This window comes from Mustela nivalis, assembly GCF_964662115.1.
Source record: "Mustela nivalis genome assembly, chromosome: 2".
Taxonomy (NCBI): domain Eukaryota; kingdom Metazoa; phylum Chordata; class Mammalia; order Carnivora; family Mustelidae; genus Mustela; species Mustela nivalis.
The window spans coordinates 108,838,946-108,910,740 of NC_139021.1; the positions used below are offsets into that span (position 1 = coordinate 108,838,946).

General features: G+C 46.3%; 2 long non-coding RNA genes across 3 annotated transcripts; one reads left to right on the forward strand and one right to left on the reverse strand.

Moving 5' to 3' along the window:
• Window positions 1-21,390: 21,390 nt before the first annotated feature.
• On the forward strand, window positions 21,391-52,922 carry LOC309859817. Of its 2 annotated transcripts, none has more exons than XR_014308938.1 (4): window positions 21,391-21,523; window positions 33,461-33,525; window positions 34,496-34,636; window positions 52,775-52,922. It is a non-coding gene; the product is annotated as an uncharacterized lncRNA (long non-coding RNA). The 2 variants fall into 2 exon arrangements; XR_014308939.1 differs by lacking the exon at window positions 52,775-52,922 and adding an exon at window positions 45,244-45,306.
• On the reverse strand, window positions 42,694-46,240 carry LOC309859828. The gene is made up of 3 exons (XR_014308952.1): window positions 46,060-46,240; window positions 45,659-45,686; window positions 42,694-42,760 (listed from the first exon to the last, which is right to left on the reverse strand). It is a non-coding gene; the product is annotated as an uncharacterized lncRNA (long non-coding RNA).
• Window positions 52,923-71,795: the final 18,873 nt, after the last annotated feature.

Sequence of the window (71,795 nt, forward strand, 5' to 3'; positions counted from 1 at the left end):
CCCCTGACCCAGGCCCTTGACTCCGCACCACGGGAAGCCTCTGAGGCTTCATCTCACCCCCCACATATCAGGCCTACCATGCATCTAGGCCCTTACCCTAACCTGAGGTTGGACTTTGAGGCCTCTGTAGCCCAAAGCACAGATCCTAAACCCTACAGATGGGGGACACCTGAGCAAAGCCAGAGAACTCCACCGGCTACCCACAAGGAAACTTTGGAAAGGATTCAGAACAGGAGAAATCTGCATGCCAACCTGAGGCCACCTCCCCATATTTGGTGGCCCTGTGCACTCGAACCAGAAGTCTGCCCCTCACCCAGACCCAAGCCCTCGACTCAGCCCCCAGGTGTTTTCCTCAGTTCTGGCTGATCATATCTGCCATGACCCTAGGTCCTAACCTTTAACCTTCTGGGGACAGAAGCCTGGCAGTCAGCTGTACACTTTGGGGATACCTGGGCAATACTACAGGACTCTGCCTGCCACCCACATAGAAACCATGCCATTTGGAAATCTGGAAAAAATTCAGAGCAGTTGAATGAACTTCTGAGACCAACCTGAGACCAACTCCATGTTCAGTGTCCCTCTGCACTCCAACCAGGAACTGGCCACTCTCCCTGACCCAAGCCCTCAACTCAGCCCCCAGGAAGTTCACCTCAGCTCTGGCTGATTGAATATGCTATGCCCCTAGGCCTTAGCCCTAACCCTTGGTTGGACTGTGAGGCTTTGGTACCCAGAGACCTGGAAGCCGTATCTGAAAAATACCAGAGGACACTGCCTGGCACCCAGAAAGAAACTGTGGCATTTGGACCCATGGAAAGGATTCAGAGCAGGAGAAATTTGCGGGCCCACCTGAACCCACCCCACCTTCAGAGGCCCCCATCTGATGAGAGCACAGAAGGCAGTTTGAGGTCAATTCAGAAGCCGGCAGCCTTTAATAGCCCCCGTCTTGGGATATGTGACAGTCCTCAGGCATTCCTGCTACCCTAAAGGAAAAACAAATAGCTCACTGGTAGAGATCACAATTCTACCAGACCTGAGTCTCCCTCAGTGTACAAATGTCCTAATGATTTACAAGGAAGAATTCTTATCAATAGCTTAACTTCCAAAGACACATAACTCAGTTCTTGAAGCCTTAACACTATCTTTCCCTCTCTAAAATTGAGGGAGGCTAAGGCAGAGGGAAATGTAAATAAAGTTAAATTTCTTCTAAACCTAAAGCTCATTGATAAGAATGTGTGACAGCAGGAATGTGCCATTCTTCCAGGAAGCTCCCAACTCTTTTACTGTTAATGTCTTACTAAAAGGAAAAACACCTTAACCTGACAATGGCAGGGCCTCTGATATCTTATAGTCCTCTTTAGCGTATGAAAGTTCTTTTAAAACTTCCCTTTTCCTTACCTCCCCAACATCACAGTCTATAATCAACCACCCCCACAAGACAGGTGCGAAAGCTCTTTCTGCCCATGGGTCTTGTTGTTTGAAAAAAATCATTTTTTAAATTTGTTTTCAGCATAACAGTATTCATTGTTTTTGCACCATATCCAGTGCTCCATGCAATCCATGCTCTCTATAATACCCACCACCTGGTTTCCCCAACCTCCCACCCCCGACCCATTCAAAACCCTCAGATTGTTTTTCAGAGTCCATAGTCTCTCATGGTTCACCTCCCCTTCCAATTTCTCTAAACTTCCTTCTCCTCTCCTTCTCCCCTTGTCCTACATGCTATTTGTTATGCTCCACAAATAAGTGAAACCATATGATGATTGACTCTCTCTGCTTGGCTTATTTCACTCAGCATAATCTCTTCCAGTCCTGTCCATGTTGATACAAAAGTTGGTTATTCATTCTTTCTGAGGGAGGCATAATACTCTACAGTGTCTATGGACCACATCTTCTTCATCCATTTATCCATTGAAGGGCATCTTGGATCTTTCCACAATTTGGTGACTGCGGCCATTGCTACTATGAACACTGGGGTATGGATGGCCCTTCATTTCACTGCATCTGTATCTTTGGGGTAAATACCCAGTAGTGCAATTTGCAAGGTCATAGAGAAGCTCTATTTTTAATTTCTTAAGGAATCTCCACACTGTTTTCCAAAGTGTGTGCACCAGCTTACATTCCCACCAAGAGTGTAAGAGGGTTCCCCTTTCTCCACATCCTCTCCAACACATGTTGTTTACTGTCTTGTTTATTTTGGCCCTTCTAACTGGTGTCAGGTGGTATCTCAATGTGGTTTTGATTTGAATAGCTCTGATCACTAGTGATGATGAACATTTTTTCATGTGTCTGTTAGCCATTTTTATGTCTTCATTGGAGAAATGTCTGTTCATGTCTTCTGCCCATTTTTTGACATGATTATCTGTTTTGTGTGTGTTGAGTTTGAGGAGTACCTTATAGATCCTGGATATCAGCCCTTTGTCTGTATTGTCATTTGCTAATATCTTCTCCCATTCTGTGGATTGCCTCTTTGTTCTGTTGACTATTTCCTTTACTGTACAGAAGATTTTGATCTTGGTGATGTCCCCAAAATTCATTTTTGCTTTTGCTTCCTTGAGAAGTATTTATTTAAATCACATGATGAATATTTTTACCACCTAGGTTTTTGTTAGAACAAATTTACAATATTCCTAAAGAATTATGGAATGTGTTTACTTGGAAAATAGATAAAACAAGGTAAGGTTATATTTCTGGAAAGGCGACAAGTGCTTTCCTCCTTGAAAACTTCCCATTTGGTTAGGTAGACTTATTTAAAATCCTTGAAGTGAGTCGCGGTGCAGATCCTCTTGGCAAACATAGAGACTGCTTTTTACTGAGTGTGTCATCCTACTACTTTGGCAATTTCACATTTGTTACCATAGCAAAATCTCAAATTACTTTTTGTTCTACCTAAATCACAGTGTATAAATAAAAAAAAATCATAGACTGTTTTTTTTTAAGATTTTATTTATTCACTTGACAGAGAGATCACAAGTAGGCAGAGAGGCAGGCAGAGAGAGAGAGGAAGGGAAGCAGGCTCCCCACTGTGCACAGAGCCCGATGCAGGGCTCAATCCCAGGACCCTGGGATCATGACCTGAGCCGAATGCAGAGGCTTTAACCCACTGAGCCACCCAGGTGCGCCTCATAGACTGTTTTGCCTAAAACTTAGAGGTAACTTGAAGTAGTGACTTTCCATTTAAAAGAAAATGTATTTTACCAGTACTAAAATCCAATTTTCTTTAATCATCTCTCCCCAGTGCATTGTCTTTCTATTGCTAATGTATTTCCCACTTGTAACTATTGATGAACTTTTGCAGTTCATGACTGAAATTACTTTCAGGGACCACAACAGTTTTAACTTTGTGTTTGCTTCATTTATTACTGAAAATAAATTTCATTAAACATTTAAAAATGTTCTTATATGAAATCATAATCTACATGGAAAAGGTATAATCCTGAGGCCAAATGGTTTATTAACTAGATCAAAAAGTCAGGTAATAGAAATGGAAAAAATTCACTGAGGTTTATTCCTCTGGGTTATAAAATCATAAAAGCAGGTACATATTGGTTACAGATTATATTATAATTCCCTTCAGTTTGCAGAGGTCTTACTAAATTTAGCAGGTACTTTGTAACTTTTGTTCAGTGAGTGATTTAATTGGCAATCACTGGAAAGGCAGGTTAGAAAAGAGAGACAAGGGTTTGCAAGACCTGAAGATGTTGATTAAAAAATAAGCAAAATTGGGGGTCCTGGGGTGGTGATGTCTTGGTTTTGGCTGAGGTCATGATCTCAGGGTCATGAGATGGAGCCTTGTGTCAGGCTCCACACTCAGTGGGTGTCTGCTTAGGACTTTTTTTCCTCTCCCTCTCTTTCTGCACCCCCACCTCTTTCTCTCTCTCCTTCTCTCAAATAAATAAATAAATCTTAAAAGAAAATAAGCACAACTGATTTTGTCTGAGAAATAAGGAGCTTAGAAATTGTCACTCCATCCCAACAACTAAAAAGCTGAATAAACTGAAAAATAAGCAATTCTCCTTAGATATTTCAGAGTGAGTTCATGGACAACCACTGCTTCTAAAACTGGAGAGACAGACAGGCAGATACAGAGAATTACAACTTTCCAGAGCAGAAACCTCCACAGAAACCAGTCCTGGGGTTGGGAAACCTGAGCTGTAATTAGTGAATTGCTTGGAGGGTTAGTGTGGATATGACTCTGATAAGAACTCTACGTGGGGACAAGCCCCACAAAATAAAAACAAATTCCAAGGGGACCCAGCCATAGGGGGCCTCTATACATTTGTGAGTTTTACCTCCAGGGGTTCTACCAGGTCCTCATAGTTAATAGTGGAGAAAAATTTCCTCATGCCTCTATCAGGAGAAAGGGAAACATAACCATTTATCTATATAAGAACAACTCAAGATGCTGATGGAAAGTAACGATGAGCAAAAGAACGGGAGAAAGTCTCCTTATTCATACATAAAAAGATTCAATATGGTCAAGATGCAGGTTCTTCACAAATTGGTCTGTAGATTCAAGACAATCCCAGTCAAAATACCATCAAGTTAATTTATGGATATCAGCAAACTGATTCTAAATTTACTTGAAAGAAGAAGACCAACAATAGTCAACATCATATTAAAGGAGAGGAACAAAGTCCGAAAACAGATAATACTCTTTTTATGAAAGGAAAGGCGTTCAGGAACCGGTAGTTGGGAAGATGAAATAGCCTGGATATGACCTCTTTTCTATTTCAAAGATAAGTTTATGGATATAAAAAATAATAGATAAATTAACAGAGATATCAGAAGGAGACATCTTTGTTCCCGAAGTTGCAAAAGATAAGGAGTCACTCACTCACTTACAGACTTACAGAATATGTTTACAGAAAATGAAATCTGGACACAGATGGCCAGTTTTGTCATGACAAATTTGCAACCATTTGTCCAGCAAATCAATTTTTATTTTGTACTTATAGCTTTTCAGTTAAATTTCCAAACTCTGTTACAATTTCACTTTCCTTATTTACATTGTTTATTCATCCAAATGTGTTTATTGAGTTCCTACCTAATGTGTCATGGGTTAGGCAATTGATTATATAGTGGTGAAGAAAACAAAAGCTGACTGCCCCTTTGGAGTTAATGATAAGTGAGAGATCAAGAGACATTTAACATGTACATAACTAATAAGGACTCATTGTGGTAAGGACAATAAAAGAAACAAACATGATGCAGGATTGTCTATTATTACTGGTTCATGTTAGAGAAAATAATGATCATCTCCAAGACCTAAGATATGGTGGGGAATCAACCATATAGAAAAACTTTGGGGATTCAGTGTGGTTGAGGAAAATTCCTGCCTGGAGTCCCAAAATATTTCTTTGAATGTTAAATATTAAAGTTAAAAATGAAATAAAAACTAGGAAGATATTTTTTCAAGCATATAGAATAAAAACAAACTACATTTGGTCATACCACAAAGATACTACTAATGAAGTTCTTTCTTTCTTTCTAGTTTTGTCCCATGCCAACTTTAGTAAAATTCATACTACTCCTTGACTACTCTTCTGCTCTTGTCTTTCTTCTTTCTCTTCCTTCTCCTACTCTTCCTTTTTATTCTTACATATTTAAGATTGATCTAATTTTAATTTCTTCTCATTTAAAGCTACTCTTGAAGGGGCATCTGGGTGGCTCAGTTGTTGAGTTTCAGCTCAGGTCATGATCTTTTCATTCCTGGGATCCAGCCCAGAATTGGGCTCTGTGCTCAGCAGGGAGTCTGCTTGAAAATTCTCTGCCTCTGCCCATCCCCCCTTTCTCTCTCTCTCTCTGTCTCTTTCTCTCTCTCTCTCTCTCTCTCTCTCTCTCACACACACACACACACACTTTTTCTTTCTAAAATAAACAAATCTTTAAAAAAATAAAGCTACTCTTGGATATTTTTCAAGTTTTTGTTGCTGTTGTGAATGAGGTCTGGTCTCTATGTTCCTTTTCATAATCTATGTAGTCTTGATGTTTCACTGTAGAGAAATTTTAAACATATAAAAAATTCTAAGGAGTAAATAAAAATAACTCACAGTATGTTATCTGGTTAATATTTGCAGCATATTTCAGATTTATGTTTGTATTTATAAAATCAAGCATTTTTTGTTGGTCATATGTAATGATTACATTTTGTAACTATAATTTACTTATGTAAAAGAAATTATTGAGTTTTTCTATATGTAGCTTGCATATGCCATTATCCATTGTATCTAATTACTAACACTTTTAACCAAATGCTTTATCTTCATCTATTGAAATAATTGTTATTTTCATACTTCACCAATTGATGAATAAGAGTAGATTTATATATTTTTTTGGGGAACAAGAATGCCCTGTGTTCCTGGAACAGAATTTATCTATTTATGGTGTGTTACTTCTAGTTATTTTGTGTCAATTTACACACATACAATACAAAATTTACTACAACGGCGCATTTCATATGCCTTATATATCAAAATTCTTCCTCTACTTAAGAGAATATCCTCTGGTAGAAAATAATAATTCTTCCATTTTCATCACTTTCTTTCAAGGATTGTTATTTCTTTGACTTTTTCATATCTCACTCTGAAGTCCACTTACATGACATTTAAAACATAATTTTATACTTTTAGCCATTTCAATAACAGAATTGTATAGAATTCACTATTATGAAGAGTGGTGTGATAGAAAATGTTTATCTGTTGATTATTCAGAACAACAAAAAGTAGGCTTAATTTGTAACATTCGTTTGCTTCCATGGGGATGGGAGGAGCCCCAGGCAGCAGTGCAGCAACAGCGGGGGGCGGGCGTGGTTGGCGGGACCATCGTGGGCGCTCAGGGGGCAGGGCAGCAAAGCGCCCCAGAGGCCTGGGGCACAGGGCCGCATCTGATGGCGGCAGCTAAGGAAAAGGGGGCAGGGTGAGGGGCACAGCAGGGTGTCAGGTTGCATGTGGGCTGTAGCAATGTGGAGGAAGCGCTGGGAGGGGGGTGGATATTCAGGGCGGAAGTAGCGGTAACATGCCTGGCAGCAGGGAGGCAAAGGAGCAGGGGGGAGGGGGAAGCCATCAGGCAGTAGTGGGGGGTTGGGGGTGGGACAAGCCAGGCATTAGCGGGTCGTCAATGTCAGGGCGTGGTGGGCTGGGCTACATGAGCCTGAGGGGTTTGCAGCCGGGAGAGAACACTGAGGTAGGGGGACGAGATCACAAAGGAGGGAGCAGGGGTCACCAGAGGCGGGGAAGGGGGCAGGCAGTAGTCGTACAGGGAGGGGTGGGAGCTGCGTGGCACCTGAGCGGAGCAGCCATGTGGCACCTCTGGGGGATGGGTAGAATCTAGGCAGCAGAGTGGGTGAGGGGATGGGAGCAGCCCCAGGCAACAGTGCAGTAATGGCGGGGGGCGGGCATGGTGGGCGGGACCATCATGTGCACCAAGGGGGCAGGGCAGCGAAGCGCTGCAGAGGCCTGAGGCACAGGGCTGCAGCGGAACTGCGCAGCTGAGTTAAGCGGGGCAGGGTGAGGGGCATATCAGGGTGTCAGGGTGCATGTGGGCTGTAGCAATGTGGAGGAAGCGCTGGGAGGGGGTCGGATATTCAGGGAGGAAGTAGCAGTAACATGCCTGCCAGCTGGGAGGCAACGGAGCAGGGTAGAGGGGAAGCCGTCAGGCAGTAGTGGGGCGTTGGGGGCAGGACAAGCCGGGCATTAGTGTGGCGTCAATGTCAGGGGGTGGTGGGCCGGGCTGCATGGGCCTGAGAGGTTTGCAACTGGGAGACAATACTGAGGTAGGGGGACAAGATCACGGAGGAGGGAGCAGGGCTCACCAGAGGCAGGGAAAGGGACATACAGTAGTGGCACAGGGAGGGGTGGGAGCTGTGTGGCACCTGTGGGGGATGGTCGGAATCTAGGCAGCAGCAGAGGAGGTGATGGGGTGAGCGGGTAAGGGGGTGGAAGCAGCCCCAGGCAGCGGGGCAGCAACTGTTAGGAGGGGGTGGTGGGCGGGCCCATTGTGCGCATCAAGGGGGCGGGGAGGTGAAGCGCAGCAGAGGCCTGGGGCACAGGGCCGCAGTGGAGCGGCAGCAGCTGAGGTAAGGAGGACTGGCGTGTCTGTGGGCGGTTGCAATGTGGTGGAAGCATCGTGAGGTGGTGGATAGGGCGCTAGTAGCACGGTAATGTGGCTGGCAGTGGAGAGACAACGGAGACAGGGGAGAGGGAAGCAGCTAGGCGGTGGTGGTGGGTGGAGGTCAGGGACCAGGCTGGCATCATCGGGAGGCCAGTGTTTTGGCATGGTGGGCAGGGTAACAGGGCTGCAAGGGTGCCAGGAGGTGTCAGAAAGGTGAAAACGCTCACGTATGGGGGCGGGATCAGTGGGGAAGAGAGCTGGGGTCACCAGAGTCGGGGGAGGGGGCAACCAGTCAGTAGTGGTGCAGGGAGGGGTAGCGGCCGTGGGTCGGGAGCTGTGTGCCATCTGAGGGGGTCAGCAGTGTGGCACCTGGAGGGGGTGGGTGGATTAGAGGCAGCAGAGCAGCATAGGGAGGGTGGGAACAGCCCTGAGGCAGCAGCACAGAGACAGCTTGGCTGGCTTGCTGGGCCTGCTCATAGTGCATGCCAACGAGGTGGGGAAGCGAAGCACAGCAGAGGCTGGGGCACAGTACAGAGGCCGCCCAGCAGTGAGGTGGCCTGTGTGGGGGGGCACAGCAGGGTGGCAGGGGTGCATTTTTGGGGGCAGCAAGCTGGTAGCCACACGGGGGGGTGGTGGATGTGCTGGGCAGACACACGCTTGGCAGCCAGGAGGCATCAGAGTGGGGGAAGGGGAGTAGCTAGTCAGTAGTGACCTTGGGGGTGGGCAGGACTAGCCGGGTATGAGTGGGGTCTCAATGTCATGGTGTGGTGAGTCAGGCAGCAAAGCAAAGGGCCTGGCTTTGCTGGGCTTGGTGCATGTCTACAGGGTGGGACCACTATTAGCAGCAGCAGCGTGGACCCAGAGTAGCAGTGGAGAGGCAATGGTGGTTGTAAGTGGGGGCGCTGTGGACGGTCGTGCAGCATGGTGGGAGCGGCTCACGTTGTGGGGGCACCCTGGTGGTACCAGTGCGGGGAAGGTGGAGTAGGACTCATGGGGCGACAGCAGCACGGCAACAGGGGTAGGGAATCGGGAAGGCTCCAGAGTGGGGGACAGGGGTAGCATCGAGGTGGTAGCTACAGGGAGGGGTGGGGCAGGAACAGCAGAGGGGCAGCGTGGCAGGTGGGGCAGTCATGCAAGTCACAGGGCAGGGCTATGAAGACCAGCAGCTGCAGAACACAGGGAAGCAGCAGGACATAGGGTAAGAGTGGGACCCAGGGTGGCAGCAGATCAGAAGTAGGGTAGCGGTAAGGGGGTAGTGACGGCAAGGGGCAGGGAATTGGTAGTGGGGGTGTGGGGAGAGCAGATTGGGGTGGTATCAGCAATGTGGTGGGGCATCAGGACAGGAATGAGCATGGTGGTGGGTAGGGTGGGACAGCACGGCTGCACGGGTGCATGTGGGGTGGCAGGCGGTTGGTGGTGGCATGCAGAGAAGGGGGGACAGAACCATCTGGGAGGCAGCGGCACAGCAACTGCACAGGTAGGGCACAAAGGGCAGGGTAGGGCCTTAGTCCCTGTCAATGGGGATGGACAGTGAAGGTCAGCAGTGGCCTTGGGCATAGGGCAGCAGCTTAGCTGCAGCAGTGGTGATAGGGTGGATAGTATGAGGGGGTGCTGCGGATGGCAGGGTCACAAGGCAGGGGCACCCAGGCAGTAGCTGCATTGGGAGAAGGCTGGGATGCGTGGGGCGGCAGCAGCAGGTCAACGGGGAGGGAATCTGGAGGCACTGGAGCAGGGGTTGGGGGCCGACAGGCGGGAGAAGTTCGGGGGTGTTTGGTGGGACCAGCAGGGCAAGAGCATCAGGTTAATAGCTGTGTGGGCAGGGCAGGGGCTCTGCACAGTCGCAGCAGCAAGGGGAGAGTATGCAGTGAAGAAATGGCAGGGGGAGGGAAGTGAAGCAGCAGTGATTAGAGGAAGGCAGTGACTTGAGATGGCAGCAGATGGGGAGACAAAGCAGGAAGGCGAAGCGGGGAGGGATTGGCCTGGATGTGGTTGGGAGGGACCAGTGGCACAGCAGCCACATGGCAATGGCACAGCATGGCTTGGGGGCTGGGTGGGGCAGTGGAGATGGGCAGGAGCAGGGTGACCACGGTAGCAGTGGTGGTGCTGTTGGAAACACAGGCACCAGGGCAGTAGAAGCACTGGAGGGTGGCGCAGCAGGGTGGCAGAGTCCTGTGGGGTGCACAAGGGAGTGGTAAGGGCACTGGGGGTGGCACAGCTGGGCATCAGTTGCAACAGGCAGGGCAGCAGGGCAGCTGTGGTGAGGGTTAGCCGTTGTGGAACAAAGGGGCACTGCTGTGGAGTAGCAGGGTGGAGGGTGGCAGTGCTGGTGGCAGCAGCATATCAGGAATGGGGGGGTGGAAGGGACAGCGGTGGGTGTGTGGGGTGCAGCAGGGTGGCAGTGGGGGATGGCACAGGGTGTGGGGACCAGCCAGGCGGCAGAAGCACAGGTAGGGGGGGGCAGTGATTTGGTAGCAGCTCTATCAAATGCTTTTTCTGCATCTGTTGAGATGGTCCTATGATGTTGATCCTTCGTTTTGTGAATGCGGCACATTAGTTTGATTTGTGGATGTTGAACCACCATTGCATCCCTGAAATACATCTTACTGGATCATACCTCTTCCCATATTGTAGAATTTGGTTTGCAGATATTTGGGTGAGCATTTTTATGTTTGTGTTCATCACAGATACTTGGGATGTCTCGATAAGGGCCGTGCTGGCCTCATAAAATGAGGTGGGGAGCGTTCCTTCCTCTTGTTTTTCTGGAAGAGTTGGAGAAGGATTGGTATTCATTCTTTTTCTGTGGATGATTCGTAGAATTCACAGGTGAAACCATGGGGTCCTGGACTTTTGCTTGTTGGAAGTTTTTGATTTCTTATTTAATCTCTCTACTGGTCATTAGTCTGTTCAGATGTCTTTTTCTTTAGGATTCAATCTTAGTAGGTTGTATGTTTCTGGAAATGTACCCTTTTCTTTTGGATTATCCAGCTTGTTGGCGTGTAATTGTTCATAGTACACTCTTAAAAGCCTTTGCATATCAATGGTTTCAGGGAACATCTCTCTCATTTCTGTTGATGAGTCCTCTTTCTTTGAATCTGGCTGAGACTCTGTCAGCTTTGTTCTTTTCAAAAAACCAGCTCTTTGTTGATCTGTTATTCTTGTTGGTGTTTTTATTTTTAATATATATCTTTCTGTTGTCTTTTTAGTTTGTATTTCATTTATTTAAGTTCTGATGTGTTCCTTCTACTAACTTTGGACTTTATTTGTTCTTTTCTGTTTCCTTGAGGTATCAAGTTAGGTTGCTTATTTGAGATGTTTCTTGTTTCTTGAGTTAGGCCTGTATCACTATAAACTTTCTTCTTAGAACACTTTTTCTTTTTTTTTAAAGTTGGCTCTAAGGGCTGCCTGTGTGGCTTGGTGTGTTACGTGTTGGCCTTTGGCTCAAGTCATGAATTTAGGGTCCTGGAATTGAGCCCTGCATGAGGTCCCTGGTCAGCACGGGGAGCCCCTTTCTCCCTCTTCTACTGCCTGCTGCTCCTTCCACTTTGCTCAGTCTGTCAGTTTGTCTCTCTCTCCAGCTCTGTGTCAAATAAATAAATGACATCTTTAAAAAAATAAAGTGAGCTCTATGCCCAGTGTGGGGTTGAAACTCAAAACCACAAGATCAGGAGTCACAGAGCTCCACTGACTAATCGACTAGACTAATCAACCAATCGGGTGCCCCATTTTAGAACCTGTTTTACTGCATTCTGTGAATTTTGTTTCATTGTATTATTTTTTCATTTACCTCAAAGTATTTCTGTGTTCCTATTTTGGTTTGCCCACGAACCCATTTGGTTGTTCAGTAGAATGTTGTTTAGTCTCTGTGTTTATGAATTTCCAGTTTACTTCTTGTAATTGATTTCTAGTTCTATATCACTGTGGTTGGAAAAGATGGTTGATTTGATTTCAGTCCTCATTTGGGAAAATTCTAGGCTTCTGGAATTTATTGACTTGTCTTGTGGCCTTACATATGACCTAAGTTGGAGAACGTTCTAGGGGCACTTGAGAGGAGTATATTCCTTTTGCTGCTTTTGGATGGAGAGTTCTGTGTGTATCTGTCAAGTCCATCCAAGTAAGGGGTTGTCTGAGGGTGATGTTTCCTTTGTGATCTTCTGTCTGGATGGGGGAATCATTGAGGGAAGTGTGAGGTATTAAAGTTCCCTATGGTATTGGTGCTGATTGCTTCTCTTAGGTTTGCTCATATATGCTCTACATATTTAGTTGCTCCATGCTGGGTGGGTAAATATTTATAAATGTTGCATCATTTTACTGCATTAATTCCATTATCAGTTGTAGTGCCCTTCATTGGCTCTTGTTACAGTGTTTGGATTTTTTCTTGTTCTACTCCATTGGAACTGAAAATAAGAAGATCATCTGTTAGTTCTGCAGCCATGAACAAAGCACACCCCTGCTCTAAGTCTGGTTTTCTTTTTTTTTTTCTCTGTAAATAAACACAATAAATTCTTCTCCAATGACCATATCCTGACCCCCAATACGAGAATATGTATAAAAGTGCTTTATAAACTAGGAGATACTGCCCAATTATGAAAATGATTGCACAACCACCAAATGTTCAGGATAAGATTTTTAAAGACATATGTATTTATTGTAGAGACAGAAAGAGAGTGCACAAGCATATGCTAGAGAAGGGAGGGTCAGAGGGAGAGAGGGTATCTTCCAGCAGCATCCCCGCTGAGTGTGGAGCCTGGTGCAGGGCTCTCTCCCAGGAGCTTGGGTTCTTGATTTGAGCCAAAATCAAGAGTCAGCTGCCTAACTGACTGTGCCACCCAGGTACCCCCAGAATAATATTTTTTACAACATTTTTTGAGGGCTTACTCTCATAGGTACTATTCTAAGTGATCTCCATTTCACTCAATTCTAAAAACTATTTTTAAATTTAAATAGAAGCTATTCTAAAAGCAAATATTTATAATATACTCCGAGGTGGGCAAACAGGCAGAAAAGAGGTTAAGTAGGGGCACTGGGGTGGTTCAGTCATTGAAGCTTCTGCCTTTGGCTCAGGACATAATCCCAGGTTCCTGGGATCGAACCCCAGGTCAGGCTCCCTGCTCAGTGGGAGTCGTCTTCTCCCTCTGTCCCTCCCCCTGCTTATGTCTTCCCCTGTTTATGTCCCCCCTGACTCTCAAATAAATAATTAAATTAAAAAGGTAAGTTATCTGCTCAGTGTCATGATAAATGTTAGAACTAGATATAGTCCTGAGTGTGTGACCCTGAAGAATGTGTTCTTTACTTTTTACATTTACCAAAAAATACGTAGCCCTCAAAATACCATAGATTAAATTAGTTTCCCCTTTCTCCATACATTGAGTATCGGAAGATGCTACAATTCCAGGACCCTGGCTGCCTGGGTCGGTGGAGTGTCTGACTCTTGATCTCCGGGTTATGAGTTTAAGCCATGTTGGGGGTACAGATTACTTAACAAAAAAAAAAAAAAAAAAAAAAAAAAAAAAAAAAAAAAAAAAAAAAAAGATGCTATATTTGGATTTGTTTTCTTTTTTCCTTTTGACCCCTTCACCCATTTCTCCCACCTCCAACCCCAAACTTCTGCCACCCTCCATCTGTTCTGTCTGTGAGCTCATATTTTTGTTTTTGTTTTGTTTAAGGTTCTACATATGATTTCTAGTATTTGTCTTTCTGCCTGGCCTGTATTACTTAGCATCATGCCTTCAAGGGCCACCATGTTGTAAATCGAAAGATTTCATCCTTTTTTTATGGCTGAGTAGAATTCCACTGTTTATGGACGACAGTTTCCTTATTCATTCATCCACTGATGGCATTTAGGTTGTTTCTTTATTTTCACTGTTGTTATTTTCCTGCAGTGTACACAGGGGTGAATATACCTTTGTGAGTTAGTGTTTTCATTTCCTTCAGATAAATACTCAGAAAGGAAATTGCTGGCTCCTTTGGTTGTTCTGTTTCTCATTTTTTGGAGGAAGTTCTGTACTGTTTTCCATAGTGGCTGCACCCTTTTATACTCCTACTAATGGTGCACTAGAGTTTTCCTCTACTCCACATCTTCACCAAACTTGCTATTTCTTGTGTTTTTGGTAATGGCCCTTCTGACAGGTGTGAAGTGGTGCCTCATTCTGGTTTGATTTGCATTTCCCTGATGATTAATGATGTTGAGCATCTTTTCATGTTTGTGTAGACCATCTGTATTTCTTCTTCAGGAAAATGTCTATTTGGATCTGCTGCTGTTACATTAGATTACTTGTGGAGTTTTTGGTGTTTTTGTGTGTTTTGTTTTGTTTTGCTGTTGAGTTGCATGAGTTCTTTATATTTTAAACATTAACCACTTACTGGATATATAATTTACAAATCTTTTACCTTAGGTTACCGTTTTATTTTGTTGATGGTTTCCTTTGTTGTTTGGACCTTTTATAGTTTGATGTAGGCCCACACTTTGCTTCTTTGTTTTTACATTGGTATCAGCTTAAAAGCACCACTACCAAGACCTGTGTCAAGGACCTTTCCAAATCCTGTGTTTTCTGCTACAGTTCCAGGACTTATATTCAAGTATTTGACAAATTTTGAGTTAAATTTTGTGTCTGGTGTACGAAAATGGTGCAGTTTTGTTCTTTTGCATGTGGCTCTCCAGTGTTCCCAGCACCACTGATGACAGAGACTGTTTTTTCCCCCTTGTTTATTCTGGCTCCTTTGTCATAAAGGTCCCAGACCATAGATGTGTGTTTCACTTCTGGGCTCTCTCCTGTCTTCTGTTGATGTGTGTGTCTGTTTTTATGACAATGTTAGATTGTTTTGATTCTCAAGCTTTGTCATTAGTCTGAAAAGAGCAAGCACAATGCCTTTAGTGTGGTTCTTCTTTCTCTAGATTGTTCTGGTATTCAGAGTCTTTTGTGGCATCATACAAATTTTTAGATCCTTCTGTTCTCTTTCTGTGAAAAATGTTCTTGGAATTTTGATAGGAATTACAAAGTAGATGGTTTAGGGAAGTATGGACATTTTACCACTATTAATACTTTTCACCCATGAATATGTGATATCTTTCAGTTTATGTGTGTTGCCTTCAGTTTCTTTCCTTACTGTCGTGTAGTTTTCATTTATACAAGATTTTACCTCTTGGTGAAGTGTATTCCTGGGTATTTTATTTTTTTTTGATGCAACTTAAGGTGGGATGATCTTCCTAATTTATTTTCTGATGATTCATTATTAGTGTATAGAAATGCAGTAGGTTTTGGGGTAGTAATATTGTATCCTGTCCCTTTACTGAATTTAGCCATAGTTTGAACAAGTTTTCATTGGCTTCTTTGAAGTTTTCCTTATATTCTGTATCATCTGCAAATAGTGACCATTTTACTTTTTTATTTCCAGTTTTGATGCCTTCTGATTATCTTCTTGCATAATTGTTCTGCCTTGGATTTTTAATATTGTGTTCAGTAAAAGTGGCAAGGAAAAAGGGACGTGTTTCTAACTTCGGCAATCTTAGAGGAAATAGAAACAGCTAAAACTTTTCAGTATGGGATGTGATGTAATCTGTGTGGTTGTCGCATAAAGTCTTTAAAAAAAAGATTTTATTTATTTATTTGAGAGAGAGAGAGATCACTAGTAGGCAGAGAGGCAGAGAGGGGGAAGCAGGCTCCCTGCTGAGCAGAGAGCTTGATGCAGGGCTCGATCCCAGGACCCTGGGATAATGACCTGAGCTTAAGGCAGAGGCTTTAACCCACTGAGCCACCCAGGTGGCCCATATATGGCCTTTTTGGTGTTGAGGTATGTTCCTGGTCTACATGCTCTGTTGAGAATTTTGATTGCAAACGGATATTAAAGTTTGTCAAATTCTTCCCTGCTTCTCAAGATGATCACATCATTTTTATTCTTTATTTTGTTAATGTCCTATATCACTTTGATCGATGTGCTCCTGTAAACCATCGTTGCATTCCTGCAAGTTCCCACTTGATCATAGTATATGATCATCTCAGCATATTGGTGAACATGGGTTTTTAGTATTTTGTTGGACATTTTTACAACTATAGTTATCAGGGATATTGGACTATAAGATTCTTTTCTTGGGGTGTCCTCGTTTATTTTTGTATCAGGGTAATGTTGGCCTCAGCAAGTGGGTTTAGAAGCTTTCTCTTCTGTTTTTTGGAAAACCGGGCAAAGGACTGGTATGAATCCTTCCCTGAATGGTAGAATTTACCATGAAAGACATCTGGTTCTGGAACGTGGTTTTTTGGGAGGTTTTAAATGGCTGATATGATGAGTACTGGTGTTTTATGTAAGTATTGAACCACTAGAGATGAAACTGTTTCCATATCTTGGTGGTGGGATGGATGAAGGGGAACAAGAGTCATGGGGGCCCAGCACTCAGAGGCTCCATCTGCCACTGCAGCTGTGCCATTCCTCTCAGATGCTGGCAGAGAATGAAGAACATGGTGGAAACACGGCAGAGTGGCGGTGGCGGGAAGTTGGGGTCCGAGCGGGGTGATGAGACTGATCCGTGGCCCTCCTGTCCCACCCATAGGGTATCAGATTGCCTATTGCCTGGCCAACAGCAACTCTAGCACGTTCACCACAGTGGAGATGGGTGCTATGGTGAGGAAATCCATGGACACCTAGCTGGACCCAGAGTCAGCATACATCTTCTGACTGATGATCAAGATGAGGCAGGGCTGGGGGAGCCCCTAGAGGCCACTATCATCACCACTGAGAAGCGAGGTAAGGCCAGAGGCCCAGGTCCATTGTCCTGGTGATGTGGGAAGACAGCTGGGCCCAAGGATTCCTGGGGCAGAGCTTGCAGGGTAGTGCATCTACATAGCCTGATATTTACCAGATAGGCAGGAATGTCCCTGGAGAGAAGGTTGTGTAACTGGATCAGGGTGGCTCTGAGTCACCATGTTGGAGGGAGGCTCCCTAAAGCCAGGTGCTTTTTCTCTGATGTTCAAGACCACATGATCAGCTGAGCCAGGGGTTCCAAAACAGGTTTCCTACCAAGCAATCCTAGGGAGATGTGTCTTCCTGGATGGCGCTTCTGTTCCAAGCCCTGGTGAAGTGCTTATTGTTCATTGTCTTGGTTTATCCTCAACCAAATTCTGGGGGACAAAGTGCTGTGAGATCCAGTTCTACAGAAGACATGAGGCACAGACAGATTCAGTCATTTGCCAGGGACACAGCTGTTGAGGCAGTGATGTGGACACCCTCCACAGACACTGGGCTCCCTGTTTCCACAGCAATCTGCTGTGGGTTCCCATCTCAGTGAGCCCCTGATATGCCATCCAGCCTCATCCCGGAATCTGCCTCAGGGGGTTCCCTTCCCAGGTGCACCCCAACTACTATAGGCCCTTTTTATGCCACCTGAACTTGGAGGGACCACAAGTGTTCCAGCTTAGGTCTGAGTCAGGACAGAGCAGGGGCAATCTGGAATGCAGAGCAGGCACTGGACCCCCACTCTAAGGCTGGCAGGAGCCTGCGTGGCTCTCAGGACAGCGTGGTACCTGCCAGTTTCTGTGCTACCACCAGCCCACATGCATAGTTCCCTTAGAGTTTTGGCTTCAGAATGTGTGGCTAATCCCTGTTCTCTCCACATCCAGGGATCAGGCTGTGCTTTGGCCCTGCTGAGGCCACAGGGTAGCACACGGGTGGTAGCTTGACTTGGCCTGTCCCAGGAGTGGTGTTGAGGGGAACATATGGCTCATTTACCACCTGTGCTCTTGAACGGAGAGCCCCATCCATGTCCCAGAGCTATCTCCCTGGACTTTGGAGCAAAATAAAAACAACAAAATGAAAGTATCCAGGATATATTTGGGCCCATTTACCTGCAGAGGTACTCTTGGTCTGTGGCTTGCACATCAATGTCAGAGCAGGGCTTTTACTGGAGCACAGGTAGACTGACAACCAGGCCTATCTGGAAAGGTTGCCTCCCTGGGAGAAACACATTTGCTCACTACTCAAGCGTTATTTGTGCTGTTATGCTGAATCCTTCTCTGACCCACCTGCGTACCATGAGAGGCTGAGTGAAATGCAGTGCCTGGAGTGTAGATTATGTTGGCTTCTCTATACATCTGTCCCTAGGGGTTATTCGGCTGGTGGGAAGGGGGTTAGGGAGCAGGTATTTGGGGCTGACATGCCTTGCTTCCGAAGAGCCCCCTGTGTTTGAGCAGGAAGGCGGGGGGCTGCAGTCTGATCTGGAACCTGGGCCCATGTTGGTTACCACGGTGGTTGGGTTGAGGGGAGCACAGGGCCTGCAGCCAGAGTCTGTGGTTCCTCAACTGCCTGTTGACAGCCTGCACCCAGGGCCTGGGGCACTGGAGCAGAGCCAGAGTCCCAGGGCCCAGGAAGATGCTCATAGGAAAGGACTGGAGCCAGGGAGGGAGGGAGGCAGGCAGGCTCATGCAGCCACGGCAGCCAGCCAGGTCACTGGGGGGCTGAAGCCTGGCTCTGTGCTCTCTGCTGCATTGGAGGGTTGGCATGTCTCAGGGCAAAAAGCACACAGTGGGAAGTCTGCCATCACCACAACCCTGACGTAGATGGTGTGATGTGGCGTGCACTCAGGCACCTGGGTGCCATGGGTGTGTCTCCTCCTCCTCCTCCTCATTTGAAAGGAGTTTCAAATGTCTAGGCCAGCACTTGGGCGTTGGACAGAGAGCAGCTAACTGGGGTGCGGGAGTTCTTTCTGAGGTGGCTGGCAGGTGGAATGCTGCCCCGTGGCTGAGGTGGGCGGTGGGGGTAGAGACCAAAATAGCCTGCTATGTGCTAAGGCTCAGGTTTTGTGCAAGGGGATTCTTGGAGGCGCCACAAAAGAAGAGCCCCATCTGCATGTCTCTGCAGAAACCTTGGTTGGGTGCAAGGAGGGAGAAAGGGTGGGAAGGAGTATATTTGCTCTTTCCACCACTATGCGGGTTACCTTCTTCCAAAGAGATCCATTGAGGACATGGAACACAGAGGTTGAGCGACCTGGTGGACACCAGGAGAGGGTGTGCTGTGCAACAGGGGGAGAAGGGGCTAGACCTGCCTGACCATGGTGGATGCAAAGGGGGCACTGAACAGGTTTGTGGGCCTTGGGCAAGGCGGTGAGCTGCAGGGCTTCGCCATTATCCAGGAAGCCTCCATAAACGCTGTTGCAAATCCTTTACAACCTCTCTGATTTTCTCCTTGGGAGAAAATTCTAGAAGCAGAAACCTTAGCTCAGAAGACATGAGCGTATTTGGCTTGGAGATACAGAAACTCATGGACACGCCATGCCCTGGCAACGAGGATGCAGGTCTTGTGGCCTATCTGCTTCCATGTTGATGTCTTGCCTTCTATGTTAGGTGAAAATATATCTCATTAAGTGTGTGTCCACAGGCCTTTTATCCCTACATTTCCATTAAATGCCTGTGACTATACACGGTGATGTGTCTTGTGGGGTCTTAGTGTCTGATCGTGAAAATTCTCAAACTCAACTGGGTACAGGTTTGCAGAACTCATGGAAAAGCTGCATTCAAGCCAATCAAGAATTAGTAAAGGGGAACTGAGAGAGTTGAGGAACATGAGCTTACCTTTGTGACTCTTGTTTGAAATGTTGCTGGTTCTTTAGTATTTCTTCTTCCAGATTTAGAGAAACTTTATCTGAAAATATCCATGATCTACAGAAATGTGATGAAGTATTTCTGTGTGAACAAATGGGAAAATTTAACTTCTCTCCCTTCCTGAACCCTCCATCATTCAGAAATTCTCAGGGAGAATTCTTTCTTCCAAGGTACTTAGGATTATTAGCACAAGTTCAGCACAAGCGCCTTTTTCCTGTAACAGGACACCACTAGAAACATTGGTTATTTTACCAAGGGATTGAGTGAAATGTCCAATTTGACAGTAATGTGTATAGACTCAGATAATGACCAGACAATTTTCAGGAATTAAGGGTGACTTTGTGGAGCCCCTTGTCCATAGCGGCTTCACACCTCGATGACACAGTGCTCAGGAGCCTTGCCAGATGAGTAGGGAATGTTACCTGTTGGCAGGTATAGGAACCTCAGGATATTTGGGGGACCTCAAGAAGAGGAATCCACCCAAGTCGACAGGTATTGCAGTCAAGTATGATGGGAGTATTGCGCTTCGCTTTGGCCTGGACACACTACTGAAAGTTCACTCTAGAGTTTCCTCATGAGAAGTTCCAGCACAGCAGGGTTTCAAAATCTGTATGGAACAGTCCGTCACTATGCCTGCCAGGCTTAGAATAGATGCTAAGAAACCAAGTGTGCTTGCGGCTGCCTCCTTGCATCTAAGAAACCGTCCCAAATCTGTTAAAGTGAAAACCATCACCCATGTGGACTGGCACCCGCTGCCACCACCGCCAGGTGTTTATGTGCCTCACAATGGGTCCCATGAAGCTCTTAATCTGTTTAGTTGATAATCAGGTTTGGGGACCTCTTTGTAGGGTGGCAGTGTTTTCAGATTGGGAAAATCCTATCAGAACTATACCCCAAATCATCCCAGAATCCTCTAGAAGCTGGTTGTTGGAGGGCTTGCCCTTTAGGTCAGTAGCATAGTCTCTGGTTAGGTGTGAAGCAACTTCGATCTCCAAGGTATAGGTTACATTCATATTGAGTGGTGATTAGTTGTTGGTTTCTTATTTCTTTTTTTGAGTTCCAGGGTCCATGAGAGGCATGTCTTAGAAAGGAAGACCAGAGGCTCATTTCTGCCAAATAGAGTTGTGAGGAAAGAAAGAAAGCAAGACTAACAGAGTCACTCACATAGAGTAGAAAAGACATTGAGGAGGTAGAGTATATGCATATCTCCAATGGGAGTTCCGTGTCATTGAAGTTACAGGGTAGAGGAATGAGAATGCATGTCAAAGGTGAATGAAGATTCAAGGAGAAGTAAGCAACCCTAGGACGGTCATGCAAAATGCAGTTGAAATAGGGTTTATGCAGATCTTCTGTTCGGTTTATGGGAGCAGCAGAAACTTTATTTAGACTCCTGTCACTAGTTGCACATGGTGATTGACCTCTCGGCCATTTCCTGGCCCACATCCTCCTGCTTGGGTCTGGCAAAGATATCGTGGAACTCCCAGTAGCCAGCTGACGGTGCATGTATCATTTGAAGGTCTGCCAGCAGCAATGCTAAATCTTTAAATTTCGGGATTCTGTGGTTTTGGCCTCTTTGAGTTTGTGCTCTCTGCTGGAAGGGAGGGGCATGCTTTCAGTTTTGTGTGACATTGTGTCTTCCCAAGTGCAGTTCCTGAGACCTCAACTATAAGCTCTCCCTGTTTTTACAAGTGGTGCTTTGAAACTAAGGTGACTGGACCTCGTTGGCAGCATCCAACGCGTCTGGCCTCTGTCTCTTCAGTGCAGATTCAAGTGCAATATATACAGGAATGTGACCTCTGTCATCTCCCTGGTGGATGTATATCACAGTTGTAAGTTGTCATGGTTCTGAACCTCCTGCCAGGGTTGAGGTTTAGGCCTTGACTGGGGTATCTTTTTTGCCAGCTTCTGTCTTTCTTCTGGAGGGAAAAATACCCCTTGTCGATTAACTTGGAGGGGTACCCTGAACAAGAATTTTTAGAGTTGGCTGCTTGTGGAAGATGACTTAGTTGCACATGTGGAGAAGGTTCTCAAGTCCCTGCCCCACAAAATACTTCTGAGCTCCAGGTTGCCTCTGGTAGTAGAATCCTGAGTTATTGCAACCTGACCTTGAATAGACATTCTCTCGACGATCAACTATCTGCCCACACTTGCTTCATTGGGCCATACATCTAGAGCAAAGAATCCCGGGCATCTTTACAAATGGATGTCTGAGTGGACTTCCACACACGTTCTCTCTCTCTCTCTCTCTCTCTCTATATATATATATATATATATGTTTCTTTTTGTGGGCGGAGTGGGAGTTGCAGAGGATGAGCGAGACACTTCAGCAGGCTCCACATGCCTTCCATAGCCTGACACGGGCTCAATCCCATAATCCTGACGTCATTACCTGAGCCAAAGCCAAAAGTTGGTCCCTTAACTGAAAGAACTTGGACAGTCCTGGATAGTCCTTGTGTTTATGGAAGGGACCGTAAGAACCCCCTTCTGTTCTAAAATCTACCGAATCAGGGAGTATTTCCATGTCTGCAGTGGTCATACACCCTCTCAGGCCCAGAGATACATAGCTGTTCTTGGTGGTGGAGAAAAGCCCTTGGCTCCCATGTTCTCATAGTCGGGGAGCAAGCCCTCACTGCCTGATGCTGAACTGTCGAGGTTTTCCTGCCCTGATCCCAACAGGTCTTCCAGAAGAGCTTCTTTGTAAAAGATGAAATTAATTTGACATCCCCCTGGTGGCACCCTTGAGTGAGCATCTGCCCTTGGCTGAGGTAGGATCCCTGAATGCTGGATATCAAGCCCTGTATTGGGCACCCTTCTACTTTGTCCTCGCTGCCCGACCCCGACTGTTTTGTACCCTCTCTAGCTCTGTCGTTCTACAATAAGTGAAGTAAATAGAAATATTTCTAACCATGTAATTAATTTGTAAATCCTTTGTACTTTGTAAGGAAAATATTAGTAGAATTAAGGACATGAGAGGTAGATCACAAACCATGCATTTGTTGAATCTTGTGGCCATTCATCCTTGCACGATATACATACATCGATAGGTTAAGGTTTTCTTGAACATACATCGAGGGTGCACTTGAGATAGCTTTGCTGGCAGGAGGTGATTTTATTAAAGCACAGGGATACGACCCTTGGGTAGAAAGGACTGCTTGCTGGGGTTGTGACAGGAGGCTGACTCTCTGGGATGGCATTGGGGGAGGTCAGGCAAAAGGGAGGTTTTTCAAGAACTGGCAGGAGGACAGAGGACATCCAGGACATGGAAGGCTTTGCTATTGTTAAGGGAAGGTGGGTTTTCCTGCTAGGCAGGCATGAATTGAAAGATGGTGGGGAGCTTCCTGGAGTAATGTTAACTTCCTCGTCTCACAGGTCCTTCTCAAGGGACTGCAGGTTTGAAAAGAAACTCTCCTATGGACATTTCCTTCGGCCTCAGCCTCCCTCAGTGTCATGGAGGGGAGGGAGATGTCAGGGCTTCAGGAAACGGAGATCAGGGCTTCAGGAAATGGAGATCCAGGCCTCTGGCAAGTCGCTAGCCTCTCATTAAACGAGCCTCTTCCTGTAGAATCATGAGGACTTTTACAAAATGAGGGAGACTCCAGTCTTGCTGGGTCTTGATCTCCATCTGGGGAGAATTTGTTTTTTCCTTTCCTCAGCTTCAGGGCAGTCAGAGCACCTGAGGGATGTCCCCCGTATCACAGGTTGGGGGGCGGTGTGGTGTGTCAGCTCCTGCTTGGTGCTCAGCTAGCTTTCTCCTCCCTCCTCGTGTGCCCGTGACCAGTGCAGAGCCTTGCGTGGTTAAGGTTGTTGAAGGAAGACAGTGTCATTTTCTGTAACTTCTTGCTGCTGAATAGGGGCGTAGAGCTGTCCCTCCATATGGGTCGTTGCTGGTCAGGTGGGGAAGACCCAGCTGGGGGAGTCCTCTGCTTTCAGAGTCATAAAAGGAAGAGGCCACTGAGTACAGGGGAGAACTTGTGACTGGATCTTCCTGAGCAGAAAGGACCATCTGTCCTCTGGAAGTTACTGCAGTGAAGGGTTCCTGGAACCACCTGCAGAGATGGGGCAGCGGGTGGGAAACAACACATCGGGGTTAGAAGAAGGAAGAGAGGGAGAATCCCCATGAAGAGTCCCCTGATAGTGGGTGAGAACCCTTCCCCAGTCCAGGAGTTGAGCCAGTCCTTAAGGAGAGGAATCCTTGGAAGTGGGGATTTGAGCAGTGGTGTCTGCTAGGAACCCAGAGTTCTCTTTGAGATCATGGGGAATGTATGCACAGCATTGTGTCTTTCGATGGGCACAGGCTCCACCATGTGCAGCAGTTAACCACCTCTGAAGCCTTTGTGTTCTGTAGAACTGCTTTATGCGTTGGGATCATTCCCATATTTCACCGAGAAATCCTGTTTGGGGTGAAACGGTGGGCCTTGACTGTGTACTCAGTAAGGACTTCCCCATGCCCCATGACATCCTCCATTCCCAAGGAGGGGAAATGATGGATGCTAGGTGGCCACGTTAGTGGAACAGAGCACCTGTGCACCGTTGCTTAAAATGGGGAAGGTCAGCTGGGTCAGTGATTGTTTTCATGATGCGCCCACGCATTTGGCCCAGGCCAAATGTCTGGTGGCCTATGGAGCTTGGGAAAGCCATGGGCCCAGGTTAGAGCTTCATGGCCATTGCATCCCAGCTAGGGGCCCTTATCGAATCCCGTCCCCTTGAACCGCAGTCAGGCTTTCAAGGGCTCTTTGGGTTGGGAGGGCCATTCTGTGAAAGTGCAAGCATTTCAGGCTCATATCGGGTTGGCGGGTTCTGGCTTGGGAAGAAGAGCCTTTTCTGTCAATTGCTTCAGGGGGGACGAGGACGAGGAAGGCCTGTCGGAGTCCGGATAAATGCTTGTATGATTTGTTGCCAATGAGAACCAACAGGTGGGCACTAGGATCTCTGCTTTCCGGCAGACATGTTTGCTGACAGGCTTTGGTCTCAGCAGTCCGAGTTTGACTGATGTTAGCACTCCTGGTTCTTCTTACCACCTTTCCCTGAAACTGTTGCCATTGCTAAAGCACCTGTCCTCCGCATTTTCGTAGGGCCATCTGCAGTGTGGTGGACTTCAGAACCTTTCCAGAGTTAGGAGCCATGGGCGTAGAGCAGTCGGGTCCAGGCCTAAGGATCGCTGGGTTTCCAGTTGGGCTGGTTTCAGGTGTTAGTTCAGGCATATCTGGAAGTGTAAGGTGGTACTTGGTAATATCATGGGCCTGCTGTCATGGTTTGGTGGCCTTTGTTCTCTGGGACACTCTGGATCTGATTCCAAGTCCTTTAGAGTCAGGGGCTATCCCTGCATGAATTGGGAGTTTCCTTTTCCCATGAGGGCAGTTGGATGCTTAGCTAAAGCCTTTGTTTTGCCAGTGTACCTGAATAGGGGTGGCTTCTTGGATCAGTAGGACTGGGAGGGAAGAAACCATTGCTAGAAGCCCTTTTGACTGGAGGTCCTGCCGGAAGATCCTCATTAGTAGGAGTCGCCGGTGAGTGGGAGAAAACTTGTCCAGGAGATAAGGGCACCCCAAGTGCACCCTCCACTCCAGGTAGAGACCGAGGTCCTTCATTGTCCCCATAAGTCTCCAGAGAATCCTGTGGAGTAGTGTGTGTTCTCTGGCATGAGGGAAAGAGTTCTTTATCCCAGCCCCATCCAGCTGGTCAAGGTGCTAGTTGAGTTCCACAGTCTTGGAGGAATCAATCGCATGGTCCAGTTGCTGAATGAACCCTGAGCCCTTGGGTTCCCGTTGTTATGCCCGCAGAATAAGGAGCAAGGCGACTGCCCACCCACGAGCGATTGTGGCCATGTTTCTGAGGGTGACCTCAAGTTGCCTAGCTTAGTTAAGCAACACATTTGGAAAGGCCACCCAAATTAGACGGGAACGTGCACAAATGTGGGTTCTTAAAACCAACTTTTCCTCTTCAAAAGAACACTCCTTTCCAGAGATAGCCAACTCAGGGCACATGTCCTTGGAAAGCACCCTGGGATCAACTCGAGGAGCAGCAACCCTGCCCTGCTGGGTTACCCGAGGGTGCTGCCCCAGAACTGCCCCCGTCGCTTCCATGCACAGGACCGTGACCAATGCTGGGCTCAACACTGGCAGTGGCCCCACAAAATGGGCCCCGCTCAGCCTGTGTGTTTGGCAGCAGCAAGAAGTGTAGCAATGAGAAGCTGTCCCTCATCTGAACTCCAACTCGGGAGCACCCAGAACCATGCCCAAGGAACTGGGGCCCCAAGCACCATTGTGCACCTCCGGGAAAACTTGGGCCTCAGGGATGGCAATGCTTGACATCTGGGACATACCGAAATGGGACCAACATTCCTTGGGAAGCACGTTAAAGCATGGCATGTTTGACTGTGCCTGAGCCCTCCAAGTCAAAAGGTCCCAGGAAGCATTTTCTGAGCCCTGAATAGTCAATGTAATTATTCTGAAACTCACATTTTGCTAGCTGCTTTTGTATTTCTTGTGTATGTAATAATGTATGGCTGGAGCTTTGACAATTCTCTAGGGCCTTCATTGCTCAGTTAACTCATTTGTGCAGTGGAAGAGGGAAGAGGCTGTACTAGCTAAGCACCAAGGCCCTTTCCTGGCTCTGACATTCCCCAGGCCCTCAGTTATTATTTATTATGTATTCATTTGTTATTTGTTATGTATAAGCATGACAGTATCCTGAAGGCATTGAAGGCTGTGTGATGGTGGAAGTTCTGGGACAAATTTAAGAAGAGCGAGGTGAGCTGGAGCTGAGAGGGGTGGGCACCCAGGCTACACAGGAAATGTCACTTCTTTGGAGATTCTGTGAGGGCATGGTCAGGATGAAAGGCTCACCAGCCATAGGGAAGGAAATTCTGTCATCACCCCTCCCTGAACACCCGCTCCTCCCCTCATTTTCCATTCCCCATTTGCCATTGTTGATGGCATCTAGAAAGATGCAGAGGTTCCTGCTCTACTGGCCTTATAGACCTATAGGATGGTAGTGCAAGCACAAGTTTATCTGTTTTGGTCTTATTTGAAAATGAAAACAACAACAACAACAACAACGTGAGCCTGAGAAGGTGACTGACCAAGATCATGCAGTTTGTTGGTGGCAGAACCATGGTTAAAAGTCAGGTCTGCAAATTCCCAGGCCACGGCTCATTTTGTCACTATTAATTAAATCAAAGATAGTTTCTTATTAAAAGAGCTTTTGAAAGTTGTAAGAAACAAATATTAAACATTTATTTTTTATCTTGCCTTAAACCTTCGCATCTCTTTTTTCCAGAGGTTGCTTGGATTTTCTAACCTCAGGGGATTAATAGTGTTCACAGGAAAACAGATGAACAGCGTGGCTTGAGATTTTTAATTTTTAATTTTTCCCACATCAGTTCTGAAAAAGCCATAGTGTTTCCTCCTTTAGGTTACTGTTAAATGTTCAACTCATCTTTTCATGTTTTTAATTTTTCTCTGTCACAGAACCTAAATTGGTAATAAGTCAATAAGAAACAAATGTTTACATTCACTCAGTGAAAAGTATCATGTGTAAGCCCAACATCTATCGGAGCCACACATGGACACGTAAATATCTTGTATGTGGAGCTGTGTAGGCAGGTAAATCCAGGAACTGCAAGGCAGGCCAAGTCTCTTCTAACTTCCTTCTTCCTTCCTTCTTCCTCAGCTGTCCCTCCTCCACTAAGAGCAGAAAATGAACAGATCCCAGGTGAGCTTTTTGTTTATTTCCACTTTGTTTTAAAATGAGTATTCTAAAATTTGAAAGGATTCATATTTTAAAAACAAAAAAAAATATAGGGGCTCCTGGGTGGCTCAGTGGGTTACAGCCCCTGCCTTTGGCTCAGGTTATGATCCCAGGATCCTGGGATCGAGCCCCACATCGGACTCTCTGCTCAGCAGGGAGCCTGCTTCCCTCTCTCTCTGTGCCTGCCTCTCTGCCTACTTGAGACCTCTGTCTGTCAAATAAATAAATAAAATCTTAAAAAGAAAACCCGAAAAGATAGAAATAGGCAAGAATTATTTGAAGAGAAGTATATCAAGCAAATTCAAAGAACAGTTAGTAGAATGAGAAGCAGGACTCTTAATTTCACAGAGTTGTGCAAGTTGTAAAACTTCCTTTGATTTTTCTAATAACAACACTGAAATTGCCTATAATCATTTCTGATAGACACAGCATTGTGCTAGAAGTGTATGGATGCTTTTCAGGGGACCGAACTATGAGGTCTGAGTGGACAGCTCTCTCATGGTCCTGCTTGATCCAGGAATAGGACTTTGAAGATCTGGTGGAATGGAGGGACCCCATGTCCTCCAGATTTCTCTCCCTAAGTGTTTGTGTCCACTTGTTCACATCTCTAGCTTGAATAGCCAACTGTTCTGGCTTTGGTTTCTGCATTTTTCATTCATATTTCAACTTCATGAATGCATTCTTGCTTCTTTGACATTCAGCTGAGTCAGCTCTGGAAAAGGCTACCAAATTGTAGTCAAATCCAGTTTTTGGATTTGTCTTACTTGACATAACCTGCAGCATAACCCTCAGTCTTTGTTGTTTCTTACACCTGCCTGCTAGCTTTCCTTTCTTAACTCTGATACATCTCCTTACTCTTCCTCACAAAGTTGTCTTTCCCTTTTGCCCCAGACGTTGCCTCTCTTTGGGTTTGTTGCCCAACCATCCTTGGCTCACTGCTTTTCTTCAGTCTGTGTTTTTTCCTGACTGGTCTTCTCTCTCTCTCTCTGTCTTTTTAATAAAATACTTTTGAATTAATAATAACATGGTTAAAGGTTAAGTGATGTTCCCTCTAGGAAGGGTGACATTTTTCATCTCAACTGAGACACTTCCAGTGAGAATGAAAGAGGTTCCATAAAGTTAGGATGGGATAACTGGCTATATTGGGACAGTACCAGACAAACGGGAATTATGGTCCTCCTGCTGTAGATATCTGTCTGTCTTGTTTGTCCTACCAGTGCTGCTTTTTTCAGGTAAAAGATACTCTTGTATGCCCCCTACTTTTATTTTTAAGGGAATCCATCATCTTTAGGGCTTTCCGAACTTAGATGCAGCTGTACACCACTGGCATCCTATTAAAATGCAGATGTTGATTTAGTGGATCTGGTGGGGGCCCTGAGTTTTGCATTTCTAAAAAGCTCCCAGGTGAAGCGGACTCTGCTGCTCAGGGAGCCACACTTTGAGTAAGGAGTCTATACACGATTTTCTGTTCTTTCTTTGCTTTTTTGTCACTTCTTAAAAGCCTGTCCCAGACATCTGTATCTAAACAGAACATGAATTGTTTCTTTGTTATAGCTGCATAGTAATTCAAGATTGGACGTTCCATAGTTAGTTTACTGGTTATTATTAGTTATGCACTATTTCAAACCTTTTGTTATTACAAACCATGTTCTAGTGAATGGCCTTGTACATATAGGTTATTTCTATCCGATAAATTCCTAGAAGTGCGCTGCCAGGTCAACGGGTGCATCAAATTGATAACTCGATCATTCAGGATTGTGGTACCATTTTCTGTCACTCCCATGGACATTGCATCCGTGCTTGTTTGTCCACAGCTTCTCCCATAGAACATGTGGTTCAACTTCTGAAATTTTGGCAGTGGAAAGAGAAACATGGTATTTTATGAAGTTTATCTCTGCAAGCTTCTTATCTATGAGTGAGGTTAAGTATTTCTTCATGCATCTGAAAGGTGTATTTACGTTTATGTGAACCCTCTGTTCATATCTTTTGCCCATTTTGCTCTTAGGTTTGTGGCTTTTTTTTTTTTCTTCTTCTTCAGTGTCTAGCTCTTTATATATTAGGGATACTAGTGCTTGTTCATTATATGGGTTGTAAACTATTATTTTATGGGATGTGATTTGTCTTTTGATAGTTGACCCTGGTGTTTTCTCCCCCATGCAGGTATTCTGTTTCAGAATGCCACCTTTCACATTGTCGTTTCTTTATGCTCCCCTTGGCTGTGACAATTTCTCAGACTTCCCTTGTTTTTGATAACCTGGGCAGTTTTGAGGAGTACAGTTAGGTGTTTTGTAGAATGTCCCTCAATTAGGAATTGTCTGCTGTTGTTTTCATGATTAGACTGAGGTTATGGGTTTCTTGGAGGAAGACCACACAGATGAAATGTCCTTTGGTCTTACCATATCAAGGGTTAGTGATCTGGACATGACTTATTACTTTGTTTTCTCTGTCCTCATACTGTACTCCTTGGAAGGAAGTGGGCAATTACACTTTACCACTTACACTATACCTCCTTCCTGATGGAGTAGCTATTCAATTATGTACATAAATTATCAGGAATTCTTCATAGCAGATTTTTCTTTTCTCTCCTATTTACTAATCCATTTATATCAGCATGAATTCATGGCTAGTTATTTTATATTTTGGTTCTAGTACAATGATACCTTGTTCCTTTGGTTGCTCAAGTTGTTCCAGGTTGGTTAGTAAAAGGATCTTCTAGTGGCACCTGGTTGACTGAGTTGGTAGAGTGTCCGACTCTTGATTTTAGCTCAGGTAATGATGTCAGGGTGCTGGAATCCAGCCCCACCTTGGGCTCTTTGCTGAGTGTGGGACCTGCTTGAAATTCTCTCACTGGGGTGCCTGGGTGGCTCGGTGGCTCTGTCAAATAAATAAATAAATAAATATTCTCTCTCTCTCTCTCTCTCTCTCTCCCCGTGCTCCTCCCTGCTGCTATGCTTTCTCTCCTTTTCCTACTTTCTCAAAAACAAGTAAATAAATTTTTTAGAAAGCACCTTCTCTCGGTTCTTGTGTCTATTGACATACCCTGTTTTTTTTTTAAAGATTTTATTTATTTAACAGACAGAGATAACAAGTAGGTAGAGAGGCAGGCAGAGAGAGGAGGAAGCAGGCTCCCCACTGATCAGAGAGCCCGATGCGGGTCTCGATCCTAGGACCCTGGTATCATGACCTGAGCCGAAGGCAGAGGCTTTAACCCACTGAGTCACCCAGGTGTTCCTGACATACCCTGTTATTGCTTGAATATTTCTACCTTACTCTGTGGCAGTAGATTTTCCAGGTGCATCTTATGTCTTTCCTGCCCTAGAATTAGCCATTTTTTCCCCCTAAGTAGTTTTGGTTCTTTTCATTTGAGCATAGTATGAGAAACCAAGATTGGGGGACTAGGTGTTTCTGTTGTGACTGTTAAGTCATTGCTCAAAGACCCTCTCAGCTAACTGAACAGGGAATATGTGTATACTCACTCATGTATATACACATGTCTATAAATATTTTAGTGTGTAACCATCTGTATCTATAGTAAGCTAAGTATTCACACTTGTCTCCTGTTGTAAGCATTACCAGATGGAACCTTCTAACCTTCTCTCCTTGCTTGTCTGTAATCTCCTGCACTAACAGTGAGAATCCAGCTAACATCTGAATTTCATTTATTTGATAGTTCAATTCCAAAATACACATACATGATTTCAGAGTTGCATACATGATTTCAGAGTGGTTAACCCATGGATGCTTGATTCTCCCATTTGAATTAAGGTGCTAGAAATATTCACATGTAGGTTTTAAAACATAAGTTTTCAAAAACATAGGGTGTGAAATTGCTGTGTTGGTTATGTATGTATGTATGTTTAGCTTCGCAAGAAATTGGCAAACTATTTCTACAAAGTTGCTGTATCAGTTTTTGTTCCTACCAACTATGAATCAGAATCTTGTTGTTCTGATTCTGGACTTGAAATTGGCACTGTAATTATTTTTGATGTAACCATTTCAATACCTGTGTCATGTTGTCTGCATATTCCCACTGAGGTGATGTGGAGCATCTATCTGTTCGTGTATTAATTTGCTATCCTTATATCTTTGGTGAAGAGTTTGTTCAAATCTTTTGCATATTTTTCATTTGGTCATTTGTTTTCTTATTATTGAAGCTTTAAGAGCTCTTTTGTGATGTTGGACACAAAGCCTTTATTAGATATCTGTGTTCCAAATAGTTTCTCCCTGTCTGTGCCTTATCCTTTCATTTTCTTAAAAATGTCTTTCACAGAGCATAAGACTTTATTTTTAATAATATCCAACGCATGCTTTTCCCCATGGAATATGCTTTTGCTGTTGAATCTAAAAACCCATCACCCAAACCAGGGTCCTAGAGATTTTTCTCCTGTATTCTTAATTCTTGTATTTTTACATTTAGATCTCTGATTCATTTTTAGTTAATACTTGTGTAAGGTCTGTGTCTAGTTTCATTTCTTTTGCATGAGTGTTCAGTTGTTCGAGCACCATTTGTTGAAAGACTATCTTTTTTCCTTTTATTCCCTTTGTGCCTTTGTCAAAAAATGTTTGACTTTATTTTGGTAGATCTATCCATGGTCCCTGTAATCTGTTCTGTTGATCTGTGTGTCTCTCTCAGCACTAACACACTATCTCGGTGGCTAGTAGCTTTATAGTAAGTCTCAAGACCAGGTAAGGTGAATTCTCATTTTTCTTCCACATTGTGTTGCTATTCTATTTTTTAAACTATTTTAAAAGATGTTATTTATTTGTCAAAGAGAGAGAACAAACAGGGAATGTCACAGGCAGAGAGAGCAGAGGGAGAAGCAGGCTCCCCTCTGAGCAAGGAGCCTGACTCCGGGACTTCATCCAGGACTCTGGGATCATGACCTGAGCTGAAGGCAAATGCTCAACCACCTGAGCCACCCAGCTGTCCAGTGTGTTGGTTCTTCTAGATCTTTTGCCTTTCTGTGTACACTTCAGAATCTTCTTGTCATTATCTGCAAAATAACTGTGAGGTTTTATTTGGATTTCATTGAATTTATCGATTAAGTTGGAAAGAATTGACGTCTTAGCCATATTGAGTCTTGCTTCCGATGAATACGAGCTCTCTCTCCATTTATTTAGATCTTTGATTTCTTCCATCAGTTTTGTCTTCCTGTATATATGTATTGTGTTAGGTTTTATACTTGAGTACCCTTTTTAGGGGTGTATTGTAAATGGTATTTTTTTCATTTGAAAATTTGGAATTCAATTCTTTATTCAGATATAGGAAAATAGTTGAGTTTTTATATTGACCTTGTATCCTATGATATTTTGGTATTTCCTCATTACTTCCAATAGATTATTTTTTCTTTTTACAAGATATTTGAGATTTTTTTACATAGACAATAATGTAGACTTCAGATAGTTTTGTTTTTCCTTTTCAATGGTATACCCTCGTTGTCTCATGCCTTCTTTCCACCCACCTTCCCTCTAGTAATCTACCAGTTTGTTTTCTATATTTGTGAGTCTCTTTTTTGGGGTCTCTTTTATGCTTTGTTTTGTTTCTTAAATTTCACATATGATTGAAATCATAGGATATTTTTCTTTCTTTGTCCTATTTCATTTAGTATTATACCCTCTAGATTTATCCATGTTGTTGCAAATGCTAAGATTTCTTTCTTTTCTCTGGCCAAGTACTAGTCTCTTAACTATCTATATATATATCTCTCTACATATATCTTTATATACACCACGTCATTTTTATCCACTCATCTATTGACGGGCTCTTCCATATCTTGCCTACTGTAAATAGTGCTGCAATATAAACGTATCTTTTCAAATGTTTTCATTTTCTTTGAGTAAATACCCAGTAATGGAATTACTGGAACATATGACAGTTCTATTTTTAAATTTTTGAGGAACCCCCACATTGTTTTCCATAATGGCTGCACCAGTTTTCATCCCCACCATCAGTACACAAGGTTTCTTTTTCTTCACATTATCACCAACTCTTGTTCTTTCTTGTTCTTTTTCTGCAGGCAGAGTCCCAGGCTGGCAGGAGAAGTGGGCGTGGTCACTGGGACAGCCCTCCAAAATGGGTCAGGTGACCTTTCAAGTCTGGGGAGGTGAAGGGTTCCTCATATCATAGCAGCATGCAGGCCATAACGTAGGCGGATTTTTCTGGACCCATCAGACAACTTGTGCAAGACGTGAGGATGAATGAAATGCGCTGCCTGGAATGGAGGTTGTGTTGTCTTCTGGGGCTCTGTCCCCAGGAAATATTCAGGCTGGTGGGGTGGGGGCTAAGGGGCAGGTTATTTGGGGCTGATGTGCCTTGCTTCCGAGGTGACCCTGTGTTTGAGCAGGAAGGCGGGGGTTGCAGTTCAATCTGGCACCTGGGCCCACGTTGGTTACCACAGTGGTTGGGTTGAGGGGACCACAGGGCCGGTCGGCTGGATTCTGCAGCCCCTCAACTGCCTTTTGACGGCCTGTACCCAGGGCCCGTGGCACCTGGGCACAGCCAGAGTCCCAGGGCCCAGGCAGATGCTTATAGGAAAGGACTGGAGCCAGGGAGGCAGGGAGGCAGGCGGGCCCAGGCAGCCATGGCAGCCAGCCAAGTCACTGGGGTGCTCAAGCCTGACTCTCTGCTCTGAGCTTTATTGGAGGGTTGGTGTTTATCAGGGCAAAATGCACACAGTGTGAACTCTGCCATAGCCACGACCCTGAAGTGGAAGAGTGTTGTGAAAGAGGAAGGTAGTCGTTGTTGGTTGTTTTTTTTTGTTGTTGTTGTTGAGTACTAGGGCCCATGAGAGACATGTCTTAGCAAGGAAAGACCAGAGGCCCTTTTCAGCCTCATGGAACTCCTGGCAGCCAATTCGCCAAGCATGCTTTAGGGGAACGCCTTCCAGCAGCAATGCTAAGACTTTGACAAATGGCAGGGCCCTGTTGTTTTGGCCTTCTTGAACCTGCACTCCCTGCTGGGATGGAGGGGACTGCTTCCATCATGGGTGACTCTGTGTCTCCCCATGTGCGGGTCCTCAGACCTCGAGTGAATGCTCTCCTTGTTTTTACAGGTGGTGCTTCGAGGCTCAGGGGACGTGGCCTGCTGGGCAGCATCCAAAGTGTCTGGCCTCTGTCTCTTCGGTGCAGATGGAGGTGCAGCACATCCAAGAGTGTGACCGCTGTCGTCTCGCTGGTGCACGTGCATCACAGTGGTAAGTTGTCTTGGTTCTGAACCTCCCACCTGGGTTGAGGTTCAGGCCTTGACTTGGGTGTCTTTCTTGCCGGCTTCTGTCTTTTTCCGGAGGCAAAAAGAGCCTCTTCTTGTCTATTAACGTGGAGATATACCCTTAACCAGAATGTCTAGAGTTGGCTGCTTGGGGAAGATGACTTAGTGGCACATGTGGAGAAGGTTCTGCAAGTCCCTGCCCCACACAAGACTTCTGAACTCCAGGTTGCCCCTTTTAGCAGAGTCCTGAGTTATTGCAGCCTGACCTTATAAATAGACATTCCCTTGATGAATGACTTTCTGCCCACAGTTGCTTTATTGGGCCATTCATCTAGAGCAAAGAATCCTGGGCATCTTTACAAATGGATATCTGAGTGGACTTCCAAACACCTTCTTTCTCTCTCTCTTCCTCTCTCACTCTCTCCTGTTTTGTTTTTTTTTTTTTGTTTTTTTTGTTTTTTTTTTTTTTTGTGGGGCAGTGGGTGTTGCAGGGGATTAGAACGACCCTTCAGCAGGCTCCACATGCCTTCCATAGCCTGACACGGGGCTCAGTACCATAACCCTGACATCATAACCTGAGCCAAAGCCAAAAGCTGGTCCCTTAACTGAAAGAACCTCGCAGGCATTCCTAGACAGGCTTTGTCTTTATGGAAGGGACCGTAAGAATGCCATCGTGTTCTAAAATCTACCGAATCGGGGAGTATTTCCACATCTGCAGTGGTTGTATACCCTCTCAGGCCCAGAGATATGTAGCTCTTCTTGGTGGTGGAGAAAAATCTTTGGCTTCCATGTTCTCATAGACAGGGAGGAAGCCCTCACTGCCTGATGCTGAACTGTGGAGGTTTTGGTGCCCTGTCTTCCAGAAGAGCATCTTTGTAAAAGATGAAATTAATTTGCCAGCCCCCGTGTGGCGCCGTTGGGTAAGCATCTGCCCTTGGCTGAGGTCAGGATCCCTGGATCCTGGGGGATCAAGCCCTGTATTGGGCATCCTTCTCCCTCTTCTCCGCTGCCGGACCCCGGCTGTTCTTGCTCCCTCACTAGCTCTGTTGCTCTCCAATAAGTGAAGTAAATAGATATATTTCTAAGCATGCAATTAATTTGTAAATCCTTTGCGCTTTGTGAGGACAATATTAGTAGAATTAAGGACACATGAGAGGTAGATCACAAACCACGTGTTTTTTGAATCTTGTGGCCATTCATCCTTGTGATCTATATACATCAATAGGTTCATGTTTTCGTGAACATACTTTGATCACCTTCTGTTCTGAGACTCTGAGTTCACCCTCGACTTGATGTTCTCATGGATCCCAGGCAGTGTTACTTCCCGTGATCCCACTTCCTACCAAGAGACAGTACCTGTGTCTGTTGTGAGAGCTCCCGAAGGAGAAGTCCCCCGTTCTTACTTGGCACAGTGTGCACGGTTGTGAGACCCCGCCTGTTCGGTGAGACTGGCCTTTATGGAAGACTCCTGGATCAGAGCAGATGTGCTTGATTTCTAGCTATTGGTTACTGGAATAGCGCATTCCGCATCCCTCAGAACGGGGCCCTGCTGTATGTGTTTGCAGTGTCTGAGTTTGTATCTCAGAGTCACCCCGAGGAATTCCTTGGGAGGTAGTTACCCAGTGATTCTCTGATGGGTGTGTCCGGGTAAGAATTTCCCATCGTTGCGTTGGGATCAGTGATTTCTCGGTGTGAGGGTGTCATTGCTGGCTAGGGAAGAAGTGATAGCTGAGCCCGCTCCTTTGCTCATCAGACCGGGAGGATCTTCCTGTGTGCGAATCCTCCCAGGTCTTGTGCAGTGTGAACCCTCTGCTAATGGCCAGAACACGACGGGCTGTGGCAGGATTGCTTCCTCACGTTCCTCCCTTCCTGACTCAACGAACGCGTTCCAACCCCTCCCTTCAGAAATGGTCGCTGCGTCTACCCCTGCAAGCCACTTGTAGTCGCGTCCCTTGTTCCTTTCCAGAATTCAGATAGATCTTTCTACATGGTAGCCTCATACCCATGTCAACTGCTGATTAAATTTTTGATGTTTCCGTTTCAAAGACTATATACCCGTGAGTCGAGCTGAAGCCAGTGACTTTTCCAGAAACTGGGGCGGCAGCTTGACACGAGGCCCATTTCAACCGAGAAATAAAAATCTTCAGGTTTCTGGTAGGACAGCCCATATGCTCAGAGTCTTGGCAGACAGGAGATTGTGTGGAATGCTTAGCGTATCCCGTGTCCAGCTCTAGTGTAGAAGTCCAGGGTTCATGACCCTGAAGCTTTCCGTTGACTTGCAGAGAAGCAAACCTCGGAGATGCGCCCGTGTGGGTCTCCCTTCATCCTTTATAATAGGGAATGCATTCTGGGTCTTGTACACACAGAACGAGTCCCGGAATACTAGGTGAAAAAGTACTGAAGTGTGTGTGGGGACTAACAGAACAGAAGGAGGAAAGGAAAGAGGGGAGGGAGGAAGGAATACAAAGAACAAAAAGATCATGCAGGGAAGGAAGGGAGAGAGGGAGGGCGGGTGACTTGAAAAGGGGAGAAGAGAAACTGGTAGAGAGGCATTAGGGGAAAGAAGAATTTTGAAAGTTGTGAGACAAACATCTGAGAGTTAAGATTTGAGCTTAATGACAGAGGAAAGAAATGGAGTCCTTTACTCAGGAGCAGAAACCAGTTATAGGGTGTTGGTGATGAGAATCTATGGACCAGACAAAGAAAGTGAGGATGGGAGGCTGGGGAGTTTCAGAAGGGCAACATCAACCATGTCGAGGACCAAAAGGGGGGCCATGTGAGGGTTTGAGTGCAAGAATCACAGAAGGGTCCTGTCTTCGGAGGACACAGAATGTGCAGTGGGTGAGGTGGATGGAGTCGGAAGAGTTGACAGAAATAGGCCCATGTTGCAGGGTTGTTTCCACAGGAGCCCTACAGGAGACAGGACTGATGTAGGAAAGAGGTTAGCATTCAAGGCTGATGGTCAAGAAAGAAGTCTTGAGACGGCTTTGCTGGCAGGGGTTGATTTTTATTAAAGCACAGGGATACAACCCTTGGGTATAAAGGGCTGATTGCTTGGGTCGTGAGGGGAGGATGACTTTCTGGGATGGCATTGGAGGAGGTCAGGCAAAAGAGAGGTTCTGCAAGAACGAGGCAGGTGGACAGAGGACACCCAGGATACAGTTGGCTTTGCTCTTGTGAAGGGAAGGTGGTTTTTCCTGCTAGGAAGGCATGAATTGAAAGATGGTGCGGAGCTTCCTGGAGGAATGTTACCTTCCTCCTCTCACAGGTCCTACCCAAGGTTTTCCCAGGTTTGAAAAGTGACTCTGTCCTACGGACATTTCCTTCGGCCTCAGCCTCCCTCAGTGTCGTGGAGGGGAGAGAGATGTCAGGGCTTCAGGAAACGGAGATCGGGCCTCTGGCAGGTCACTAGGCTCTCATTAAGCGGGCCTCTTCCTACAGAATCACGAGGACTTTTACAAACCGAGGGAGACTCCAGTCTTGCGGGGTTTTGATCTCCATCTGTGGAGCATCTGTTTTTTCCTTTCCTCAGCTTGAGGGCAGTCAGAGCGCCTGAGGGATGTCCTCTGTATCACAGGTTGGGGGGGCGGTGTGGCATGCCAGCTCCTGCTTGACGCTCAGCTAGCCTTCTCCTCCCTCCTCGTGTGCCCCTGACCAGTGCGGAGCCTTGCGTGGTTAAGGTTGTTGAAGGAGGACGGTCTCATCTTCTGTAGCTTCTTGCTGCTGAATAGGGGCGTAGAGCTGTCCCTCCGCGTGGGTCGTTCCTGGTCAGGTGGGGGAAGCCCAGCTGGGGGAGGCCTCTGCTGTCAGAGTTGTAAAAGGAAGAAGCCGCTGAGTGCAGGGGAGAGCCTCTCCTCCCTAAACCTCTCGCTGCTGCAAAACAAACAGGCTGAGCGGGGCCCGTTTTGTGGGGCCGCTGCCAGTGTTGAGCCCAGCATTGGTCATGGTCCTGTGCCTCGAAGCGACAGGGGCGTTTTTGGTGTGGCACCCTTGGGGAATCCAGCAGGGGTAGGGCTGCTGCCCCTCGAGTTGATCCCAGGGTTGTCAAGGGGCCCTGGCATTGCCGCTTCGTCCTGCATGTGTCATGCTCTGCAGGGTTGCCGGGGACTGCAGGGGACAGCGAGTGGAGGAGAAGCCCCTGCAGCAGACAGGGGAGACGACGGGAATGCTGCTGATGCTGTCCCGCCCAGTCCCAGGTGGCCCAGTCTCCCCACACAATGGACTGTTGTGGGTCCAGGTGGTTGCCTCATGCTCCAAGTGTCCATCATTGGCAGGTCCCGGGCAGCCACCTCTGGGTGTGGGAGCCGACTCAGAGGGTCCTTTCGTCTTGTCCTCGGGGCTCTAGTGCCGTCCTCTGGTGGGCTGCCCAGAAGTCTTCTCTTTGTCCTACGGAGGTCAGGCATAAGAGAGCCGTTCCTGCAGGCGTGTTTCCCTGTGTGTTCATACCAAATCCTCTTCCAGGCCCAAATCAAAGCCACAAGTGGGCCCCCAGGGCCCTCCTGGCTCCTTTTGTCGGAGCACCCCAGGAGCTTTTGGTGCCTCGGGGTGGTGAGCACACTGTCCTGTGGCGCAGCTGTGGAGACAACGGGTAGAGTGGTGTGAGATAGCGAATGGCCTTTGGCCTGGGCCAGGTCTTATCAGACGCCTGTGGGGTTTTGCGGGACGTGTCTTCTGAGGTGTTGAGGTGGAGGTTTCCCTGCAGGACCCATGCATGACCTGAAGAAAGGGGAATTTCCCGTGGGCCCCCTGGGCTGAATGAAGGCTTCACAGCCAGGGTCCCTCAGGCCCTTCCCTGAGCATCCTCCTCCATGATGGGAGAGTCCTCCTCCTGCTGGGCTGTCCCTTCCTTAGCCTCTCTGAGATCCCTAGACGTGCCCTTCTCTGTGGAGGGAGCCTTTGCCCACACGAGTGTTGCAGGTGGCATGGCAAAGAGGACGTGCTCCCAACTCCCACGGGAAGTGAGTTTGCACATTCCACGGGCTGTGGGCAGGTGTTGGGCCAGGTGGGAACAAGCAGGGTGGCCTTTCCCTGGTGAGTCTCCCCTGCCAACTGAGGGATCGAGGAGTCTCTAGAGTATGAAACTCACAAAGCAAAATGGTGCCATGAGGGGACCCACAACCTCCCACGAGGCATCTTGGAGGCTCGGAGGACTGGAGGTGTTGGTCAGATCATATGGGAGTGACCGGGGGACATGACTCAACTGGAGACCGGGCCCGACTCCGTGCCCACAGGGATGCAGCACTGGGAGGGATGAGCTGTCCTGCTCCTGTGAGCCCAGGGGCCTGTCTTGCTTGTTCATTGCTCACGAGCCTGAAGTGGGAGGTGAGGCCACCCCACCACTGTCTCTTCGCGACTAGTGTCGTCCAGGAGGAAGCCATATGCTGACTTTTACAGGGTGGGAGGGCAAGGCTTGAGTCGTGCAGAGGGAGGGGCTCAATGGGGGACATGGAGCGCTTTGCCAGAAGGTCACCGTGCCTAGGCTGCCTGGGGTCCAGTCCCTCCAGGCAGCCAGGGCCCTCCCTCCAAGATCAGCAGCTCCTGGACGACAGCACCCAACCATCACAGGGAGTTGCCTGGATCAGGTGGAGGATCCCCGTGGGATGTTCTCAGGGCTCCCTAGTGCCGCAGGGACTGGGACCTTCCTCTCCTCTCCTCTTTGTGGTCATAGGCTAGGGCAGCACCCCAGGTTTTGTGCGGTTTGCCGAGGTACCCACAACAGGGACGGGGCAAGGAGTGAGAACGTGTGTCCATGTTCACCAGCCCATTTTCCTGCCCGATTCACCCCGTTCCCGAGTCCTCCTCTTCTTCTGCTTCCCTTGTTGTTTGAGCCAAGTCCACAGAACGGAAGCTTCTTGAGAGCTGAGAGCAAGAGCAGAAGTGGGTATGAGCACAGACTCCCTGGCATCAGAGAACCAAGTGGGGACACCCACACCCAGCCTCCCTTCCCGAGGGCCTTCCAGCCGGGTGAGCCATGCCCTGCCGACTCCCAGCCCTCCTCTCTGCTCTGCTGTCCGGGGCTGCTTCCCAGTGCAGCAGTGAGGGGTCAGGGTGATGGTAGGAATCGGGTGAGGAGGGCTGTCTGGGGATTTCAGGCAGCAGTTCCGAGGCAAAGCCTGAGGGCCTGCCTGAGACAATGGCCTCCAGGGTGGGCATCGTCACAGCAGGGAAACGGGAAGAGCTGGGAGGAGGCGCTTATGGACAGAGGAGAGAGAAAGCCCAAGAGATGGAGGTGGAAGTGCATTACAGGCGCAGGGTGGCTCCTTCCATCGGAATCGTCTTCTGTGGAATCCTTCTCCGGATCAGAGAGCAGTGAGGATGCTGGGGTTGGCTCTAAGAGAGAACAAAGGGGAGTTAGTGCAGCTGATGACCCACGGCCTGCTGCTCTGGGGATGCTGGGCTCTGCCCTCATTGGCGTGCTTCCCTAGCTCCGAGTCCTCCCTGGCCTTGGTCGCTTGATCTCCGCAGGGTACAGGGGGGTCTCTGGTTGCCCATTTGCTCTTCCCACCTCCGATTCTCTCCAAGACCCAGAAGCCCGGCTGTGTGATCCTTTCCCCACTGGAGGCTGTCACTGTCCCTTAGACTGCCTCTGTGGGACTTTGTCTTCTTCTGTCCTTGTTCCTGTCCTTCCCTGCTCTCCTTCTTCCTCCTTGTCCTCCTCCATCTCCTCCCCTAGAGATGCTCCATGTCCTTCCCCCTGCCAAGCTCCAGGGGGCAACCAAGGAAAGAGAGGAGATATCCTGGGTCCCCCAGAATCAATCCCCCGATCCGTCTGGGCTGGGCGCAGCTGTCATGGGTCTGGGATTGCTGGGGAAGTGCAGGGAGAGATGGCCCACCACCTACCTCCCCACAGCCCATGTCTGCCCAGGGACTGGAATGACCTTCCCAGGGACGTGTTTCAGGGAACGCAATGCTCTCTGTTTCCCTAAGTGTTACAGAGGTTGAATGGAGACGGGAGCATGGGAAATTGTTCAGGTGCCCTCAGCTGTTCAGGGCAGCACTGGAAAGCATCCAGCTTGTGGTTACTGAAACACAGGATTCCTGCCAGTGCTCCTGCTGAGGCTTGCCGGGAATGGACGGGGTCGGGGTATGTGTAGGGCTCTGGGCAGGCCTGAGGAACGTTTGCCCTTTGGGCATGCCTAGGGAGTGGGGACCATGGGCAGGGCTGTGAGCCAGCGAGGTGGGTTTGTGAGAGCAACCGTGACTCCTTGGCCCTGCTCCCAAGAGGCTCTGTGCTATGCCTTGACGCCAGCTGGTGAGAGGTAGAGTGGACCCGGGGCAGCAAGTGTGTGAAGCAGGACAAGCAGCCCCTTCACACAGGCCCGGGGGACCGGGGCCTGTGACAGGGGTTCTCCAGGGGAGCTGCATGGGGGCATCCTGCCCTTCAGAACACGTCCACAGGTCAGACTCGGCTGGGGTGTGAAGGCTGGCAGAAGGTACGATTTACAGGAGCCTGTGTAGTGAACCTAGGGGAAGTACGCTTTCCCTTCTGCAACTCTGGGCGTCCCCTTGAAGTACAGCAGCTTGGAGAGAACTGGGACAGTTTGGTAGTGGAGGTTATGTGGAGAGAATTTAGACCTGTCTTCCACCTCCTGGCTCAGACCAGAGCGTAGTGTCACGGTTCTCTTGCCCAGGAGAGTGCGGTTGGGGCTGCCAAGTCCTGAGCATGACCAGTTCTGGGCCTGTGCCAAGAAAGATGCAGAATCTCTTGTGCACCATTCCTGGGAGGCTATGAGCAAAGAGGCCAAGCTTTGACATGTGGCAGTGGCTAAGGGAGGCATAAGCAGCTTTGATGGGAAAGATACTTCAAGGATCCGCGCAAGGAGTCGAGTGGTGATGACAAACCCAGCCTACCCTAAAGGCCCGTGGACACCTCGTCTGTTCTTTTCATCCCGAAACCATGACATGAGCAAATCATGCCTGTGCCAGAGCATCCCTTTCCTTGGTGGTTTTTGACCCACCTTCTTCATTCTCCAGAGTGGCAGAGGCAACCCCATGTTCCCGGGAGTCGTGTCCCAGTGTTCCCCTCCCCGGTACCATTCCCTACCTGAAGAGACTTCGTCCTCACTGGTAGAGTATTCCTCGATGCTCTCTACCAGTAGATCTGTAAGAACTGAAAGAGGAGCAATGCTGTTAGGAGAGAAACTGCCTCACCCCTTCATCCCATGTGTGTTGAGATGTCTCTGGGCCATGCAGCATCTGCCTGACCCTTCTGCTGTGCTGTCAGAGGTTCACGGGGCTGGTGGAGCCAGAGCCCTTGGAGGAGACAGGGATTGGAGTTTCATGCCTTCTAATGAGACCAGGAGGCTGCAGCAGTCACCTCAGTGTCACTTCTGCATGCCCATGACCACTGTCCCCTCCCAGCACAACCATTGGAAACTCTAGTCGTTATGGGACTCTTGACGTGTGGCTAGTGGGAGTGAGCAACTGGACGTTTCGTTCCCTTGATGATTTCCGTGTACTGTGCTGAGATAATAAATGACTGTGTATGATGGATCCTAGACAGACTCTTTCCTGTATCACTCAGCACTAGACACCAACCAGGAGCGAGAGACAAGGCCTGCTCTCCCGCGTATTTCTCGGGCATCTGTGGATGGCCTGACAGGGACGTTGATCAAGGGAAGACGTTCTCGGGCTCACACACACCCACCAGGCGTTGCTGGAGGTCTTTGGACCTGAAGAGATTAAGGTGAAGCCCCAGTTCCTAGAATAAATGGGGATCGGATTCCGTGCAGCACTGCTCTAAAGCATACAATGTTCTGCTCTCGGGTCAGAGAAGCTGCTAGAATAGATAAGGGAACCATAAAGGAACACAACAAGCCACGACGTTTCTGAAGATTAAGAAGTCAGTGGTGGGTCTCTAGAAGCTGACCTTCCAATACCTTGGATGACTCCCCTGAGCCAACAGGAGGGTGCTGGCATACAAAGAGGCAGGGGCACCTGGGAGCGGAAGAGATATACCCAAGGAAATGCGCTCATGTTGTCATCACGATGCTTCCCAAGAGTACTGCCCAGAAAACGCATCCTCTTCTGAAACAGTGAACAGAGTGAAAAGGCAGCCCACAGATTGGAGACACCCTTGGCAATCCTTATTTCAGAAAAGGTGTGTTCACTGACATAAAGGAAGAACAACAAAGAAAACCAACCAAACAAAAGAAGACCGGGATTTCACCAAATGAAAGAATTGAGGGTGCCTGGGTGGCTCAGTGGGTTAAGCTGCTGCCTTCGGCTCAGGTCATGATCTCAGGGTCCTGGGATCAAGTCCCACATCGGGCTCTCTGCTCAGCAGGGAGCCTGCTTCCCTCTCTCTCTCTCTCTGCCTGCCTCTCTGCCTACTTGTGATCTTTCTCTGTCAAATAAATAAATAAAATCTTTAAAAAAAAAAGAATCGAGAAAAAGACTGGAATAGCCTGTGCTGCAAAGGGAACGAATGACTCGGGCAGTCAGACAGACATCGTACGAAAAGATGTTCAATGTAAGGCATCGTGAGGGCAATGCGAATCCAAAGGATGCTGAGCTGTGGCATTGTCAGTTAGGGTAGTGAGGACCCAAACCAGGAATTCAAACCCAGGACCCATGTTGGAAGGAGGCAGAAAATTAGAGACGTTGTATGCAATTCGTGGAATGCAGGTGGTGCAACTACCCTGGAAAAGCCCGTTGAGTGTCCTCGGAGAGCAGCAAAAGGTACTCCCGTGGATCCTGTGCATGCAAGTGAGAAAAAGAGATGTTGGAAAATCAGATTCTGTTCCAATACATGTTTCTCATGAGAGAAAGTCTTGTTGTCTGCCAAAGAACCCTGAAACCCTGATTTGGCTCTGTTTCCATTCCCAGGCACTGAACTCCCTTGAGTTGTCTATTGGCCCAAACCTTCCGAATCTAACAAGGCCCTCTTGCATGGACAGATGGCCAGCGAAATGGGCGGTGATTGTCCTGTCAACCCTGTTGAGGTTTGAGATTCTCTTTGGCCACCTTGCGATGCACAGTGCACCCTTCGTTCCTGCATGGAACTGGCCCAGATGCCCCCAGTGATGCTCATTCCCTGAAGACCACCTCATTCCCCCTGGGATAGGACACCTTTTGGACCCACCTCCAAGAGCCCCAGCAAGGACCAGTGGTGGGTGTGGGATTTCGCTGGGAGAAGGCCAGTTGCATTCTTAGACACAGTATCTGCAGGGAAATGGTAGATCTCCATGAAGAAACACGGAGTGAATTGGCCCCATCTGTTCCCTGGCCATTGCCCCTTTGTGCGGGTCTTCCCCTAATGGGCTTTTGCACGCGGCTGCCCCAGAAGTCGCCTGCAGAAGGGAGGAAGTGTGTCCCAGCACTCAGTGCTTCCGATGAGGTTGAGAAGACGCATCGTGGGGCCTCTGATGCAGAGACATGTGTGTGTGTGAGTGCAGTGTCAAGAGGGAGGTGCTGTGACCATTCTTGCCCGAGACCTAGCTTGGCGGGAGAGCCCCATGGACGCTGACTCAGTAGCAGGGAGACACTTGTGTCTTTGGGGCACAGTCTAGCCCTTCCTAGTTAGCGACGGGATTTGTTTTCTGGGGGAATTGATGTGTATTTGCAAGGAAAGAACACCTCTTTCAATTGTAGGTGTTGAAGAGTTTTCCCATGAATGGACGTTCCTGACGTGACAGTGATGGGAAATGTCCCTGACAACGTGGACACCATTAATCGGCATTTTGAGGGGACCAGACATGTTCGAGAGTGCAGCATTCACCCACCTGATACACACACACCAACCCTGAGAATCACAGCACATGGATTCCCATGGAAACAGACCACGTGCCCAGCACCCGATCCTACAGCACCTAAGAGCAGCAGGGTAGCTTCCGGAGCCAGGATCACGAGGCCTGGGGTCTCAGTCCAGAACATGACCCTTAGTCTCTTTGCAACAGGATCTGGATTCTGGGTGGCTCTCAAGATGGAGTCTGCAAGGAAGCCCCACCTTGCCCATTGTCCAGGTTGCTCAAAAGCAATGAGTGACTCTAGAGGACAGCATACTTACCACTAAGCTCCCTTTCCAGCAGGGCCACCTGCGATTTCAGAAAAGAAAACATGATGAACATCAAGTCCTGCCTCGTCCTGTGTGCATAGCTCTTTTGGTCTCTTGGTGATGGGCAGGGTCATGGGCAGTGATATGAAATCCACCTAGAGGTCGCATGCCCTGGGTCCATTAGGTGGCATGGTGGTTTCAGTAGCACCCGTGAAAAAGGTCACGACCCTGTGGACTGTAACTGAACCTGCTGTTTCCTGCAGGGTCTTTGGAATGGGGTGTCCCTGGATAAGAGTCGCTCCCTCAAGAATAGTCCCACCAAGGACATTGTACGTGCTGAGGTGTTTGGATCTGATTGCGAGTATCAGGCCATCAAGGGATGCTGTACCTCACCTGAAGAAAGGCTAACTTACCACCTTGGTGAACAATGGGACCTCTGCCTCTGTGCTGTCCACGTCAAGGTCATCGTACAGGCTAGCCAGGGGATCTGAGTGGATACACACAGAGAATGTCGGGACCCCTATGGGGCTCTTTGGGAATTGCTCGGGGAGCTTTGCTTGGCGTGCACGTGTGGACAAGTGTGTGGAGGTGGGGAGCTCATAAGTATGGACTGAGCTGCAGTGGGCCCTTCCTGGATGGAGGATGAAAGGTCCTGGAGAGGAGCAGGGATGTGAATAGAAACTCTGGCTCCTGTTGGAGCTACAGGGCCTGGAGTAGCTGTGAAATAGTCCATCTCCAAGGCACACCTACTGCCTGCCTCCAAACCTGCACCACCTAAGAGCAGCGCAGTAGTTTCCGGGGACAGGGCCATGAAGCCACGGGTCTTTCCCCAGAAAATCCCTTTCCTTTACTCTGACCCTTCTTCTCAGTCCCGCCGAACCTGGAATCAGGGTGGTTCTCATCGTGCCTGCGAAGAAGCCCCGACCTTGGCCGTTTTCCAGGTTGTTGCAAACAAGTGAGTGACTCTAGAGTACAGAATACTTATTGCCATCCCCTTCCATCAGGGACACCTGTGATTTCAGAAAAGAAAACAGTATGAACATCAAATCAGGCTTTGTCCTGTTTGCATGGCTATTTTGTTCCCTGGGGGACCAGAGGAAGCCAGATGGGGAAGTGTGCTAGAGGCCCGTGAGCCCCAAAGTATGACAAGAGCAAAATGAATTGTCCACAGATGCTCCCAGTCTTCCGAGAGGTCCCACGTTCCGGGTCCCACTGCACAAAATAGGTGCCAAGGAGGAATAGCTGCTACCCATACTAAAGCTCCCTGCCCTCCAGATGGTAGGTGATCCTGCTGTGGTTGTCCCCGCCCCCCTGCAATGCCTTCGGGGTTAGGTAGCATTTGGTAACAGATTGTCTCTCAAACTTCTCCCTACCCTGTCAATTGTGCATGCTGAGATTTTTTTTTATGTAACCTTGACTTAAAAAGCCAGGAGAATTTTGTGTCTCCCCCAAAGAAAGGCCAGCGTACCACTCTGGTGTAAAATGGGGCGTCATCCTCTGTCATTCCTGTTGAACGTTCACCCACCTGTCCATCCAGCCAAGCTAGGGAGAGATCCACAGAATGGTCAGTCCAATGGTGGGGCTCGGCAGGAAGAGCTCAGGGAGTTTCGCTTGGGGTGGGCGTGCCCGGGAGTGTATGAGGACTTTGGGTTGCGTGGGTATGGATTGAGTAAGCTGCTGCTGCATCGAGAGAGATCAGGGCAAAGAGCAGGAATGGAGGGAGAAATACTGACTCTGAACTCGAGCTACAGGGAATGGAATCAGGGTGACCTCCTCAAGCCGAAAGAGGGTAAACACTGAGACACACGGTCCGTTGCACAGACGGGCAAGCTCCTCCAGCCAGCGACTGTGTCGTGGTCATTGTCAAGACCGATTCGTGGCCGCTCCCACCTATCTCTCACCTCTACTAGGAGATTGTATTTCTGCAGAAGAATGCTGTCTGGCAGGGTTGCATTCAATGCAAGCACAAGTACCCTAGAGGTTTCTCTTTGTCCCTGAGTCATGCAGGGTCAGGAAAACCAAAGACCCAGGATTTCTACATACTGACAGCTGACCAGTCCAACAGAGTCCCCATCCACAAGGTGCTGATTCTTCCCAGTCTTCCTTTCCTGTGGCCTGTGGGTGTGTCCTTGGAGTCCGCAGGACCCAGTTTCCCAGGACCCAGTTCCCCCAGTCAGGACCCGGCAAGTTCACGAGAGAGTGGAGGCCTGGTGAGAGAAGGGAACTCTCTAACCTGGCCATGTAGCAGATTGTCAGGAAGTCGGATCGGGCCCCGAGCTAATGATGAAGCTTTCCTGGCTATTGTCATTTGCAAGTGAGCCTTCCCTCTGTGCGTTCAAGATGGGAGCATTTTTGTAAGGCTGGTGGTGATGTTTGGCTCGACTAATGTAGCTTCTGATTCCTTTGTGTTTTCACCCTGTCTGAGAAATGTCCCGAGCTAGGACAGATGTGGGCCCCTTTCTTTCTCCTGATCCGTGTCTGAGGAAAGGGAATCCTGAGCAGCCCTCCAGGTGGAGCTGGGGTCAGCGAGGAATGTGGTGTCCTAACGGGGTGTGTGCACTATGAATGAAGGAGGTTTGGCTTTGGAACGTTGACCCGTGCCCTCAAGTCCATTCAGTGGGAGGTGTCTTCCGGTGAAACGCACACAGTCCACACACCGACATGCCCGGTCCCGTCGAATCGACCCACGTGGAAACAAGCTCCAACCCTCAGTCACACCAAGCACACCGCCCGAATGACCTACTGGTTTTCAGGGACTGTAGCACAGGGTCCTGGTTTTCTGCAGGACACTCCGTTTGTTCAGTCCACCCCAGCTTCCGTTTCGGGAGGAACTTAGAAGGGGGGAAGCTCTCCAGACCAAAGGAGGAGAGAAAGCCCTACCTTGTTCTTCAGCTACATCTGTCTCCCTAAAGGGAGTGATGGGGGAATAGGCATATGGGCCATATCCGGTGACTGCCTCCTGCAGTTGGAGAAATGGAAACCCAGTGAGGATCCCAGCACCCTATGCACACCGTGTGCACACATCTCTGTGCCCTTGGTGTGTGTTGTAAGCAAGCTAGATGGGATGCGGTCATTGCGTCTATGATGCAGAGGAGGAGGAAATGACCTCCCGAAAAGACTCACGCTTGTTATGTCAAAACTCTCCCGTCTCAATCCGCTGTCCATTAATGGTATAAACTCACAGCAGGCTCACAGCACCAAGGACATTGTCTCTATTCTCTGGCATGTCCATGCTCAGATGTTCATGGAAAGAGAAATCAAACACTGGCTGTCCCTCAGAAGCACAAAATGACTTTAGGGAGGTGACCGAGCAACTCAGACATTGAAGCTTCTGCCTTCAGCTCAGGACCTGATCCTAGGGTCCTGGGATGAAGGCCCACATTGGGCACCCTGCTCGAAAGGGGAGCCTGCTTCTTCCTTTCCCTCTGCTACTCCCCCTGATTGCTCTCTCGTGCTCTCTCTGTCTGTCTGTCTCTCTTTCCCCTTCTCTTTCTGTCTTTTAAATAAATAAAAAGTTGAGGAACAATGAGTTTACCTGAAGGAGAGTCGGAGTTTCCTCCTCGGCCCTCAAAGTGGGTAGTAGCTCTTCCATCAGGTCATCGCGGGGAGCTAGGAAGATACAGAGGCACCGTGAGGATACTGGTGAGGCTGTTCAGGAAGTAGGTGGGGAGTTTGGATGGATGAGTGTGAGCGAGTGTGTTTGTGTGGGCACGTAGGAGGTACGGGCTGCATTGCTGCCGGGCCTTGTCCTTGGTGCAGATGGGAAGGGGTGGGAGAGGAGCAGGGAGGAAACACAAAGAGGGTTCTTGTCTTTCTAGCTAAAGTGAGCCTGATCAAAGCCAAATAGCCAGTCCAATACATGTAAAGCCTAAGCTGGCTTCTGTGTGAGGACCGAGTCCCATAACCTCTCCTGACTGACGTGCCACTAAGGTGTCCCACGCTGCTGCTTTGGACATCAGCTCTGGGCCCGGGATCCCCACCTGCTGCGACTATATGCATCATGTCTCTGTAAGATTTTGCATGGCATAAAAAGCAGCCTCGCTTGCCAGGCTGCATTCAACCCTCAGGAAAGGAGCCTAGTATTTTGCTTCACTCATCCTTTCTTTGTCTTTAGAAAATCCCATGTGCAACACTGGAGAGCATGGACATCGGAGCTTCCATAAACAGCCGGCACCATCGATGAGTGTGATAGATTCCTTCCACTGTCCTTGAGCTGTCCCGAGTGTGTGTGTGTGCGTGTTTCCCCTGAAGACAGTGGCTGTCCGAACCCTCCCAGGTGTTCTGACCAGTGGGAAGTTGCTTACACAGAGGAGTCTTGGAGTGTGTGCTGATAGGCTGTAGGCCTGCTTTGCAGGAGATTTGCTCTGGGGATGTTGGGTCCAAAGCTTCCACCCAAGCTTGACCTTGATTTCCTACTGGCCAATGGTGTTTGACTGTGTGCTTAGAGAATCTGAACCTTCCTGAGGCTTAGGGAAATCTTATCAAGTACAGTCAGTTCCCTCCGAAATGCTTTTCTGCCATTGCTCGGTCGTGTGTACACACTGAGACCTGCTATGACCGATGTTGCCCTGTTCTTTCCTCCATGGGTCCACACGCTTTCCATCCATGTGGGCTTGAGCACGAGGATGTGGCTTTTCTCTGTGCACTTGACTCCAGGGACCAGGCTGTAATCTTTGACGTGGGCTTCTAACCTTGCCTTGGCTTCTGTGTCCATGGAAGCCACTGTGTCATGTTGGGTCCTATGGGGGACCATCATAGAATCTAGGTATTTGTGTGTGCACAGATGCTGATGGCCCTTTGCTAGCTAGCACCCATGGTACATCATGACCCCCTGGCTGAGGGACTAACACAGGTGCGTAGGCCAGAGCAACTTTCAGATTGGAACCTGAGCTACAATCTTGGCTTTCCAAGTAGGAGGTCAAAGGTTTGGACCCTTCATCTCCGCACCATGCCCGTCTCAGGAAATCAGAAGGAAACATACTCCAGGTACAGCTGTGGTGAGTAGGGGAAGGGGTATGTAAAGTGTGCCAGGGTGATGAGAGTGTTTTGGAAGGGGGACACTGATTGTGATGGAAGTGTGAGAAAGATCTCCTGGGAAAGGCACACAATCATGTTCACAAGCATAATGCATGGGGACACACACCCACACACACACCCACGCACACAGGGCCTTCATCCTACGTGCACACAGATCACTCCTTCCGTTTGGACGAGTTCTTCCAGACCCTGTTCGACATGGTGACCGTGCCTCACCGGACAGTCTCAGTCAGTATCCCCCAACCCATGTTCCTTGTTGGAACCCAGAATCAGGGGACAGGCTTCTTTTTACTCTAGATTTCCTCCCAGAGCCCGATGCTCTTAAATACAAACAGCTGTCCTTGCTCCCAGCGTCTACCTGTGATTGGGGAAAAGGAAACACAGTGAGGATCCTAGCATCCTGTCCACTGTTGGGCCAGCTCTTTGGTATGGGGAGGACTTCAGGCAGTTAATTGGATGAGGGCCCGTGTTTGAGTCCATGTCCCCCCACCCGAGTTCAGGAGGACCGTTTGAATGATGCTGGAGCATCATTCAATCTCCGAAGTCCATTCTGATCAACAGACAGAACGTTCTCTTTCAAAGAGAAACCTTTTCTGCTGAAGAAGGTGTTTGATCCCATGGAGTTTGTAACTGAGGCTGTCCTGGATCCCATAGAGTTTGTAACTGAGGCTGTCCTGTGTCATCACCCTTTTTGGGTCCACTATGCGTAAGAGGTCAGACCCAGCATTCTTCTACGAGTGGAGGCTGCTGCCCCCTTCTCCTGGGAGGTAAAGTGCCCGATGCTCATCAAACTCCACTGATGGAAGAAATCAAGGAAGCACCATTTCTGTCTCTGAGAAAGAGAGGTGAGCTTACCTCAGGGAGAGCTGGGGGACCTTCCTTTGTCTATCCCCTAGGAAGGTCATTGGACTGGCCCACCACCCGGTCTAGGAGAACAGAGAGGAACTGTCAGGACGTTGGCTGCACTACTCAGGAATGACTTGGGGAGTTAAGTCTGCTGGATGTGGATGCAGGGCCAGAAGGAATGGACGTGAAAGGTGACAAAGCAAGGCCTAACTGGCCAGTGGGTCAACAGTGGTGGACACAGTGGTGGACACAGTACACAGTGGTGTACACAGAAACACAGAGGAGGGGAGCAGGATGGAAAAGGGAAATGGGGCCTTGGCTTTCCAACAGAGGGGATGTCATCAGTGGGAACTCATCAGCGTCTGTCTGGGAAACACTCAAGACACCCTGGGTTTTAGGACTTAGTCCCCTGAGCCCTCCTGCCCACTGTGAAGCCAAGCCAGCTTGCCACTTCTTCAGCTGGTCATGGGGCCTGTTCAGTTGTCTTCCATGCACCTCTGCTGTGTGACCCTATCAGTCCTCTATCGTGCCTTGGAGGAGTGGGTTTTTCGGTGACGGAATCCAAGTACTGGGGACGGTTGTACTTGTTAGTACGCGTCCGTTCAGTGACACTGCTGACATCCGTGATGCTTTGTAGACTGCACTGCCATCTACAGGGAAAACGTTGCCATCCTATCTCATGGAACCTCTGTACCCGTGACATGACCGGCCCTCCCCCTTTCCTCCCTGCACCGTCCCTTTCACTTTCTGGGTCTATGAATGTCCCTACTCGAGTGTCCTCAGAGCCTGGGATCGTGTAGTGTACCTCTTTCCTTGTGTGCTTGCTTTCAAAATGCATGTTAGGTTTCTAGGGTCCATCTGTTTCGTAAAATATTGGAAACGTTTGTTTCTTCTTACGTCTGAATTGCACTACATGATGTGTATGGATGCCATTGAATGTGTTCTTTCCTCCCATGATGGATTTGGGGGAAGTGCCTGTCTGGGGCCAATTTGTGGAGAAATGAGATATTTTTGTAATATTAAATTGTCCAAGCCATGAATACATGAATATAGTGCATTCATTTATTTAGGTATTCTTTGTTTTGTTTGTTTGTTTGTTTTCTCAATAATACCTTATACATTTCTGGAAAATAGTCTTGTTTTTCCCATTAACCAATTTTTAGTGTATGACATGAACTTTGATTAGCTGTATGTTTTGATAACCTGGGAATGATATGTCTCTCTTTCTTGCTATATTTTCCACAGTGGTCTGTCGGGAGCCAGTACAGGAGGCCTACTCTAAGAGCTGTAAGGAACTGAATACGATTGGCTGTTCATTTAGGTCCACTCACGCGGGAGGTGCATGAGCACTGCATTCTGATTGGTTAACACTGCCTGCATAAAAACGCATGCACCGAGGGTAAAGGGGGAGGAAGAAAAAGCGATTAAAGAAGAAGGTTCGCCACTACGTGAGTCTCCGAGTCGTTCTTGCGGGCCGAGAGCGACAAGTGGTGCCAAAACCCTGGATTCTCATCATGAGAGATGCATGGAGTTGGCGACGATCAGGTAAGGAGTGCACCTATTTCTGTCTAGTGAGCGACAGGGAAAGTTCCTAGGATAAGGACGAGAGTAAAGCTTTCCAGGATGGGAAATGAGATGGCTTCATATAAAATGTTGGGGCCGCTAACTGACATTCTTAAAGCAAATGGGACCCCTTTGTAAAATAAGAAGGCTCGCTTATTTCTAAAAGAAGTGGGTCAAACCGCTCCATGGTTTTTAGGGGAGGGATTGCTTAATATTCCCCAATGGGAATATCTAGGGGAGGACCTCAGGCGCAACCCGCGCACTATGCCGGGAACTCTCGCTGTTTGGTCCTTAGTGAAGGTCTGCTTACAATCATCCCGCGAACCCATACGCAAGGCGGTTCTACAGGGAGGAGAGATCTTAGAACAGGTAAAAGAGGAGTCTTGCAAAGGATCCTGGAGAGATTCCAGTTCTGAAAGTGAAAGCTCAGAAGAAAGCTCGGAGGAGGAAAACGCCCGTCCGGGTGATAAGAGAAAAGTGACGGGAGGGGGTCCCTCCGATGATCAGAGAGTAGAAGAAGTGAAAAGAGAGCTTGCAAAAAAGGAGGAGGAACTAAAAAAGGCTATGGCACAGCTCAAAATGCAGGGGGAAGTTATGGCGCAGCTGAAATTAAAAGTGAAAGAAGGAGCCATGGCGCAGTTACAAACAAAGGAAGTGGTAGATAACTTAGATCTTATGCCCACGCGCCCAGCCCCAACAGCGCCACCTTATGAGGGGCCTCCTCCATATAAACCTTGCTGCACCAAGGCCTGCTATTGTGCCAGCTGCACCGCACAGAATTGGAGAGAAGTATTAGGTCCAGAAAAAGGGTTTTTCCCCGTCATGAAAGATCAACATCAGCAAAGATATCATCAGACCCTAGACTTTAAACTCGTAAAGCAGTTGAAGGAAGCAGTTATGTCCTATGGGCCTCAGGCTGCTTTTATGGTTTCTTTGGTTGAAACGCTTGGTAGCCTTTACCTCACTCCTGAAGACTGGAGTAACTTGGCTAGAGCAGTTTTATCTGGTGGGCAAAATTTAGATTGGAAGATTCAGAATCAGGACAATTGCCAGGACACGGCGCGAAGAAATGCAGCAGCAGGTAACCCACAGTGGAACCTAGACATGTTAACACTTGCGGGACAATATTTTGGGTCACAGGCACAAAGTAATTATCCGCCAGGGGTATATCACCAGATAGCAACCGCAGCTTTGAGGGCATGGAAGACGTTAAGGGGTGCTGGAGATTTGCAAGGACAGTTATCCAAAGTGCTACAAGGGCCGAATGAGCCCTATGCAGATTTTGTGGACAGGTTGATACAAACAGCTGGTAGGATGTTTGGGGACGTAGACCAGGCTATGCCCCTAGTTAAACAATTGGCTTTTGAAAATGCCAATAAATGATGCCGAGAAGCCATTAGACCCTGGAAAGCGAAAGACTTGTCAGCGTATATCAAGGTCTGCAGGAATATCACAGGACCTCTAGTTCAGGGCCAGGTCATGGCTGCTGCTTTTGCACAAGCGTTGCAAGGTGCAAATGGGGCTAGGACCAAAGGGTGTTTCTTATGTGGGCAAGAAGGTCATATGAAAAAGGACTGCCCACAGCGCAACAGCCAGGCACGAGGAGGAAGACAGAGTCAACCAGTCCAATTTGTGAAGGCGGAAGAGGCGCATCCAAATAAAGGTTATGGAGGACCGAAACCAAAGCTATGCCCCAGATGTAGAAAGGGGAATCACTGGGCTAGCGATTGCCACTCAGTCACTGATATGGACGGAAATGGGCTGCCACCAAATAATTGAGGGAGTTCAAAAAACGGGAAGCAGGGCCTTTCCCCCCGGGGCCCGAACCAAATGTACGGGGCGGTCATGGCGCTGCCGCAGAAGGCGAGACAGATGTTTCCCCCTACGGACCCAGAAGAGCCACCACAGGCTCAGCAGGACTTGACCTGCGTGCCACCACCCGAATGGTCTTAACCCCTGAAATGGGTGTGCAGGCGGTGCCCTCGGATTTCCATGGGGGCCCGCCAGAGGGCACTGTGGGATTACTTCTGGGTAGAAGTTCCACCATTCTTAAAGGTCTCATTATCCACCCAGGGGTTATTGACCCAGATTTTTCAGGGGAAGTAAAAATTTTAGTTTCCTCTCCAAGAGGCATCACCATTATCAACCCTGGGAATAGGATTGCTCAACTCCTAATCCTGCCCAGCCACCATGACAGATATAAGTCTACAGGAAGGTTGCGAGATGGAGGGCTTGGATCAACAGGAAATGATTTGATGTGTCTGACTATGGATATGAGCAACAGGCCATGACAGTCTTAAAAATAAGAGGAAAACCCTTCTGGGGGCTATTAGATACAGGGGCAGACAAAAGTATTATAAATTTAGCTGATTGGCCAAAACAATGGCCCCTTGTCAAGGCCAATCAAACATTAAGAGGACTAGGAATTGCTCACAGCCCAGATGTCAGTGCAGCATCTTTAGATTGGGAAGAGGATGAGGGTCATAAAGGAGTCTTTCAGCCATATGTTTGTTCTCTCCCTGTAACCCTTTGGGGACGAGATGTGTTAGAGCAAATGAATATAGTATTAACTACTGAGAATCATTATAGTGAAAATGCAAGAAACATGATGAAAGCCATGGGATATGTTCCAGGCCGAGGTCTCAGGCCCAAGGGACAAGGGACCCCTAACCCAACACCCATGGGAGGTCAGGGTATTTCCCAGCGGCCACTGAGGCAATAAAAATAGATTGGAAGGAAAGTACTCCACGGTGGGTGCCTCAGTGGCCGTTAACTACAGAAAAACTGAGGGCTGCTAGACAATTAGTTAGAGAGCAAGTTGAGGCAGGGCATTTACGTGAATCAAGATCCCCATGGAACACCCCTATATTTGTGGTAAAGAAAAAGTCAGGCAAATGGAGATTATTACATGATCTGAGACAGATAAATAATCAGATGCAAATAATGGGGCCTGTTCAGCTAGGCCTCCCCGTTGTTACTGCCCTGCCCAGAGATTGGCCTTCTATTGTTATAGATATTAAAAATTGCTTTTTCTCTATCCTGATCCATCCGGACGACATGAAGAGGTTTGCTTTTACCTTGCCAGCTGTTAATCATTCTGAGCCTGACCAACGGTATGAATGGACAGTGCTCCCTCAGGGTATGGCTAATAGTCCCACTATGTGTCAGCTCTATGTGGGCAAGGATCTTTTGCCAGTACGGAATAAGTTCTCAGATGTTTGCTGCTACCATTATATGGATGATATTCTAATCTGTCATAGCAATACATTGGTTCTCACCTCAGCATTCACCTTTCTGCAGCAACAGTTAGCGATGTGGGGGCTAATTGTTGCTCCTGAGAAAATACAAACAGCAAATTTAAAGGACTATCTGGGCCTACAACTCACTGACTCCACAGTAAAGCCTCAAAAGGTTCAAATTCGCAGAGATCATTTAAAGACCTTAAATGATTTCCAAAAACTCCTGGGGGATATCAATTGGATTCGTCCCTATCTGAAACTGACAAATGCAGAATTAAAACCATTATTTGATATTTTGCCAGGAGACTCCAAATTAGACTCTCCACGGGCGTTCACGCCCGAGGCTATAAAGGCACTACAATTGGTTGAGGAAAGATTGGCTTTGACTACAGCAGATAGGTGCGATCTAGACAAACCAATTTATGCAGTTGTTGTACCATCCCCAGGTTCGCCCACAGGAGTACTATGGCAAGGTGGGCCTCTTCAGTGGGTGTATTTACATAATAGTCTTGCCCGAATCATCACCCCTTATCCCATTGCTGTGGCAATAACGGCAGGCAAAGTCATCAAGACTGGCATACGAGTTCTCCGGAAGCTACCCAACTCATGCATAGTCCCCTATGACAAGAGCCAGCTATCCACCCTTGTGAACACTATAGATGAGTGGTCCATCCTGGCGACATCCTATCCCATACCGTTTGACAATCATTATCCATTGCATCCATTGATTGAGTTCTGTAAAGATACACATCATATCTGGCCAAAAATTTGCAAATCAGAGCCCTTGGCCTATGCCATCACTATATTCACTGATGCCAGTAAGAAAGGAACAGGCGCTTATGTGGTTCAGGGAAAAGTCATAACAGCGGTAGTACCAGGTGAATCGGCACAGTGAACAGAACTATTAATCATTATGCTGGTTCTACAAAGGTTTCACAATCAAAACATCAATATATATTCAGATAGTAAGTATGCAGTACTAGTCGTTAGGCAGATAGAGACAGCAATTTTTTCAGCAAGCCAATCACCTATAGCCTCCCTAATAAAAAACCTCCAAGAAACGGTGCTGGCAAGGCCAGCCCCCTTTTATATTGGGCATGTAAGGGCTCATTCTGAGCTACCTGGACCAGTAGCATCTGGAAATAGAATAATAGATAATAATGCAAGGTTTGAATTCTGTGGAGCAATAGAAGAAGCAAAAGATTATCACAGGAAATGGCATGTGAATTCATTAACGCTAAAAACAAGATTCACTATATCAAGAGCAGAGGCCCGTGACATTGTAAAAAGCTGTGGCAACTGTTGTGTTCATCTTCCGACGCCTTCCTTGGGTGTAAACCCTAAAGGCCTTATGCCCAACCATCTTTGGCAAATGGATGTAACTCATGTGCCCTCGTTTGGTCAACAACAATACTTACACCTTACCATCGATACTTGCTCCGGAATCATCATGGCTACCCCTTTAAGGGGTGAAAATGTAAAAAATGTAATGAGCCACTGCCTACGGAGCTTTGCGTGCTGGGGAATACCTAAAAGTCTGAAAACAGATAATGCCCCGGCCTATACCTCAAATACCTTTAAAAATTTTCTAGCATGCTATAATATCCAACACAGCACTGGCATACCATATAATCCCCTAGGTCAAGGAATTGTAGAACGAGCACACCTAACATGGAAAACTACCCTACAAAAAATAAAAAAGGGGGGAATAGGGGAGAGCTACTCAACACCTAATGACCTCACAAACCTTGTAAATTTTATTTTAAATTTTTTAACGCTAGATCAAGATGGTCTCTCTGCAGCAGAGAGACACTGGGGGCAACAAAAGCATACGCAAGCAATGGTAAAATGGAAAGATATACTTACGGGCCTATGGAAAGGCCCAGACCCGGTGCTTCGATGGCACCGAGGATCTCTTTGTGTTTTCCCACAGGATGCGCCATCACCCATCTGGGTGCCAGAGAGGCTCACGAGATTGGTGGCCATGGAGCCCATGGATCCTGTGGATGACGTCATCTAGTCTCTCTTGTGAACCCCGACAACCTGCCGGTGCTGCTTTGACATAAACGAGACTTTGGAATAACAGCAGCCATTATTGCAGCTATCGCAGCATCCGCTGCCGCTGCTACTGCTGCCGTGGTAGCGTTGACAACCTCGGTACAGACAGCCGCCACGCTCAACAATGTCACAGGAATGGTCGCTGAAGCATTGGCTACGCAAGAACAAATTAACAGACATTTGCATGCAGGGATCCTTATTGTAAATCAAAGGGTTGATCTTGTACAGGAACAACTTGATATCCTAGAGTCAATTGTGTCGATAGGATGCATACATAATATGGCCGGACTTTGTATCACCCCTATAGCTCATAACAACTTATCCTTAGCAGCTAACCTCTCTAGACAGTTAGGAAATATGATTAATGGTACCTGGAACCGTCAATTTCAAAATTTAACTAGGCAATTACGAGCTCAAATTATATCCATATATTCTACCAAAGTAACTATTGCACCTGTTAGTGAGTGGAAAAAAAAAAATGTTACAGCAATCTGTTTTGTTCCTCAAACAGTGGGCCGGACTTGGTGCCATGGCTGTTCTCTTAATCACAGCTAACGTACTAATGTTACGTTGGGTGTGTGGCCGTGTCCGTCGCAATCAATGACAATAACACCTCATGGTTCAAGTCATGATGGCTCTTGAAGCTGGTACCTCCCCGCAGATATGGCTAAGTATGCTAGATCGGTAGTCAAAGACCGGTAAGACTGATCCCACACCATAGCAACCTAAGACAGGGGCTCTTCGACCAGGGAGAGTACCCGATGACGGGTAAGCATGTGTGCTGAGGATTGGCAACCTAAGACAGGCACGATCTCAGCCATTATAAATAAATAAAAAAGGGGGAGATGTCGGGAGCCAGTACAGGAGGCCTACTCTAAGAGCTGTAAGGGACTGAATATGATTGGCTGTTCATTTAGGTCCACTCACGCGGGAGGTGCATGAGCACTGCATTCTGATTGGTTAACACTGCCTGCATAAAAACGCATGCGCCGAGGGTAAAGGGGGAGGAAGAAAAAGCAATTAAAGAAGAAGGTTCGCTGCTACGTGAGTCTCCGAGTCGTTCTTACGGGCCGAGAGCGACAGTGGTCATTTTATAAATGGGTGGTATAAAACCTATGAACTGTATAAGACAGTCAATTCATTTATGGGAAGAAAATACTTGGGTATCTCCCTAGATTTATTGTAATCCATAAAAAGAAGAATGAAGAAATCTAGTATACAGTGAAATGGATATACACACTAATGTGCTGTAATTATGTAATATGATAAATATAGCTACATTGGCATCCTTACAGTATATAAGCCTATCAGAGTTATACAATGTTACATGCCAAATATATTCATTTGAAAAAATAAAAGTGACTTAGGAACAATAACAATAATGCAATTTAATATATAAATTGACATTGTAAGTTTACTGTTTATAAAAAAGTGTTTCCTTAAAAGAAAGAAAGAAAAAAGAAAGAAAGAAAGAAGAATGAAAGAAAGAAAGAAAGAAAAGGGTTTCCTAGATGGAACAGTAACCAAACATTTTGGGCACCCCGTCCTACAGGAGTTATGTTCAGAATTATTAAATAGCATTTTCCCTGAAGACGACTGTAGCTCTTTATGTGAACATAGTCCCAGCAGTCCTTTCCTGTGTGTTCACTGAGTCCTTTAACTACATTTTAAAAAGATTTCTATTCCTTTGACAGAGAGAGAGAACACACATACACAGGGGGAGAGGGAGAAGCAGACTCCCCACTGAGCAGGGAGCCTGACATGGGGCTCGATCCCAGGACCCTGAAATCATGACTGGAGCCAAAGGCAAACACTTAACTCCATATTTTAGAAGTGTGCATGGTTATGCTCTTGGCCCAGGTTCATGAATGATACTCTGTTATCAGTGAAACCCACCCTAATAGCAGGAATAGAACTTTTCTCCCCTCTGTAATCTCACTCTACTTTGCACCTGTTTTACTGTAGTAGGATTTCATGCTACATGGTAATTGGATGCTTCATGCTTGTGTCTGTCAGATTATATGCTCCTTGAGAATAGTGACATGGTTTTATGGGTTTTCAGATTCTCAAGGTAGCAGAGTTCTTTATGGCATGTAGGCACATGATGGGACACCGGTAACTTATCACACTGGTGAGGAATGTCTGCCATGCTTTCTCCTCCAACCAAGTACAAAGGTAGGCACGCCAGAACACATTTTCTAATTGTGAATAGTGAACTCTGTAACAGTTCTTCGACAGCTTTTCCATGTCTTCCCATTGTGATTACTTAAATTTGAACACAAATGTGCTGTTTCAGGGATCCTTATCATTTGCGGATGTGACTGTGGGCTTTACCCAGGAGGAGTGGCAGCATCTGGACCCTGCTCAGAGGACCCTCTACAGGGAGGTGATGCTGGAGAACTATAGCCACCTTGTCTCAGTGGGTAAGGATTGTTTCCCATGCAGACTCCTAGTATGCACTTTCATTCTTGGCTTGACACCTGTAGAAGCTTTGTTGAGTTTAATGATATTTAGGTTTGAGATATCAAGTATTAAGCAGAAGGATTGTTGAATCACTGTAAAGAATTAAGTATTGTAATTGGCCCCTGAAGCGTCGTCTTCTGTCTTCTTCAAGGGCCCTGAAGCCCATGAACTTCGCCAAATTCCCATGTTATTTCCCAATTACAGGATGTTGCATCCCTAAACCAGAAGTGATCCTGAAGTTGGAGCAAGGAGAGCAGCCATGGATGCTAGAGGAAGAGTCCCCAAGTCAGAGCTACCCAGGTGAGTTAGTATGTATTAAACAGATGGACACTAGGTGACATGGTATGAATTGTTTTTATTCTCAGGTACTTGCTGATATGTTCGTTTTCACATTTAACAAATACTGAGTACCTGCTGTGCCTCACTCAAGTTTTAAGTGCTGAAACACATGATCAAACTGAATTTGTTCCTGACCTCATGGAGCTTACATTCTGATAGGGAAAGAAAAGAAATAAACACACATATACATACTATACACATAATATGTCATAATATACATAATACATACACACATACACATACTATATACATAGTATGTCAACAAAATTGCAAGGAAGTTATTAATTGAAATAATGAAATGTAATACTTGAGAAAAGGAAGCCATTCAGGAAGGCATTTGGATGATATCAACTTGATGAAATGATTATAAAATGCACAGGTTTACATGGGAATAAGAATAAGCATTTGGTTGTATGAGCAGAGGTGATATAGGGAAGACCCCAGGCTGGAGATACTTACTTGGAAATTGTCAACTTATGGTAGTATTTAAAGTTTTAAAATTAGTGTTTGAAGCTAAGGGATCAGGTAACCACCTCTCAGAAGTAAGAATAAACAAATTTGAGAGGTCTGAAAGCTGTCCCCTAGGACACTAATGTTTAGAAGTCATGAAAATGAGAGGACTCAGTGAAGAAGAGAGAAGGAACAGTCTGGAGATAAGGTCGAAACAGAGAATATGGTGTCCTGTAGCTGAGTTAAGATGGTTTTCAAAGACAAAATGAACTTCTTGAAGAAGAATGTATAAAGTCAGCATTTTCTGCCTTTGTCTGCAAACCATCCAGAAGCACTAAGGGACGTGAGTAAGACAAGCTTTATTCTATGACATTAGTGGATATATGAAATCCCAAATCAGTACAAGTGTACCTGCATCAGAGCTGATGATGGATCAAGGAATGTGTGTATGTTAGCAGGTGGGTAGAAAACAAAAGCATTTCTGATGCGCACGGGGTCTGGCAGTGCGCTTTTCATGAACAGAGCACATCCACACCTAAAACTTCCATGAACAACGGTGCCATGAACTAGATAGCTAAGCTCCCTTGGAGACAGTTTCATTCTGCAAAGGAGACGTACTGAAGTGTAGAAGCACAAACCACACTTTTCAGTAGCCCTCTGTTTCCATGATGGTGCAAGAGAGACTGTACATGAGGGAAAACCACCTCATAGACACTAAATGTGCAGAAATAATCTTACATGCCATCTTAGCAGGTACTCCTCTGACATAGAATTTGATGCAAAAACTTACTTGGCAACGGTTGATCGGCATTTGCAGACCTTCTACAAAAGTGAGGGAAGCAAGGGGGACGGTAAGGCTGGTTAAGAAAAGGGGAATGCTCAGGGGGGGTGATTACCTCGTTGACTGTAGCTTTGTAATTAGCACATCTGATTGCTCAGACTAGCAAGATATGTTCTGAGTCTCAGTGTGAACCACTGTGTGCCAGAGCAGCTGGTCAGAAAGGTGGAAGGGAAAAGGATGTTATCTTTTGTCTTGTTCCTCTCTCTCAGATGAAACTGTTCTGTAGAGTTTTAACTACCTTTCTTTCCTGGATTGCATCAGACAGTTGGTCTAGGCAGATGCTGGGGAAGTCGGAGCCTCCATGGGCCCAGTTCGGCCTCTGGGCCTGTTTCTGTGAAATGAGCCCAACACTTGGTTTTCCTCAGTTTGGAGCTGCAGTCAGTGATTGACTCTGTGATGACCAAGAGAGCAAGTTGTTGTGGAGGCTGTTCCAATGAGGAAGGAAGGCACATCCTGGTTGATCTGTAAACCGAGACCAACACATGTGCAGAACACTTGTTCATAATGAATTACCCCTCTAGCCTAAGGGATGACTCTGTTCCATCTCCCAAGTAAACCTTTTGCAGTGTGGTCTTCCTTGAAAAGCTCACATCCTTTTAGCCCAAGTAATGGAAAAGGAACCAGCACAAATGCATGCAAAACGATTATAAGAAAAAAAGGGGTGAAAAGTATTGTGAAGAAAGCTAGTTGGTGATAGAATTGTCATCTGATCAAAGTAGTCATAAAGTAGGTAAATTATTTGACCAAGTATTAAATCATGAGTTTCCAAAGGGTGAACTAATTGAATTAATTATCTCTGTGGTACAGGTATTTAAGAAAGATATTAATAAGGGAATAGCAAACACATGGCAGGGTGTCAAACTGAGAAAAGAGAACAGAAAATATAATTACAGTAAAGAAAGCAAATTGGAAGAACCCCAAGGATGAATACATACTGGCAAAAATCTGTTCAGGGCCCGCCCGGGTGGTTCAGTCATTAAGTGTCTGCCTTCAGCTCAGGTCATGATACCAGGGTCCTGGGTTCGAGCCCCTCTTTGGGCTCCCTGCTTGGCAGGAGGCCTGCTTCTCCCTCTCCAATTCGCCCTGCTTGTGTTCCGTCTCTCGCTATGCCTCTCTCTCTCTCAAATGAATAAATAAAATCTTTTAAAAATTTTTTTTTCAGAAAGAAAGGATAGATGTAAGCAAGAAGAAAATGAAATAAAATTAGAAGATTACATTAAAAAGAGAGTTCACGTACATACCATATGTAGAATTCCTTCCCAAAAACAGAAAGGAAAAGAAATACAACAAATGTTTGAAATATTTCAAGAATACTTTTTGTGGGGGGAGAGATTTGTGATTGAATCTGTGTAAAAGAGCCAGTCCTTAGCAACATTAGGATATATTCTGATAAAGCGACTAGATTTCAAAAACAGTTATTTTGAGAACCGGCCAATATAAGAGAAAGTCCAAATAGCCTCCGACTTTTCCTTAGTAAAATCTGTAGCTCAGAGTCAGCAAGAGCAATTTCTACAAAATCCTCAAGGTGTCGCATTGAGAGTATTACACCCAGTTAAGAAGATACTCTTCCATTTGGGAGAAGATATTTGCAAATGACAGTACAGACAAAAGGTTGATATCCAGGATCTATAATGAACTCCTCAAACTCAACACACACAAAACAGGCAATCATATCAAAAAATGGGCAGAAGATATGAACAGACACTTATCCAAAGAAGACATACAAATGGTTATCAGACACATGAAAAAATGTTCATCATCACTAGCCCTCAGGGAGATTCAAATTAAAACCACATTGAGATATCACCTTACACCAGTTAGAATGGCAAAAATTAGCAAGACAGGAAACAACATGTGTTGGAGGGGATGTGGAGAAAGGGGAACCCTCTTACACTGTTGGTGGGAATGCAGGTTGATGCAGCCTCTTTGGAGAACAGTGTGGAGATTCCTCAAGAACTTAAAAATAGAACTTCCCTTGACCCTGCAATTGCACTCCTGGGTATTTACCCCAAAGATACAGATGGAGTGAAAAGAAGGGCCATCTGTACCCCAATGTTTATAGCAGCAATGGCCCCGGTTGCCAAACTATGGAATGAACCAAGATGCCTTTCAACGGATGAATGGATAAGGAAAATGTGGTCCATATACACTATGGAGTATTATGCCTCCATCAGAAAGGATGAATACCCATCTTTTGTAGCAACATGGACCAGACTGGAAGAGATTATGCTGAGTGAAAGAAGTCAAGCAGAGGGAGTCAATTATCATATGGTTTCACTTATTTGTGGAGCATAACAAATAGCATGGAGGACATGAGGAGTTAGAGAGGTGAAGGGAGTTGGAAATTGGAAGGGGAGGTGAATCATGAGAGACTATGGACTCTGAAAAACAATCTGAGGGGTTTGAAGTGGCGGGTGGGGTGGGAGGTTGGGGTACCAGGTGGTGGGTATGATAGAGGGCACGGATTGCATGGAGCACTGAGTGTGGTGAGAAAATAATGAATACTGTTATGCTGAAAATAAATAAATTTAATTTTTAAAAAATTTGTATTGTGATAAAAAAATGCTTCAAGTACCCACCTAGTTTTCAAAATGTAATATTTTTTTTCCTATTTTGCGAAGTCTTGCTTTACTAATGTGTTTTCACTACTAAAAGATGTAGTTGTGGCACTAATGTGCTAGGTTATGCTATCATGATTCCTGAAAATGTCAAGATCACATATTCCTCCAGAAATCAAAGGCAAGCACTTCATAAGCTACTGTGGCCATGTAACTGTATTTGGGTTCAAGGAAGTGAAAATTTCTAAAGCAAGGTATCCACTAGCTCGCTATGACACATGTAACTATAAACTATTATATATTTCCTTTTTTTATTTTATTTATCTGAAAGAGAGAGAGAGAGAGAGAGAGAACACACAAGCAGGCAGAGTGGCAGGCAGAGGCAAAGAGAGAAGCAGGCTCCCTGCCGAGCAAGGAGCCTGATGTGGGACTCGATCCCAGGACCCTGGGATCACAACCTGAGCCAAAGGCAGTGGCTTAATCAACTGAGCCACCCAGGCATCCCAAACTATTATATTTTTCAACAAATACCTAAGCACTAACATATCCATACAACTGCACTCTTTCAAAGGTGATGCCTGTTGTACCAGAGTTGTTACTATTATTCTAACCATTTTGAAAAAGTCCCCTCCTGGAACTGGTTTTAGAGAACACAGCTCATTCTTTTGACTATCTACAAGGATGGCAAATCTTCCTTTGAAAGTGGAAAATAGTCTGAGAAGAGTCAAAAATTGTTTCAGACCATAGCTAGAGAAGTAGGTGTGTATCTAAAAGAATGTGTGACTACAACAGCAATTTGAAGAATTTTTCCAGGGTGGCTCCAAATTCCCAAATCCGTGTTTATGCAGTTTCAAAAAAAAAAAAAAACCCAAAAAACAAAAACAAACAACAACAACAAAAAAAAACACAAACAAAACCCCCAAAACTTTGTTCTAGTTTTATTTAAGAGAGTTGACAATAACTTTTCTTAAAAAAATCTTCCCCAAAATTTCAAGAAAATATTTTGAGAATTATAGAGTAAGTACAAATTTCCAGAACAAATCTCTCAAGGACACAAATTGTCTTTTCTCTACATATCTATTCAATATTTTGATTGTGATTCAAAATTGCTCTGCTTGTTTCACATCAACTGTATTTTTTTTTTCTTTTTATCTTTTGATCCCCTTCACCCATATTTCTCACATCCCCACCCCCTCCCTGATTCTGGCAGCCACCAATCTGTCCTCTATGAGCTTGTCTTTTTTTTTTTTCTCTTAATATTCCACGTGTAAGAGAGATCATACAGTACTTGTCTTTCTCTGCCAATAGATGATTTTGCAGAGAACACATACATGAAAAGCTGCTCAACATCATTAATCGCCACGGAAATGCAAATCAATTTGCATTTGTATATATGCAAATTGTATAATACCTCACGTTTCAGCCATGTTGTCACAAATGGCAAGATCTCATTCTTTTTAGTGGCTGAGTAATAATCCATTGTATACATACACCACATCTTCTATATCCATTCATCACTACATGGACACTCGGGCTCTTTTCATAGTTTGGCAACTATAGATAACAATGCAATAAATATAGAAATGTAATTTTATTTTGAATTAGTGTTTTCACTTTCTTTGGGAAGATACTCAGGAGTGGAATTGTTGGATCATATGGTAGTAGTTCTATTTTTGATTTTTTGAGGACCCTCCATAACTGTTCTCCATGGCACTAATTTACATTGCCACCAACAGTGCATAAAGGTTCCCTTTCCTCCAATCTTGAACTTGTTATTTCCTGTCTTCTTAATAATAGTCATTCTGACAGGTGTAAGATGATATCTCGTTGTGGTTTTGATTTGCATTTCCGTGCCGATTAATGATGTTGAGCAGCTTTTCATGTATGAGTTCTCTGCAAAATCATCTATTGGGATCTTCCACCCATTTTTAAATCGAATTGTTTTATGTTGCTATTGAGTTGTATGCATTCTTTATATATATTGGACATTAATTCCTTATCAGATGCATGAGTTGCAAATATTTTCTCCCATTTGGTATATATATTTTTTTCATTTTCTGGATGGTTTCCTTTGCCGTGAAGAAGCTTTTTAATATGATGTAGTCCCACCTACTGATGTGTGCTTTTTTTTAAATTTTATTTTCTTATAAACATGTATTTTTATCCCCAGGGGTACAGGTCTGTGTATCAGCACTCACCAAAGCACATATCCTCCCCAATGTCTGATGTCTGCTTTTGTTGTTTAGCTTTAGGTGTCAGATTTAAAAAAAAAAAATCATCACCAAGACCTATGTCAAGAAGCTTTTCACTTATGTTTTCTCCTAGGAGGTTTAATTCAAGCCTTTAATCTATTTTGAATTAATTTTTTTGTACATGGGGAAAGACAGTGGTCTAGTTTCATTATTTTCCACGTGGCTGGCCAGTTTTCCCAACACCTTTTATTTCCAAAACTATCCTTTCCCCACGTATAGTCTTGGCTCCTTTGTCATAAATTAATGGACCATATAATATGAGTTTACTTCTGGCCTCTCTATTCCATTCCATTGATCTGTATGTCTGTTTTTATGCCAATACCATATTGCTTTAGTTACTGTAGCTTTGTAGTATAGTTCAGAATCAGGGAGGTCTCCCCACAATAAGTCTGCTGACTGTGAAAACTGCATGAGCATTTCTATTATAGAAATGTGAGCAGTTTCAGAATGCAATACATAAACTGAATTCTCTAACTAAAAGTTCTCTAAACTGCAAAGAAAAGTGTAAACCCAGGAGTGGGAAAACAGGGCTACTCTGATAACAACTGAATGGAACAATGTGTCTGTGTACATGTCTTATCTCTTTTTCACCATGATGTAATTCATTTGCTTCATGTTGATTTTTGGTAGATTCTTGCTTTTCTCAATGAAAACAGATATTTGGCCATGATCTGAAATTAAATGCTGAAACAAGATGAAACACATCCTTGAATTTCTACATCGTCTTTTCTATTGATATGTAGTGTGTTATGGAAATGACCCGATACATCTGACACATTCAATTCCTTTGGCCTTCCACAAGTAGCAACAAAATAAGAAGCACATGAACCTTCCAGACTGTTCCAAGAATTAGTCTTGAAAACACACTGTACTACAGTGCACAGGAAATCAAGGCAGGAATATTATGCTTGTCAAAGAAAAGAACTCTAACCTTCTTAAGCTTAAGAAGACAACTGACTCTAACAACAGCTCCTTCATTAGCCTTGCAATTTATATCTCTATATTCTGGTCAAATCTGGGTTGGGGTCACAGTGACCCCTGAGGCAGGGAGAAATATCCTTGTTCCACTCTGAGTCAATGCAGAAAACTAACAAGGACGTCCTGCTGATGATGTTTATTAGATTATTCTTTTTTAAAGCTTATTTATTTATTTATTTAGTTAGTTAGTTATTTTGGAGACAGAGTGAAAGAAGAGAGACTGTTGGGGGATGGCGGAAGGAGAGGGAGAGAATCCCAAGCAGACTCCCCACTAAGCGTGGAGACCAGATCAAGGCTCAATCTCACAACCCTGAGATCATGACCTAAGTGGAAACCAAGAGTTGGGTGCTTCACTGACTGAGCCACCCAGGCTCCCTTATTTGAAGGTTTTTTACAGTTGAGGAAACCTCAGGGGTTGAAGTGTCGATCTGGTGAGGATGGAGATAAGGGGACAGGGGGACTGGGGGACTGAAGGTGTTAAATGAAACCCTCTACATCCCACTCCAAAGGGGTGTGGGAGCAAAGAGGAGAGAGACACTTTTGCATCTGGCTTTGGGACCAGTCATGTGACTGTCAGTTTCTATCCACTAAGTTTCTGCTTAATTACAAGGAATGATTAAAGACAGATCCACATGATATAAAAATTCAAGGTTAAAGTGAATGGAGAGCTAGCATATCAGACTAAGGCACACCCCCCCACATGCCCCCCTCGCCCACCCCACTCCTTGAACCTAGCATCTTGGAATCAGGTCTGAGAACTTAAGTGTGAGGCTGGATTTGAGCATGATTATTCTGTGCTGCAGGAACCAGAGCTCTGGTGAGAAGAGAAGAAAGCCCAAGAGTGTGCCTGGGAATGAGGAGTACAAGAGAAGTACGAGAACTCCCTTTCCAGATCTGTTGCAGACTCGGTGCATTTGGAAAAATATGTTCTTATTTGCTTATTTGTTTTCATTCCTTCATCTGAAATGACAACATGCCTATCTTCCAGAGGGGGTGATGTTCCCTACTCCAATGCAAACATTTTTTCTGTCAATGGGGAAGTCTTTCTTGGTGTGACACCAATGACCTCCCAGGGAGGCCTGAACACGGGGTGGAAAAGATCAAGTGATTGCTTTGCCAAATTCAAGTGCTAGGAAGAGATGGGAAAATCCCAGGCAGTATAAATCAGCTACGTGCTTAAAACCTACTGTCAGGAACACTAGACAGCACTGCAGGACAGTCCACAAACCACAAGTGATGTAGAAGCCGCAAGGCAATCCGATGGCTGGTGGCTCAGGTGAGATAATAGATGCTACCATTACTGCTGGAGAAGCAGATTTGATTACAAAGAGACCCAAGAGCAGGAAAGCCCTTGGAAGACTTCCCTCTGCGTTTTACAAAATATAAGATAAGCAGCATCTGCAACTGTAATCAAAAAATATAATACAAATGCCCTCAGCCCTCATAAGACTCTTGAGTTACAGAAAACCATTCCTTTCCTAGAACACAACAATGAAGACAGTTACCCCCAGAGCAAGGCAAGGTCCAGTTGGTGGCTCAGACGACGTCACACAGAATATTCTTGAACGGTGTTTTTAAAACTGCTGGACTTCTTTCAGCTGACCCTGCCATATGTGTTCCCACTTCTCTGCCCTTTTCCCCTTTGTCTCCAGGCCTCAGATACAATCCTTTGCTCAGTATTTCCAGCCTAACCCCTCATGCTATCTGATGACCCACGTGGCTGCCAGTGGGCCCTCAACCCTGACACCCCCCACCCCGTCTACTGCTCTTCCCTCCCTCCCCCACAGTCCCTAGGTCATTTCTGCCCTGGGTCCTGCCTAAGGTCTCTCTCTTCTCGCTTGCCAAGTGAACACTTCAGACAAGAAAAATTAAAACCTACATGTGAAAGGGGAGCCTGGCTTGCTCAGTCAGAAGAGCACGTGACTTCTACTCTAGGGGTTGTGAGTTTGAGCCCCGTGTTGGATGCACAGATTACTTAAAAATAATAAAATCCTAAATAATAATAATAATATCTACATTAAAGAAATTCACTTCAATATTACAAAAAAAATCCAAACTAAAATTGGTTATCTGGAAATTCTCCATCTTCTTCTGAAATTTCTCCAATGCCACTTCACACTTTGTTGGTATATATTTTAAATCCAGACAGACCAATAGGTTGTCTGGTGGTTGTCCAGTAAAATCCAAATTATCTTTCAAGAAATTATGTCCGGGGGCTCCTGGGTGGCTTAGTCAGTTAAGCATCTGACTCTTGGTTTCAGCTCATACCATGACCCCAGGGTCCGAAGACTGAACCTGTGTCCTGCTCTGCACTCAACATGAAGTCTGCTTGAGACTCTCTTTTCCTCTCCCTCTTCCCCTCACTCCCCCATCCCCCCTCTCTAAAATAGATAAGTACATTTTTTTAAAAAAGAGAAATCATGTCTGGTTAAGAGAGACACAGAAGACCAGGAAATGCCTCTGGAAAAGCAAACCTAAAATGCACAAAGATATTTATTTAACAGAAACAATTGGTTAGAAGGCACTAAATACACATAAACATACTTCACACACCTTAGGTGATATTTGTAAATTAATCATAATAAAATGCAAATATTGTGAATGGGTTCAAATGACAGCAGAAAGTATCTTTGGCCCCTGGGTTGCAACAAGCTAGTCTACGTGAGAACTGGTTCCTAAAATAGGTCTTAGTGGCCAACTGATGACTTGAAATCTGAATGACCAAGAAGCACATGTCTAAGACACCAGAAGGCTTTTGCTTCAGAATGGATAAAGTCATAGATATTAATAGTCATGATTCTTCAGACAACACCGTCCTTGAAATACTTGTTTCCAGTGAAGTCTGACAAGTTCAAGGCACAGCTGTACAGTGAGGGGTGTAGCCAGGCAGGCTGGGTGGGAGTCCTTGCTCAGGCTCGGTCATTTACAAGCTCTGTGTCTCCGGCAAGCTACTTGACTTCTCTGTATTTCAGTTTCCTCATGAAAATGAGGACAATAATGTGAGGGTTGTTGCTAGAATTAAGTTAGTTAATATACTTAAAACATTTAGACAGGACATGGCAAGCACTATTTAAGTGTTAGCTCTTCCTTCTTTTTTCTCTTTTTCATTCAGAGACACAGGATTTCTCTACATCCTTCTGTGTGTTTGCATCATTTGGAAGTACCCGGTGGGATAAAGAAAGGCCAACAGCTGCATATTCCTGCCCTGGACTGGTCTGTGGTGAGATGAATGCACTCTGGTGCCCTCCCTCCGATTTCTACCAGCTGGAAGGACTGCTGTCTATCTTCTCCTTGGCTCGACACATCTCCTCAGCGCTCTCCTCCTGTACCCCTGTTATTCTCACAGTACAAAGGAGAAGAGTTTGGGGAACTTTGAGGTGGGAAATACCTGAGGATATCTGGCCATCAAACTAAAGGCTTTGACTTTCAAGAATCATTTCCAGGGTCTCTTACTTCAATTTAAAATGCTGCATATGGAGGGGATGCGCACTCTGAGAAGCAGGGATGTCCAGAACCACTCAATTC